The sequence below is a fragment of the Oculina patagonica genome, chromosome 4 (genome assembly GCF_052425735.1).
Source record: "Oculina patagonica isolate OP01 chromosome 4, crgOcupat, whole genome shotgun sequence".
Taxonomy (NCBI): Eukaryota; Metazoa; Cnidaria; class Anthozoa; order Scleractinia; family Oculinidae; genus Oculina; species Oculina patagonica.
In genome coordinates this window covers 7,848,238-7,919,571 of record NC_135761.1, presented here as the reverse complement: position 1 = coordinate 7,919,571, position 71,334 = coordinate 7,848,238, and the positions used below count along the sequence as shown (strand labels likewise).

At 38.4% G+C, this 71,334-nt stretch overlaps 3 protein-coding genes across 3 annotated transcripts in view; 1 reads left to right on the top strand and 2 right to left on the bottom strand.

Annotated features, from left to right (window-relative positions):
- Window positions 1-16,003: 16,003 nt before the first annotated feature.
- On the bottom strand, window positions 16,004-33,372 carry LOC144649338 (uncharacterized). Its single transcript, XM_078508825.1, has 9 exons — window positions 33,230-33,372; window positions 28,081-28,136; window positions 24,814-25,134; window positions 23,907-24,215; window positions 22,459-22,773; window positions 21,745-22,062; window positions 19,259-19,579; window positions 17,366-17,700; window positions 16,004-16,331 (listed from the first exon to the last, which is right to left on the bottom strand). The coding sequence occupies exons 2-9, from the start codon at window positions 28,130-28,132 to the stop codon at window positions 16,320-16,322; spliced, it is 1,983 nt and encodes a 660-aa protein (XP_078364951.1). The 5' UTR covers window positions 28,133-28,136; window positions 33,230-33,372; the 3' UTR covers window positions 16,004-16,319.
- Window positions 33,373-38,339: 4,967 nt separating this feature from the next.
- On the bottom strand, window positions 38,340-52,545 carry LOC144649337 (uncharacterized). The gene is made up of 9 exons (XM_078508824.1): window positions 52,432-52,545; window positions 49,720-49,775; window positions 48,308-48,643; window positions 47,686-47,997; window positions 47,045-47,362; window positions 43,750-44,067; window positions 41,100-41,411; window positions 39,636-39,967; window positions 38,340-38,592 (listed from the first exon to the last, which is right to left on the bottom strand). The coding sequence occupies exons 2-9, from the start codon at window positions 49,769-49,771 to the stop codon at window positions 38,581-38,583; spliced, it is 1,992 nt and encodes a 663-aa protein (XP_078364950.1). The 5' UTR covers window positions 49,772-49,775; window positions 52,432-52,545; the 3' UTR covers window positions 38,340-38,580.
- Window positions 52,546-60,191: 7,646 nt separating this feature from the next.
- LOC144648115 (uncharacterized) overlaps window positions 60,192-71,334 on the top strand; it is a 12,794-nt gene continuing 1,651 nt past the window's right edge. The window contains exons 1-6 of the mRNA XM_078507749.1: window positions 60,192-60,478; window positions 60,803-61,096; window positions 61,427-61,716; window positions 68,929-68,965; window positions 69,865-70,182; window positions 71,138-71,334. The exon at window positions 71,138-71,334 is cut by the window's right edge and continues 115 nt beyond it. Coding sequence (XP_078363875.1) covers window positions 60,226-60,478; window positions 60,803-61,096; window positions 61,427-61,716; window positions 68,929-68,965; window positions 69,865-70,182; window positions 71,138-71,334 — 1,389 coding nt within the window. The 5' untranslated portion in view covers window positions 60,192-60,225. The remainder of the gene's footprint in view (window positions 60,479-60,802; window positions 61,097-61,426; window positions 61,717-68,928; window positions 68,966-69,864; window positions 70,183-71,137) is intronic.

Genomic DNA, 71,334 nt, shown 5'->3' with positions numbered 1-71,334 from the left:
GGGAGGGGGAGGGGTGCCTTGGTCAAGACACCCATTTTCAGATTGCCAAGATTGGTATATATGTTTTTCAATACATTTTTCGAGCGTGCCAACAAAAATCCTTACCTATTTAAGGCCTAACCTGGCCTGGTTTCCCGACTCGCAGTTTCACTGTAATCGCTATCGAATGCATGCATTTTATTTGCGCCAAGCCTTTTTTCTATCCTATGTTTTTGGTTGAACGCTTACTCTTATTCATGATCCTTTTACGGATCAACAAAATAAATATATACTTTTCTACGATGTCATTGGAAACTATGCTCTATTTCAAACCAAGAAAGCTTAAAACTAAAAAAGCAAAACCTATGCCCTATCTCAGACTAAAGGCGGGCACAACTCTTAGTCCTCTAACTGAACTTCGTACATAACCCCTCCCCCCCCCCCCCTGGAACAAGCGTGAGGAGAATCAAGTTTCAACGGCACTGATTGTTCAAGTACTATTTAGATCATATCAATAGCATATTCAATGGATTGACCCTCATTTCCCGTTTTTAACACGCATAACTGACAATTTTTTACAGCAGAAACTTCATCTTCCCGTCGGGATTAGACATGCACTGAATTTATAGCCCAAGGGACCTAACATACTGAAGCGTGTTTTAAATCAGGAACTGTAAGTGTAAAGGAAGTCACGCGAATATCAACTGAATAAAGAAGACGTGCTTGACTTTTCTTAATTAATTTTCTAGACTGGTATTTTTTTAAAGTATTTACTGCGTCCATGGACCAGTGCCAACACGCACTTGACTTGTCGATTTCATCAAGTAAACGTTCCGTTCTCAGGTTTTTACCAGCTGACAGTTTCGAGCGTTCGCGCGTATCCGCCCTTCGTAGGCCAATTAGGGCTTTAAAGATTTCTTCATTTATATGCGGAGTGGAATGGTCTGGAATAACAAAAATTTAAAACGAAATCATGCCACCGCATCAGACCAAATTGGATCAGGATCAAAACAAGTAGGCCGTTCATGTTGTTTAAAAAAAAAATGTATACCCGGGTAGCGGTATATAGAATGGAATGTAAAGAAATTATCTCAAATCGTCCCGTTTCTTTCTCCTTGCCGGAGTCTCAAGTCAGCTTTTGTTTTGTTTTTAAAACCCAAGATGGTTTTCTTCAGTTGTTTGCTCTTTTAAAATGAAAAAATTCGCGTCAAAAGCAATCTATTTGTGACAAATAGGGAAAACATGTTCACCCAACACGTGTATCCATTACATAACCACAACAACACCGCAAAACCACTTGAGCTATAAATAATTTCAATTTCGGGCCTCATTGTGTTAGTTTTGACCTTATGGGGCTTTTTGCCATCCTTTATCAATGTATTACATTAAAGCATTTCCAAGTCGTGATAATCCGCAAACCCCGCGCCAATTTGGCGCTCTGGATTCAGTAAAAAGCTTGCGGCCGCGCATCAAGCAAAATCAAGTAAAAGTACGGCTTGGAAGAAATTCCTACCTCCCAACCTCCTGAGTTGTCAGGTACTTAATGAACACTTGGATGTAATGCTGCTAAGAAAATAACATGTGCCAAATGGATTGAAATGCCAAACAATTTTTTTCTTCACCCTGAGATTTTGTGCGATGACCTGCATTACTAAAGGCAGATACCAGCAGTCAAGTTATCTTGTCTTAAACGTATCATGATGCACAGTAAAACTGTGTCCAGCATTTAGGTTAACACAAAACACTCATATTCTAGCGCGCCGGGGTAGGGAGAGGGAGGGCCGGGGGGGGGGGGGATAGAAATTCCTTATATTAGTTATATAGATATGTCGAGGGTCCAAAGGATATTTACAAGCCGTTTTGTTCCGAGATATGGTATAGACTTTGATATAGTTTTATTAAGAGTATCAGTTCCCTATGTCTCCTTTACCGTAGGTTTATACTTCCTTGATATCGCTACAAATATGGCTTGTTGTATATTAAATCTCAGTTCAATTTTCCAATACTTCACCTTTTCAAACAGAAAAAGTACACTGAGTACAGTTCAAAAAGTTACTGCAAGCATACTTCTACATCGTTCTTCCCTTTGGAAACATTTCTACCATTTAGGTATACTAGTTTAATTTTATGATTGTTATTATTGTCATTATTCCTCGCTCAAAAAGTGCAATTAAAAAAGACAGGAATTTGAAGCCCTTTTCAAATATTTATGCAAACAATTTTCGGAGAGTACCCCCCGGAATAATAGCTGTCGAGTAGCACGATCCGTTTATACAGTTACTGGGCCAAATGACAACAGAACACTTCTCTCAACAGGGGCTCAACCAAAGTAAATCATGTGGCCCGTGCCATTTCCAAATATAGCAAATATGATGGCAAGCCGGTAATAGCAGAGAAGCTCTTCCTTCTTAACAGTAAAATTATGAGTAATGAATTGGCTAATTTCCGATTACCTTACTACAGGGCGGCACGTTCAATGTAGAATTCCAATTTTTAGCTAACACCGAGTTTGTCGTAACAATTATGGCCTCATAATTTGGAAAGTCTGATTCCACCGCAAAAGTTGAAACTGACTGACCAAGGCGACGATTACGATGGGTCTTGGGAAAATGGTGGTTCTGATTGTCTTTTGGGAGTTATATAAACATAAAAGGGGCGATAATCAATTATGGCCCCTGCGGAAGTTAGAGGGTTGCCCGCAATGGGGAAAATTAACGCGCGACATAATAAAATTGAGAAAATTCTCCAATCCTCACGCGTCCCCTACCGCTCTCGCGCGCGCCAGCTACACAGACTAATCAATGGCTTGATGAAGAGCCGAATTTCTGCGCGGAATCTACATTTGAAAAATTTGCTACACTGACCGTGTTGAATGGAAATTGATGTTTAAACCTAGTATAAGCGTATAAGGCGGCACTCTGTATTTTGGTAGTATGAGGAAGTTGAGAGCCGAAAAAAAATATAATGCTGGGTCTTTTTTTAATGAGTGCCATTGTGTTGGTTTGGCACTTAAAATTGTGGTAAAACTCAAACACAACATTAACTGAAATGGATTAATCCTCTTATTCTTATTATTACCCTCCTAGGTATAATGAAGACGTGTGAGCTGTTGAAACAGCTGTATTCCAATGGTATGAGGAAATCGAGAAAGCAGAAAAACACTCAATGTATTGTTTTCAATGACTCAATGTATTTGTCATTTAAAATTACGATAAAACGTAAAAAAACATTAACGGAAACGATTAAAATCCTATGATCATTTTCTCCTTGACACGATGAAGACATTTTGGCTATAAAAACGATCACATAAAACCGTAGTCGCTGATCGAGCTTAAACGGCCAACAAAGATTTTTTCTGTTTTTCGTTTTTTAATCCAAAAGACTTAGCTTTCTCCGTAGCAGCATGTCCTTTTTGTATAAGCAAACTTAAGAGGACCATCATTTTTTTTATCTGTATATGCTGGAAATATGACAAGTAACTGAGTGAGTTTCGTATACAAGTAACACAGATTCCCCTTCATCATTCACGACATACAACTCAGCTTTAATTTATGAAAGGCTCGCAGTGTATGCAGAGCAATACTCTTCCTTATTAGCTACAAATTGGCTCATTTCCCATACAACAACTTCCAATCGGAAACAAGGAGGAAGTTGCCTTCTTTATTTTCAAACCAAAAAACGTGAGCAAAGCCGCCACGTTCTAATTTTGTCCATTTGTCACCACGGTATTGTTTTTTATACCAACGTGCCGCATTACAGACTTTAGTGTCGATTCCATTTATGTTTATCCGATCACTTCTCAGTTCCGTTCGCGTGCCATCGCTGGAAATTATTGATCGTTATTCGCTCATATACATGAATGAGTGTCGGGGTTCGAAATGAGAAAATATGAATAGTTTTAGATAAAAAATGTTTGGATATGATATAAAAAAATATTAACCTAAGTGTGGGACTAACACTTGGCATGAAAAGGGCCATTTTAGATCTATTTTTAAGCGATGACGTATAGCTGACGACGTCATCGCTTTATGCAGGCAGCCGACCGGCAGGATCTTTTTGTCTTTTTGTCCTTTTGTCTTTTTGTCTTTTTGTCGTTTTCGCGCGATCGAACAGAAATCAAGTTTAACTTAACAAGAAATCGCCGCGTAGAACTCAAAAGCAAAATACTCCCGTGCAGTCAGAATGGAACACCACAATGTATAAACGAAAGAGACTAAATTTTATATGATGGCATCTATTAGATTTTTTTAAATAGACAGAAATTTCAAATTCTTATAAAATACAGGGCCACTGTGAGCAAGAGACCGTTTGACCTTTCTCGCAGCTGAAAAACTAGCTCCCGCGTATCGTGTGTCATTTATCGGAAGTCACACACTACTAACAATATAACGGTCGGTTGCCTGCATAAAGCGATAATTATACATTTTCTTCGTAGATTTGCTCAATTAGCCATGTTCAAAACGAGCAGGGGACTGGGTACGAATATTCAATATCGATTGCACTGAAAAACTGGGCCCGTCATCTGAAAGAGCATCCAAAAATTAGTAACTCAACCAAATTTGAGAGTTATTGGTTTAAACGCAAAGGCATGGAACTCTTTTAAAAATCGTTAAAATAAGAGAGCTTAAAAATTACGAATGAAAAAAGTTGACACTGGCTAAAAATATTGTTTTTGGACGTTTCGGCCACTACTGTTGCCTTCTTCAGCAAGATAAAAATGCAAATGTTCAACGGCGTCCTGTTAAAATATGTAACGAATGTGTGAAAACTAAATGAACTTTCCGCGTGTAACAAAAGTCTCTAGAGCATTCTTAATGAGTCGATAAATTCTTAATGCTATTGTAAACGTTTGGTAGCGCTATGTGTTCGTTTATAGCGTTCCTATCTCGCACAGAATGCCAAGCTTCAAGAATTAGTCATTGTTTCCACACCGTTGACCTGTCAACAATTTCGACGCTCTCCAAATCTATTTGATGGTCGTTAAGCATGTGGTGTTTTGCCAACAAAGAGTCTGATGGCCTTTGCGTGTTCTTTCGCGTTCTTCGTGGCTTCAACATCAAGGTCGCCCATAAACCTATACGTACCATCTCGAACATACTGAAAAAACCAAAAGACAGGATCGAGAAAGAGGATACCAGAGGAATTGTATATAAGATCAAGTGTAACGATTGTGACTGTGTTTATGTTGGTCAGACATCACGCGCGCTAAAAACACGTATGAAAGAACACGCAAAGGCCATCGCAACATTGGATAAAAACTCTTTGTTGGCAAAACACCACATGCTTAACGACCATCAAATAGATTTGGAGAGCGTCGAAATTGTTGACAGGTCAACGGTGTGGAAACAACGACTAATTCTTGAAACTTGGCATTCTGTGCGAGATAGGAACGCTATAAACGAACACATAGCGCTACCAAACGTTTACAATAGCATTAAGAATTTATAGACTCATTAAGAATGCTCTAGAGACTTTTGTTACACGCGGAAAGTTCATTTAGTTTTCACACATTCGTTACATATTTTAACAGGACGCCGTTGAACATTTGCATTTTTATCTTGCTGAAGAAGGCAACAGTAGTGGCCGAAACGTCCAAAAACAATATTTTTAGCCAGTGTCAACTTTTTTCATTCGTAATTTTTAACATGCCTGGCTACAACCCTAACATTTTTAAGAGAGCTTAGTATGGCTGGATGGACATCTGTCCCTCCAATCCATACTAAGCTTTCTTATTTTAGCAATTTCTAAAAGTGAACCATACCTATGCGTTTAAACCAATAACTCTCAAATTTGGTTGAGTTACTAATTTTTGGATGCTCTTTCAGATGACGGGCCCAGTTTTTCAGTGCAATCGATATTGAATATTCGTACCCAGTCCCCTGCTCGTTTTGAACATGGCTAATTGAGCAAATCTACGAAGAAAATGTATAATTATCGCTTTATGCAGGCAACCGACCGGCAGGATCTTTTTGTCCTTTTGTCTTTTTGTCCTTTTCGCGCAATCGAACAGAAAACAAGTTTAACTAAACAACAAATCGCCGCGTAGAACTCAAAAGCAAAATACTCCCGTGCAGTCATAATGGAACACCACAATGTATAAACGAAAGAGACTAAATTTTATATGATAGCATCTATAAGATTCAGTAGACAGAAATTTCTAATTCTAGAAAATACAGGGCCGCTGTGAGCAAGAGACCGTTTGACACACTACAATATAACGCAATCTACTGTTCTTCAACTGAGCAAATCTACCGAAGAAAATGTAATATTATTTTTGCATCCTTGGCCTGTGCATTCATAACTACTGTATTTATTTGAATTCCATCAGATCCTTACTACGCTATTAAAATAATCACCAACATTGCTTCTTAGGTTTAAAAAATGTACACTACAATTTGATAACAGTCTTTATCACGCACAAGGTGTCGGCTACTTTTATTTACGTTTAGTTTTTGACAAATAACAAATAATAATAATTCAAAATCATGTTAGACCCTTTGTGAAACGTCATCGCTTCTGCATGCACTGCATGACGTTTATTTTTTTTGCATTTCTATGTACTTTAATTTTTAGTTTTTACTACGCGGAAAGTTGCCTAAAACTGATCAGCCGCAAATTCTCAGAAAAAGTCTTGAAACTAACGTATGGTAGTTAGCAAAGAGAAAAACATTTTATTCACAATATTCGAGTTGGAAGTAACGTTACGACACACGATTCGTTTACGTTGCACGTGCAAAATTACTTTCAGATGTAACAAGAAGCTTGAGAAGCTTGAGAAGCTTAAAATCGGGCGCTTAATAATTAGCTATCTGTTTTGACTTGAAAGGCAGGGTACAGTACAGTAAAAATCACTGCAAAAACAGTCACTTAAACCTATTCAGGCCGGGGGGGGGGGGGGGCTTTTGAGGCCCTCGCTGACTTTTGACGCTTATAACTTAAGATTCAACCAAACGCTGCCAAACTTTGCGCGTTTATCGAAAATTAATCTCGCAATAATTTGGTAGGATTAGTTATTGTGCCAGTAACTTGAAATCACCATGGCAACGTCATTTTGACAGCCTTTTAATAAAGGCGGGGTTTTACCTGAAGACCAAGTTTTCCAACGCTTTAGGTGGCTGACGCATTTCAGTATTTTCCAGTCCTTACACTTTAATGGAACAGTATACAACTCCTAATCAGGTACTATTGTCAAGAAAATGATCACAACTTATTGACCAATGATTAGGTATTTGTTTCATACCATTACTGTAATAGAAACTGGTGAAGAATAGTAGTACTGACCCAAAGTATAAGGGCTGGAAAACACTGAAAACCATTTCAGCCGCGTTTCAAGGAATCCAAAAAAGCTTTACTTATCCCATATATATATGTTTTGCAGTATTTTGTTAATTTTTGAACGATTTTGGGGGATGTCTGGGAGGCGATAGTTTTTCTCAAAGGATTAGTAAAATGTAGACAAATAAGAAATATTGAAGATTTAATGTGATTTTAAAATTTGAATTTGAAGTTAAAAATTGGTGGACGGACACCAAACAGTCTCCTGACAACCCGGAGTGCTCTTGCGAGGGGGTCAACTGTTTGAAGGTGTTTCCATTCTTTTTATTCAATCCCTTCTTTAAATCTCTTAAAGTTCCATTCAAATTCAGGTAGAACCCCATCTTAATTTTTGTTCTTGTGAGAAAACAACAGAAGTCAAAGGTTGCGTGATATAACCAAGCATGGATTTTAATTCTCCCTCCCTTTCCATCTCCTTAGCCTTTCACCCCCACCTGTCCCTCCCTTTCTACTCTCATTCAATTTAATGTTTGTTTAAATTTCCTAACCAATTAAGTATCGTACTAATCTGTGCCAAGCAATCAGATAATATCAGAAATTTGCCTTAATTTTGATCTCCCATTCCAAGACCTTGGAGTATAAACCGCTAATAAAACAAAACACACTGATAATAATTCTCTGAGGTTATACACCTTGCAGTATTAACGTACTAACAAACTTGATAACAAGCCCCATGTCGTACTAAGGATTTTTACTGATCAACATAGAAAATGAGTTCACAATGGTTTGTTCCCAAAACGTTTTTTACTGTACAGAGGGTCTGTTTATTGACCTGTAACTTGTATACCGTATTGAAAAATTCAGAACGAACCGATCTCTGCCCGCTACCATACAGCCGTTTACTGGCAGTCTTTGAAAATCCTGAATTTCGTCAAAATGAACCAAAATAAAGTTTTAAAATTTCCTTTATCAATATGGTTCTTATCTTTTTATTCAATTCTATAAACTGCTTTTATGCAGTACTGTCCACAAAAGTTTCAATTTCCTCAAAGTTTCGGGACAAATGGATACAAAATATTTCGTGCAGAATGTAATTTGATTAAGCGAATGTTTTCACGTCTATAAATACTTCAAGCAGTGAATGAAAAACCGTTTTGTTTTCATCGATGAGAACCACTTTCAAATAGTTATGCATAAAAAATAACAATCAGATCAGAATACAATAATTATTATTATTTTTTTCCAAGAGGGCACGGTAACGAATCCTGCAATCTGATTGGTTATTAGCGCGGGCAAGATTCTCCTATCTCTGCCCACGGGCCACGGTAACGCTTTCGTGAGTTTCATTTCGCGGCGAGACGAACGAACCCATGACAGTTTTGCTCTCCAAAATGATTTAAATCGATGTAGTTGCTCACCAACCGTTGTAAATTTGAAAGGGAAAATTAGCAGTGGAATTAAAGGCCTTGAAGTTCTCCAAAAGGCGAGTATTTATTCTCTTTAGTGACAAAATGAAGTTATAGTTTTATGGCCGTGGTTTGCCGATCGTTGTTTGTGCATTCGCACTGATTTTCACGCCATTGCGGTTAACTGCAAGTCGCCGGTTTACAGACTCGATTTATCCTTTCAAACACCTTGCTTCTCTGCTACTTTTCTCCAAAACCAAATACTGCTTATCGCCATTCAAGAAAATGAGATGCTTTATTAAAAAACAGTCAAATTAATTCTCGCAATATTGTGCCGTCACTGTGCAGGCGACCAAACTACACATTTCAGCTTCATTCAGTTTCACTTTCGCAAACTTTTTGTCAAAACAGAATACTGTGGGAATCAACACAGAGGTTTTTGACTCGTTAAATACAAATGTAAATAGCTAAGTGCTTTCCAGTCCGAAAAGTAAGTTTAATTAACTAAAGAACTCACAAGCCGAAATGGAGTTAAAAGTGTTTCGCAACTCGCTGATTGCTCTATTCTACATTGTGCTTTTCTATTATTTCAGATGCTTTTTTCTTCTTTTTTTTTTCAGATGAAATTTTCCTTGAGTACTGTTCATTTTAGTGAATTTATTTTGTTTGGCAGTAAGCTCTTATAGCTAACAGATCATTATTTACTCTTGCCGTAGCTTATGGCGATCGACTCAACATTGGATGCGCGCGTATATAAATACAAACACATTTGGCAAGAAAGTCTTTGTAGGTTTTTTAGGTGTTTTTTAATCAAACACATTAAAGTAGGAAAAAAATAAATAAGTTATTTACCGGCTTAGGGTCGGTCCGTATAGTGAAAAACTGTGACCTCGGCCTTGAAAATGCTGCCCTCGGCCTGCGGCCTCGGGCAGCATTTTCAAGACCTCGGTCACAGTTTTTCACTATACGGACCTCCCAGCCGGCAAATAACATATATATGTAAGGTCTGACGCTATTATGTCTCGGCAGAGATACTTCTTTTTTGCAAGTTCAAATGTATGCAAATTTCGTGTGAAATGTAATTCGATTTCATTGTCTTGTTTACAAACTCATTCTCAAGAAAGTTGTATTTTCGTGAATAAAACCAATTGGCCTGTTTTGTTTTCCTGATCATGTTTGTCTGTGATTTTTACCAAACATGTGGTCTTTTTTTCGGAACTTTAAGTTGTACAAAAATTCCTATTTTAAACACAGATGTCACTTCCGGAATTTCTCATCTAAAATTCAATTGGTATTTAATTATAATTATTCGAAGTTTTCATTTTCAAGTCATCTTTTTATTCGATAGCTTTACTGATCTCGTAAAAAATTCATTCAAGTTCACACCAATACGGTACACTGCCAAAGTTTTGCTGATGTCTTGAGAAGTGTCTTACTAACGTCACTAGTCAAATCTAAAATATATCCAAACCAAGTTGTGCAAACATTCTAATCTTTGTGACAGGCGACTTTGACGCCCAACTGTGCGGAAATGAAAATCGACATACTTCTTGCTAAATATATGAAAAATAGTTTTAAAGTGGAGTCCGCCTCAAAAAAATGTACCGCCAGATCACACTGCTATTTGTAGAAACCTGCAAAGCATCTAGTTTCAAAAGTTTCCCACAAAAACATTGCGTGACATCAATGACGTTACCCCTTTTATTAACAAAAATAGCTTCAACTTGTCAAAGCAACTACAGTTTCACAATGGTGATTATTAGTACTTTACCCCTTAAGTTTTTTCCTCTGTCCTCCCGCCGAAGCAAAGAAGAGAACCAGATTGCAGATTAGCCCAAAAGTCGACCCAGTATTCCTACAACGATTTACTGTCAAAACTGAAATGAAACCGATTGGTCCAGGCTATCCCCGTAATTTTTAGCCGACAGGAGACTATCGTCTAGGACGACCAAAGGGTAAACTATAAATCGGCCACGCCCGATTAACAAAACATGCCGTTATGACGCCGGAAATCCAGCTCACGCATACTATACCCCGTGACTCACGCAAACCTCCGACTTACGTGCTACTACAGTCATTCCTTTTTAAACATTTTTTTTTTGACCACCACCGTACCTTTCTACCCAAAAAACTCATGAAACCGCCCGGTTTTAACCTGTTTTAACCTTTCAAAAATTAGAGCGTTCGAAACTAAATAAGATCCGTAATCACAAACAACATACAGCCGTTTACCAGCACTCTTTAAAACTCCTGAAACCCTTCAAAATCAGGCAAAATAAATCTTTGAAATAACCTTTATCAATGTTTCTTATTTTTTTATTCAGTTCTATAAAATGCCTTTCATACACTACTGTCAAACAAAAATTTCAATTTCCTCAAAGTTTCAAGACAAAAGAATAACAAATATTTCGTGCACAATGTAATTTGATTAAGCCAATATTATCACGTCTAAAAATACTTCAAGCAATTCAGTGAAAACCCGTTTTTTTTTTCGTATCAACGGAAACCACTTTCGAATAATCAATACATGAAAATAACAATAAGATCAAAAGGAAGAAAGGAACCTTTCTAATTATTTGAAGACTTTCAAAGCCGTGATATTATGCATCCAATCCGCGATAAAATTTAATTACAACAAAATCCAAGTTCTCATTTTGAAGTCCATTTTTTTCAGTTGATACCTTTATCCAACTTGTGAAAAATTCCATTCAAGTTCCTATTAATACTGTACATTCCCAATGTTTTGCTCAGGTCTTCAGAAGCGTCTTACTAACCAAATCTAAAATAATTCCAAAACATGCTGTACAAACATTCTACTCTTTGTGACAAACGACTTGACGACCAATTGTTCAGAAATGAAAATCGACACAGTTCTTGCTAAATAAAAAAAAAGTTTTACGGCGGAGTCAGGCTCAAAAAATATACCGCAAGATCACACCCCCATTCATAGTCAGAAACCAGCAAACCATCTAGTTTGCTAAAAAAAACACTGCGTGACATCAATGACGTTACCTTTTTCATTTACAAAAATAACTTTAACTTGTCAAAGTAAGTGCAATTTCACAATGGTGAATATCAGTACAGTATGGGGCCCAGTTCTAGGCCGGGTCCAGTTCTCGGCCACTTTGTGTTTAACGCGTTTTTTCACACTCCAGTTGAATTAAAAGAAAAAGGTATTTCCTTCAAACGATAGACTGATTCATGTGCTTTAAGTATCTTGAGTTTGATCGTTCAATTCGATATAGAAAGCTCACACGTCGAGTTTACGCGGAGGTAGGTGAATTTGCATTCCCGAAAAATTTGTTTGTTCACGGCTCCTTAAAATTCATGGATGTAGTTAAATTCGTATTTTATCCAAAAGCCCCCACCATACGAGCTAATTTTTGGCATGTGAAACGTAGAATAATTCAGCTTTCTGCTTTAGTTAACTTTTCGTTGAACCGTTGTATTTTTTGGTCTTAATTTACTTCGAAAGTTTTTCTTGCGACGTTTGCGTATTTGCCAGTTCTCGGCCACCCTGCTCGCTATCACAGCTTAGCGCTTGGTTTTTAATATAATTTCATCTGCTGCTGCCAGAATGAAAGAAATAAATGTTTTAAAAATAAAGTTCAATCTTATCTCTAAGTTTTGAGCTGACTCTTGTCTTGTCTGTTATTTCTACAACACCTAAATCTTTCAAGACCTTTTCACTGCAAAATAAACCATCTAAATGCACGGGTCACACAATGCGTTGCTAGAACCTGCACATAGGCAACTAGGCGCGTTAAAATCCTTCTTTTCTAAAGTAAAACAAAGCCTCATAAAAATAATTTGGGATCGATATAACATAAATAGGTTTACAGAGTGATTTTATGACTGTGAAAATTAATTGAGCATTTTTTTTACAGATAATTACGCGCAAGCTTTTTAGTGGCCGAGAACTGGGCCAAGGTGGCCGAGAACTGGGCCCACAAATGGAGCTTTTATTTTTATTATTGCTCGGGCAAATTAATTTTTGACCGGTTGATAGCTTTACACCAAAAAGCTGAATAATGTAGCTTGCTCTGGGAGAAATTTCAAGTTCCTGCGGTTCTTCTGAGGTAAGAAATACAAGTTTACGTCAAAAGTGGCCGAGAACTGGGCCCCATACTGTACTTTGCCCCGTAAGCTTTTTTCTCTGTCCTTCCGCCGAAGCAAAAAAACACAACCTGATTACACATTAAAAGTCGACCAAGTGTGCCTGCAACGATTTCCTGTCAAAACTAAGATGAAAACCATTGCGGTATGCGTCACCGGAGCGGTTTTGTAGCAACCCCAAGCTATCCCCGTCTTTTTGGCCGCGCCAGGAGACTACGCTCTAGGACGACCAAAGGGTAAACTATAAATCGGCCACGCCCGATTAATAACTCGTCTTACTTATTGCGACCAGCAAACAAGCACCAGCGCAGTTCGCTGGGAGCAACTCTAATGTTGGTGAGGAAAGATTTCTTTGACGCTGACTAGCGATTCCGTTATATACTTCTAAAATTCGCGGGCGCTTGTATTGTTCTCGAGCTATATTTGGCATTTAGCACGTGAACAAATGTTCCTGCTCATATGATTTGATTAAATTAATCCATATTTGGTGCAGCGAAACATGCGTTCAATAATTCCATATTCCTAATTTGGCGTGTTCGTACGTGCCCGTGTTTTCACGATGTCAACATAGTACATGTTTTTACATCGCTCATCGCACATCGCTCGTGACACGAAAAAAGCGGTCTTATTTTTAAATTACCTTATTACATGAAATTTTCGCGACACGTTAATTTCGCGAATTTCGCGATTCCAAAAAAATCGCGAAATTAAAGTGACGCGAGCAATAAGTGTCGCGAACATAACATGACGCGAAAATTAAGTGACTCACATTATGTCAATTATCAAGAATTATCAATGGAAATGTTTGTTCAGTTAGATCAGTAGAAGCAAATTTCGAACATTCACGCGTACCTTACATATGCACGTATCTTCTGCCCTTTCCCCTCTAGCCTTCTTCGCAGACCGCTTGTTAAGCCTTGTCAGGCGTGACATGTCCAAATTAAAGCGGCGAAAGCCATTTCCGATTCACGCACACAGTCTGGCTGAAGTCGGTGATCAACTCTAGCTGGGATCTTGCTAAGTCCAGACCTTGTCTTATGACATGCTGGCAGAATAACGTGTTGAAAAAACTGAAAACATGTCGTGGGATTTGAATTGTTTTAAAACCCTACGACAATCGTAGCTTCTGAAAAAATTAAATGTCAAAAGTTGTACGCGATTTTTGCACGACGCGAGCAGTGTGAGCTACTCGTCGAATGGAACCAAGTTTGACCGTCTAAAAAATACACGTATTTCTACATGGACCGCCTGCGTACATTAACTGGGTTTGGCCAAGACGATGCGTGTCTGTGAAATGTATGCGATGTTTATTCGTCAACATAAAAAACCTTTTGGTGAACAGTGATCACGCACCAACAGCGTAAAGACAAAAAAAGGCTGAATACCATACCCTATCGGGCCGCACGTCCCCGTTAAGCCCTTATAAGGGAGTGACCCCCGGGTCTGGGGGGGGGGACCCTGCGATGAATTAGCATCCCATCCAGGTGAAGGAGGGGTAGATATGCCCCTCCTTGCTACATACTACGGAAACCGGGATAAGCTCCGCCCTAATGGCCTACTTGGCTAAAACATAGAGTTTATCTAAGGGTCAGTATGCGTAAGCAAATTTCATGCACAACAAAAATAACATATTTAATTTGTTTAACCTCTTTTGTGAAGGAGTTTATATGACTAGCGCTCAATAACATTTTCTGTTAATATTTCCTGTATTCAAAATCTAACGGTAAAACTGAATGAGTGGGGGTAGTTGAGGAAGTCGTAGAGATTAACAATGAATGACATTCTGTTTATCGCACTCGGTATGTTACGCGAAGTCGAGACACGATTTCTTCTTGATTTCACTCAGTTTTTGCTCAATGAAGGATTACACATATGAGCTCTGATTAATTTATTAAAAGTAGTGTTTTGAAAAAAAAAACAGTCTTAGTTTAATTAATTAATACTTAGGTTTCTTAGTAGGCTTAACTCAGCTAAGGGCTCTACAGTGCAGAATACACGGTCGCTTCAAAGCATGCATTGTGCGCACAATAGATCGGAGGTTTTATCTGCAAAAGTTAAGTTACTTGCGTTAACAGCACGGGAACATTAGAAAATGGCGACGTTTTTTTTTTTTGCGGCTTAGCTCGCTAGAGAAATAAGCGTCTCGTAAACGAAGATGGCGGCCTAACAATTTTTCCCATATTTTGAGTCTAGCAAATCACTTTCTTTCTTTATCGTGAGCATAGAAAAATCTCTATCGTAGAAGAATCAACCTCGTTCGCAGGGCTTTTCCCCTGCTATTTTGAAAGGGGCGGGGCCGCCCTCCCATTCCCAATTACCAAGGGAAAAGCCCTGGGAACGAGGTTGCAGAAGAATAAATAATCAAGTGCAATGGAAACGCAAATCGTGTAATTGTGCCTCTTGATCACTGTATGAATTAGATGAATTAGTGCTGGTTTAAAACTGCACGCTTTTATATCATTGAAAAAACAAACATTAAATTGCTTTTGAAGTCGACGCAGTACATCTGTGTAATGTTTTATTTTACCAAAGGTACTTTCTCTTTCATTTCCACCCAAGAAACGTAAAGTGGAGTGCTCAAATTAGAACGTTTCTGGAAGCTGATACAATTCCCCGCTAATATCAGAAAGGTATCCAACCGCAATGTATGCGTTGTTGGGAGAAGAGAAAATACGAAAGCTATTGAAGCCTTTGTGGTTTTATGGGAAGAAGCGCGCCTCTCGCATCTAATCTTCTGTCATCCTAAAAACCTATGAGTAGCTTATCTGATAAAGAAAAAACTGAAGAAGAAAACCAGCAGAAATTCTCGTCCCCATAGCCATTTTCGCGTCTCTTATCCGGCGCGTCCTTTACACGAGAAATAAAGGGCTCTATAGACAAAGGATATCCAGTCTTGAATTCTGGGACTAACGTCATGTATGCAGTCGTGATGCTTCTACATTCTATGTGGGAGACTCATGGCGTTTTTGACTTTCGTTCAAGATTTCTTTGTTTTCAAACAGCCAATCACAAAAATTTGAATTACTGAAAAAACCTCGTATCCAGAGCGCTCCGTTTGTATTGCCAAGGCCCCGCCGGCCAAAAGAAACACAAGGGGCTATGGGGACGAGAGAATGACCAGCAGACAGAAATTAAGAAATAACGTTGTACAAGAATAAAGTAGTGCACACTATTATCAACTTTTAATCAGTCATAGACTGACTCAAAGGATAAAACAGATCAATCCGTTTTAAAGGATGTCCTTGAATTCAAACTTTATTGCCAGAAAGCACTTTCAATTACCCACTCTGAAGCGTTTTTTAGCAGTTTTAGCCGCGACAAGATTGTACAACAAATGGTGGACTCAGATGTAAGCAAGCTCTGTTTTATTTTGTTTATGCCTCCTTATAGCTTTAAATCACACAAAAAAGAAAAAATATCGAACATGACACTTTTACAAGTAGCAATCCACTTAGGCCAAAAGGCGTATATAAACTGAACTTAATTTGATACTTTCCAACCGGACTCCAGTAAAGGGATATTGGTTCCGTCTACATCCACGCGTTATTCTTCATCCTGAGAAAAAAATAACACACCTTAACATATGAAATGACGTTAAGGTTTATTAACATATTTTGTGTTTACGAATCTTAAGAACAGATTGATGCAAAAAAGAATCCGATCGCGCAATATGCGAGGTGAAAGCTAAATATTTTTTAGAACAAGAAAAAACGTAAAATCTTGTAAAAGATGGATTGACCAGTTCTTGATCTCCCATTATACATTTTGGTTACTACCCCCCCCCCTCCCCCCCCCCCAAAAAAAAAAGAAAAAAAGAGAAAGAATTGCATAAGTATTGTTTTCAATATCTCTTGGGACAACTGTATGTCTCAAGAGAAATTGAAAACAAGGCTTATCCAAATCTTTGAGGGTAAACAAAGTGTATTATGGGAAATGTGAAAGTGGCGAATTAAAAAACATGCGCCAACTTGAAGGCGCATCTAGGATTTCAAAACATTTGACAATACATCAGAAAATGTCCAAGGAATTTACGAGAAAATGGAATGAAATTTAAGGACGCAAAACCTGAAAAGATTCGGGAATGAACTCTTCACAAAAAACTAAACTCTTATCGAAAAGTGATAAACTGCCTCTGAGAAAATGGTTCCCACAGAAATGTCAAGTCACATAACCAAACAAGTGACACATCATTATTGAGTTTTTGTCATTATAGACAAGTGTGCAATAAGTGCGATTATGAGCCTAGCCTAACTACCACGACGTCCTTCCACGACGTCCTACCTAGATTTGTTCTAGGTAGTCCCGAGTTCAACTCCTTCAGTAGCCAGTCCATGTTAATAGGCAACTGGTTTGCCTACTTCAAAAAATTTTCTCTCTCCCTCAAAGAACGAGGAGTGGACAGGTTTTAAAAACTAGCTTTGTGCTTGGTGCATTTCCACTTAAATCATACACTGACGTCAACAGTAATTACCATTCAATAATCACACAGTCGCACTTTGCGCGCTTGGTTATTTTCCCTGTATGGTGAAAACCTGCATAATCCGACAACGTAGCTTTAAGTTTAAACAAGATAACAAAACTGCCTTTACCTTTTGCTCTGTGAAACGGTAAACTTGGTTGGCCCACGGACCTCCTTTCCCATCACTTTTACAGTCTTGTGATTCACTGTATTTGTTGTATGTTAAGTGAGCGGTGGAACTGGTACGGCACTGACCGCCATCTTGAACTGCAAACATTTTGTATCCTTGCAGTTTTGCAAATAAGGCGCATTTTTGGATTGCTTGGTTTCTTGTTTTGTAATCACTCCTAAGCAGATATGGCGCAGGAAAATCGAAATTTGATCTCCCATCCACGCTCTCGATAGCTCGTTCATTTGAGTCTTTGTAGCATCCAACAGACTTGTACTCCACTAATGGCAGTAGGCCTGTAAGACAAAAAACTAATCAGTAAACGATCAGAAAAGCAACCAAAACCATTTTACTCGGTCAAGAATCAATGTGCTACTAAGAGTAAGGGTAGTGGCCTCTCTTATCCCTGCCTACCTTAAAATATGTATTACATGGTTAACCTTGTTAAAGATGATTTCTAGTCCGTACTGCGCAATCTCCGCCTGCAATGTTTGTGAGTCTCACAAACAGAAGAATGTTTACTAGCAAAAATAAAAATTCCGGGACAAAACTTACCTTTTTCTTCATTATTAACGCAATATCCTTGCAAAAAATAATAACGAGTAAAAGAGCTCGACGGTATTTCAAACGGACGTTTTAGCTCATCGTGAATTCTTCAACGAAACGATCCGTAATGGCGAACTAAAAAACTTCATGTACGCTATCACCGAAGTGTAACGTTTCAACGAATTCAAAACAAAATGAAAAAAACCCTGAGTCTGCGCAGTACGGACTGGAAATCATCTTTAACTGGCATGAATAGAAAAGTTCAGCACTTTTGTTTTGATTACAAGTCAGCTGTAGACCATTGAAACCTTTTTTTGTAAGTTAACGTTACTATATTATGGTTTGCACATGGCTATCGAACCACGGATTGCACCTGATGAAAGGAAACCGTCGGGATTATGGAGAATACAGGAACATTTTGGTCGGGAGGGCATGATTGAAGAACCCTATTGGGTACCCTCTTAAACTTGTCAGTTTAGATTGTATTCATTCGATTCAGGCATAACTATATACATATTTTATAGAAAACAATACAGACACCGCACAAATATTCTGTCAGCTACAACCACCAATTTTTTTTTTTTCAGAAAATAAGAACTCGTTTAGGAGCCTAAATAGTCAAACACCAAAACTTTATTTCGTGAAAAACAGAGGTTCTTATATGCTTCTTATCTGGCAAATTTTCACAAACTTAACCCTTAACATGCTAAGCGCGGATTATTCCGGGATTTGGAGGAATGGCCATTCTGCCACTTATGACGTCACCAATTTACACGTCAGCAGATTTTTGTGATTTGCATCTTATAGAGCTTGGATAGATCTTTCTACACTCCATTTTAATATTGACTGCATTCCGACAGAGCTAATCGAAAAAAACGCGATCAGTTTTTGGTGTAAAATTGGTGCTAAAACAGGCCAAAATACCCGTACTTGATCATGATCTCCTTTCCAGGGTTTTCCATTGATTCAGATCAAAACTTTTCAGGCCAGTAGAAGGGGTGCACAGAGTAAAAGATAGAGAGAATAAGAAAGCAGAGAAAAACGAAAAGGAAAGGAGCAAGGAAAAAAATCGGAACGGTTCAGCAAAAAAAAAATGCGCCAAAGTAAAATATTGTACATTTTTAGATGGAAATTTCATCAAAATCTTCCTGCATTGTCAGAAAGTGCATTTTTAGCAAATTTAGAGAACTTTTGGACCGTAGAGCCAAGAAATTCAATTAATGGTAAAAAAACGCGTTTTAGGAATAATTTCAGCATATTAAGGGTTAAGTAGAACAAGAAACATTACAATAACAGCGCTTATTTTACCATCAAATGCAACGGTTTCATGGCCATGAATATACACTTCGTTGCTAACCGCCATGGTTGAACACTGTTTCTTGCCATAACCAAAGTTGACAAAGTTCTTGTCAGTATTGGGACCACTGGCGCACTGCCCGTCAGCCATAACAGCAAACACTTGATGTCCTCTCCTCTTGGCCGCGAGTGCACACTTCCTGGTAACATCTTGTCTTTGAGTGTAGTTACCATCTAGCACAGGGTCCTGCCCTTCAAGGCTAGGGATGGCACGAGCTTGTGCGTCATTGAAACATCCAAGCTTTGTGTTATAATCACAGGTCGAAAGAATGTCTGCAAACGACATTAAGCCGGAATTAAATTGACGTTTGAAATACAGTGAACTGGCAATTAAAGAAGTTGCAAAGAAAGAGGTTTTCAGGCTTCTTTCTTTGAAAATTTGTAAATTGCAAGCTCACTAACAGGATCATTTCCTTAAGTTAAATCTATCCGCAGTCCAATATGATTTCTTTCATATACAAAAACCACCCCAAAACCAACTTTCTTCAATCATATATTCATGTCATTTTGTATACTGTTTGAAACATCTCACTGTAATAATCTATTTCTATAATTTACCCCGAAATAAGGTTCTAAAGCATTTTCGAGAAACTTGATTTCAAACCTCGTAAAAAAGGCTTAAAACGCGTGTCATTTTGTTCTAAACCGGTGTAAAAAATCCATTTTTGAAAACAAACCATGAAAACATAATTTTTTTTTTTCTCGCAGGGACAGCTTGAGAGCTAAAATTTCGTAAAACTGTGACCATGCTATTAGCTCTTTTTGATAACTTTATTTTCGCCTTCATTCCTTGAATGTTCAGGTGAAACGTTTTCATAATGTATAAGTGAACGTAAAGGTAAAGCCTGGAGCTTATCCCGATTTCCATAGCATGGAGTGACTTGGAATATTTCTACTCCCCCCCCCCCCCCCCCCCCTGAGTAAAAATTAAAAATGTTTACAATTATTAAGCTACCGTAATTACTCGAATAAGCGCCACGGCGCTTATTAAATTTTTAACATCTCAAGTGAGGCGCTTATTTAAAACTGGGAAGCTACAAAGAACTTATCTTTTACAGTTATTAAAAAACTCATTAATAATTCATAAAGAAAATACAAAAGAAATTAATGTTTAATGAGTGTCTTTATATCTGATAAAGACACGGCTAAACTTTACGTCCAATTTTCTAGGCCAAAATAACCCCAAATCTAAATATTAGTGCAAGAATAAGTTGATCTACATCAGAAGATTTTTAAGCCGTTCAATAAATTCGCAGTTCGTGTTTTATCAAGTCTAAAACACTCGGCTGCGCCTCGTGTTTTTATTCTTGATAAAACACTGCTGCTCATATATTAAACATTACTTCAAAATATCTTCTTTTCATTGTCAGTATATTCGTCTCTTGCTGAAGAGAGAAGTGGCGCTAGCTGCCCTGCCAAGGTTCGTGGCAACATTTACAGAAATACGTATTGTAAGAATGTTGGATAGAAAAACAAATTTTGTAATGGGCGAACAGTCACATTGAACTGCAAAACATCGCTTATGATAAAAAGAAATGTCCAAGTTTGTTTTCGAGTTGCGTTATAGTGCTGTTTTCAGTTAAACAAATTTTCTCGAATAAGCGCGCATCGGGACTGCGGCGCTTATCCGGGGCGGCGCTTATTAAATTGTTTGCCACAAATGCGGCGCTTATTCGGGGGCGGTGCTTATTCGAGTAAATACGGTATCTACATTTGAATTTAATTTTAAAACTAGTATTAAAGGTAGGTCAAAATCTTTCTGTTTAAAATTAATGGTTGACCCAGATAAAACTTTAACGGTAGAATCGATAAAACAACCGAAATTTTAAAGATGTGGACAAGATCCTTTCGGCGTGTCACATATGCCAGGCTTTTATTTGGTTGAGAGCGTGTTCCAGAGTACGGAGCTGAGCCCTTGTAGGCTAAAGAGTCTTTCATGTATCGCGTGTTGAAACGCGACACTATCAAAGATTTGCGTGCCCTAGTTGAGATCAAATGATCTCGCATGACAATTATGCATTTACTTAAGATGGTATATCTCGAGTGTTTGAAGTACCTTCTTAATCAAAACTGACACAAACAGTAAACGGAAAAATACAATCGTAAAAATCTATGGTAATTCAGATCAGATTTCCGTACTTGAATTGAGAATAATTAATAAAAATCGATGAAATTAAAAAAGGAAAACAGGTAATCTAAGTGCGGAACTGAAACTAAAAAATCTGTTCTAGTTACAAGAATCAGTTCGGTCCTGTAACAACCGGAAAAATTCAGCATAATTATAATTTTTTTTTTTTTTTTTTTTTTTTTTTTTTTTTTTTTTTTTTTTTTTTTTTTTTTTTTTCTTTTTTTTTGCTTTTTTTCCTCCATCCCTTTTTACTTTTTCTTTAAAAAAAAAAAACCACAAATGGCAGTGTAAAATATCAATATCACCGTACCTTCCATGGTTCCTGTGAGATTGTAAACCTGGTTAGCCCAGGGTCCTCCTTTTCCGTCATTCTCACAATCCCGTGATTTACCGTACTTGCCAAACGTTTCGTGTGCCTTGGGACCACCAACACACATGCCGCCATCTTGAATTGCAAACGTTTTATATCCCCGTACTTTGGCTGCCACTGCGCATTTTTGAATAGAATCATTTCTCTGTGAATAGCAATCTTTGAGAAGGATGTCTCTTCCTTCCATAGATGGAATAGCTTTTACACCTTCATCTCTGTAGCAGCCAAGTGATTCGTACTCAACAGAGGAGAGAAAATCTGAAGAGAAGAAGTCAGAGAAACATAAGCATGTGGAAACTCGCATTTCTAAGCAGATAATGCCACACACAACAGTGTCATGTCATAAAGGCTTCTGAACGGCAAGTAAGGCTGCATGTTAAAGTAAAATTCCCTTTCCTGTTCTCTAGAAAAGGTTCTTATAGAGTTTTGTGTTTGATTCATCATTGCTTTATTGCCATCACATACACGCCGTAATTTTATTGATATCAGTGAGGACAAATGGGATGCTTAAGTCCTTAGTCATTGTTAGGGACGACTAAAACAACTATTCACCTCAGTGTCGGTGGCTAGTAGTGGTATTCGCCTCTACTTCGGTGAATAGTTGTTTTAAAATTACTCAATGGACATTTTCTGTGCAATGGGAACTTCTTGTACCTGACATTCCTTCCAAAACGAATACTTGACTGGCCAACGGCCCTCCTTTTCCATCACTCTTGCAGTCACGGGAGATGCCGTATTTGTTAAAACCTCTCAGCGTGGCACTACCAACGCACATACCACCATCTTGAATGCCAACAACTGCATATCCCTGACCATCCCCAACCAATATGCATTTCATGACTGCATTTTTTCTTGATTTGTAGTTGCCATCAAGAAGGGGGTCTCTTCCTTCAAGACTTTCCATGCCTCGCCCAGGTAGGACTTTGTAACATCCATGACTTGAGTGATGTTCTCTAGTTGACATAAACCCTGTAATGTATCACATACTATGTTCAAGGGCGTGGTATTCATTTAACATACAAGTTCGCAAATTCTTTTAACACTATTTTATAAAGATAAACCCGCCTTACAGGTAATTTTACCAAAGATGTTACAACAGCAAATTATTTCTGTTTTGCATATAGTAGGTGTCCTAGCCCAGTACGGCACATCTTTTCCAAACTACAGAAACCCGCGATTTGTGAAATGCCATTTGGGACAATTGGTCTTGAATTGCCAAACACCCCTCGCCTGGGACTCACGATTCCTCTTGAGCTATAACCATTTTATGATGTCATTTTAATGGTCTAAAAGTCATAAAAGAGTGAAAGGGATCGTGGAAAAATGTGGTCAATTTTATTATCGTAAGCCATTTTTGAGAATATGATTTAAAAATTTCTCCCTCGAAAAACTGTCTTTGGACAAATCCTCGAAAAGGTTCCGTCAACTAAAGGATTGAAAGACATGATGATTCAAACCAAACAAGCCGGATACTGTTCACCATACTCAATGTTAGCTCCGGTCTCTATTACACTTTGGCCTCCCAAATGATGAATTTTTCTTTCAGCCAGTCACGAAAAGTTAAAAGTTAAAGACAATTATTGAGTTATGGTCAGCATTGCAAAGTTGGGAGCTGGGAGCGGTTTCAGAGCCACCTTGAATTTTCGACAATTATGGTGGCTCTGAAATTCACCAGTCAAGGTCTGACCCAGGGTCTCACATAGAGTTCGCTTTACTTAGTAAAAGGGCCAGGCGCTAAATAAGCCATTTACGAGTTGACTTTTGCCTTTGCTTTGAACCGAGTCCTCGTGCAAAACCTTTCATACTCTACGTAAATAAGTTAGATTTGTATGAAAATGACTTGAAGGTAAAACACATTTTCATATAAATAGTTCGGCACGAAGACTCTTTCTGACTCATAACCAGAATGCAAAATCAGCTCCATTCCCAGTTATTTATAGTTTCGTTTTCAATTGAGCATACCTTTTTTTTTTTTTTTTTTTTTTTTTTTTTTTTTTTTTTTTTTTTTTTTATTTTTTATTTTTTTTTTTTTATATAAATTATTTCCCTTTTTTTTAGCTAAATCTTAACACTTTAATAAAGTATTTCATTCATTCATTCACCTTGAACACTTCCAATAACGTAAACATGCCTGGCGCCCGGTCCTCCTTTTCCATCGCTTTTGCAATCCTGTGAGATTCCATACTGGTTGAACCCATAGAAACCGACAAGACATAAGCCGCCATCATGAACAGCAAACAGTTCTTCTTTTCTCTTCATGGCTGCCATTGCACACTTGCTAATGGCATCTGTTCTAAGTGTGTAATTACCATCAAGAATAGCTGCGTCTTCTTCTTCCACAACAGTCATTTTTGCGCCGGGTTTATGTTTGTAGCATCCAAGTGATTCGTATTCGATCTCCGAATAGACATCTACAAGACAAGCGAGGGAAATGCAGTTAATTTAAGAAATAAAAGTTGCAGACAGAGGAATACATAATAATCTTCTTAAGTGCAAAGAGAAGACTCAACAGCAGCAGCGAGTGACCTCAGCTCACGGAGATCTCTAAATTTTAGATGTTTCATAAAAGCGCAAAAAAATATCACGTCAGTATACCTTAGAAACCTATGTATGGAAACTGCGGGCTTCAAAAAGGGACTGGGCTATCCACAATCACATGGTACAAAATTCGCTATGCTGGATGGCATGCTAATTACCGATTTGTTTACTCACTAAGGTGATGCAAAACGAAAAAAAAAAGTCAAGCTTATTTGGTTAAAAATGCTTTATTTTGGAGGCTGTCACTTTCTCTTACCATCTAGCAAGGCGGTTTTTGTACCATGTGTTTGCTTATCCAAAGGGCCCATTGGACGGAAACTGAAAAGGTACCAAAATTGACAGTTCTGGTTGACAGTCATTCTTTTAACAGTTTAGTTCCCACTAACTGACATTTACATCTTTTAAAAGACTTTGCTTCACTTTTATGTATGTCTAATGCATTAAAATAAAAAAAAGGGCGATCAGTCGTACTTTTCATTTCTCCAATGACGTAAAAGTGGTTGAACCAAGCACTTCCTCTCCCATTGCCTTCGCACCACCCAGTTGGGCTCCCTGTCATAAAGCTTTTATGGGCGGTTGAGCTGCTTAAGCACTTGCCGCCATCTTGAATAGCAAACACTTTATATCCACGTTCCTTGGAAACCAATGCACATTTTTCAATCGCATTTTCTCTAAGTTTGTAATTGCCATCTAGGCGAGGATCTTGTCCCTCAAGACTTGGGATGCGACGATACCAAGAGTCTGGGTTGATGTAACATCCAACTGATGAATACTTTACAGAGTCAAAAGGAACTGAAATTAAATAAATAACATAATAGTGATGGTTACTTTGCGTTTACTACTAGACTGTTCACAACTCCTTTCAGTTTCCGTGAAGTCTGATAAAGATTGATTACGATGGTTGAGTTCGATGGGCCACTATTTTGGTTCCCGAACGCGAGTGGAAACTGGGGAGAGTACAAAATGTCCATGGGTAGGAGTGCCACACTATAAACACCCCGCATCCCTAGCCACGGGGTGTTTGTACGCTCCCCAGTTTTCGCTCCAACACACCACTGACTTCAGAAAAAAAGGGGACTGTGAACAGTCTACGTTTACTACCAGAATAAAGAAGTGATTTCCTTTTACTCTCATGTACCCTGGTTGCTAGAGGCTTTTCTTGGGTTGTTTGCTGTTTCGGTGCAAGCTCTTTATCTCTGGTACCAGGAGGTACTGGAGACTGCCACTGGTATCTGCGTTTCGAGTTGTCTGGGTAAATTGTTTTGTTCTATTTTAAATCAAAGGCTTCTCGAGTATTTCAACACCAATCATATATTACACAAGTCACAGATCGGCTTCATGCCTAACAATCGAACAGCAGACCATGTTTTCACACTCCGAACTTTGATAGACAAGTACGTCCATAATCACAATGGCAAAATTTATGCCTGCTTTGTCGATTTTAGAAAAGCTTTCGACTCAGTCTGGCATAATGGGCTTTTAAGTAAGTTATTGCAAATTAATTTAGGGGGATCCTTCTACAATTTAATTAAAAGCCTTTATTCTAAGTCTTCTTGTTCGATAAAAATTGATCAGTATCAGACACGACCCTTTCAATATATGAGAGGTGTACGACAAGGTTGCGTTTTAAGTCCACTACTTTTCAACCTTTATATTAATGATTTACCGTTCTCATTTGAAAATATTCTGTCTGATCCTTTTGTCCTACCAAACGGTACAAAATTAAACGCTCTACTATATACCGACGATTTAATTATTTTATCACGTTCCAAAACAGGTTTGCAAAACTGTCTTAACACATTAGACACATACTGCAACACGTGGATGTTGAGCGTAAATCCCAAAAAAACCAAGATAATGGTTTTTCAAAAACGTGCGAAAAAATGTACTGAACATGTATTTTACATAGGAAATCAAACAATTGATGTTGTACAAGATTACACTTATTTAGGAACCAAAATATCTTCTACAGGAAATTTTAAAATCTCACTTGATCACCTAAAAGAGAAAGGACTTCATGCACTTTTTAGTTTGAGACGACACACAAATTTTAGTAGATTGAAACCTTCTCTTGCCTGTAAAATCTTTGATGCAATGATATCTCCAATTCTGCTCTATAATAGTGAAATTTGGGGTGGTTATGTAAAATCTGATTTTAAGGCCTGGGATGGTTCACAAATTGAAAGAACACATCTACAGTTTTGTAAACGCTATCTTGAAGTCAGTAATAAGGCTTCTAATGTTGCATGTAGAGCTGAGCTTGGTCGATTTCCTCTCCTTATCACCATTAATCAAAGAATCCTCAACTATTTGATATATCTCCAAGAAAAGCAACCGGATTCTTTTGTTAGACAGTCTTTTTTAATTTCATTAGAACTTCACACCGCTGGTAAAAATAGTTTTTACTCTAATCTTATGAAGATATCCGAATATTTTAATTTTGGTAATTTTAATCCTGATTTAGTAGACACCGCAAAAGTGACAATGTTTCTGCAGTTAATGAAACAGAAATATATTTCGTATTGGCAGCATACTCTACAACATTCTCAAAAACTAAAATTTTATAGATCTTTTAAGAACGAATATGCTACCTCCAATTATCTAGAGTTAACTAGGAGAGTTTCTGGTAGGAGAACATTAGCTAAATTACGAATTAGCAATCATAAGTTAATGATCGAACTAGGCAGATATAACAATACGCCCAGACATAATAGGCTCTGCCCGGTCTGTGATTGTAATAAAACCGAAGATGAAATTCATTTTCTCTTTTATTGTTCCAAATATGAAACAATAAGAGATAACTTTTACAAGACAATACAGCCTATCATCTTAAATGTCAGCCAACTACCAGTGCCTGACTTGATTTTAGAATTAATGAATTCTCCCGATCGTTTTGTGACCATGCAATTGATTAAATTTATATCATCTTGTTTTGATTTACGTAACAAAATACTATCAATGTAATTAATTTTATATGAATCATTTTTGTTTTTTACTATATATTATTATTTTATTATTTTTATTATTATTATTACTAAATAAGTTTACGCTTTTGCAATATTGTAACAAATTTACAGTCATGCAAATAAAGCTTGTTGTTGTTGTTGTCTCCGCCATTGCCCGACGACAGCATTTAGAAGAGGAATGGGAAACGTGTGTGCCTCGCAGAACACGCGCGTTGTGCCGAGGTCAGTATGATTAACAATAAACGTTTACATGTAACTGATGAGCGAGCAATCGAGTGAACGAGGTTTCCTAACTCTCGTTAGCATAACCACACTGACCTACTATTGGTTATCGCGCAATCTGATTGGCTACACAGGTGCCTACTATCGATCCGTAGAAGGCTCTCGGAGCGCGCGCTTAGTTTTCGTTTAATTTTATCAATCAAAATCTTCAATAAATCAATTCTAGCGATATTCTGAGTTTAACAGATCGGTAAGTGGGTTATGCTAACACAATTAGACGGCTCGCTCTCGGTTTCTACAGCCGGTAGAAACCTCAAGCTCGCCGTCTAATTGTTAATTAGGAGCTATGTCAAGATATCTTAAGTCATTTTTCTGATTCCTTTCAAATTTCTTCCAGCTGTTTCAAAAAGTGTTGTCCGCGACGAATTAAAATTTTTAAAACCAATGTAATCACTAAAACTATTTAGTTTTGGAGTACTAACGTTAAACATAGCTCCCTTCTAACAGTATGAACGCAACAGTCAACAAATGCAGTGAAAAAAATACATACCTGCGTTAACAAGCAGCAAGCACACACAAAGTAGTAATACAAAGCACTCCATTAGTCTGTGCGAAAGGAGAAGATGATTTCATAAGGCTCAAATTTGAACATCATTTATTTTCGTTCTACTGTGTAATAGGCGCGGTGGCCTAGTAGAATATTTCACGGTACGTCACTCTCAAAAACATTGCATAACTAGTATGTATGTGACAGGTCTATTTATAAGCATTAAAAACATGTAAATACTGTATTAAAAAAAAGTGGAAAAAAAGTATTTTTCAAAAATACTTTGAAACATTCAAGTTGAATGTTTCAATGTAATTTTTTTGACATACATCGTTAACTTTTTTATGCTTTTTAGTTTTTATTTCTATTGTATAATTATCAGTTTAAAATGTAAGAGCATAGAGACTTTAGCATTATGCTCCTAATACAAAACAATAAATAATAACAAACCGCGAAGATATACTAAAGCAGAATTTCAACTGTTCATTTAAAGTTTCTTTAAAAAACAAGAAAACTCGGTCTTCGGGGAAGTTTCTTAGTGGTACTTAGCCAATTTTAATCTCATTGTCACTTAGGTCAATAAGCGAACTTTCTTGGGTAAACGCTCATTCGAGGCTGGGCGCTTATTAAAGCCTGGTTTTCACTAGCGACGCAAGCACAAGCACAAACATAACCGCAAGCATGACAGCTCTTATTTCTTCGTGAAAAAGGCTTCGACTCAAGCAAAAGCAAAAGCGCATTGCATATTGATACTCGTGCTTTTGCTTGCGGCAAGCACAAGCACAAGGGTCAAAATTTGTCCTTTTTGCGTGCTTGCGCTTGTGCTTGCCCCGGGGGGGGTACTCCCTATAATGGCCTATACGGGGAGGCTCCGCCCGAAAGGGGTACCTTTTTCAGGCTTCAGGTATATAAAAGGGTAGGGATTTCACGAGTTTAAGTATATGAAAGGGTATGGAAATCTGTCATTTGGCCATTTAAAAGGGCCTTTAATTAAAATATTTCGAACAGGCGCAATTTATGGCTGTATTATTTTAATTTATTAAGCGCTACATAAAAATGACAAGAAAACGTCCTATTTTAAGTCCACGCCATGTCTCTTAGGTATATGAAAGGGGTACCTTTTTTCAGTTAAAGGATACGAAAGGGGTACAATTTCTGTCACAAATGGTATATAAAAGGGTAAGGGGTTAGAACTTGGGGCGGAGCCTCCCCGTATAAAACTTTTCTGAGTACCCCCCCCCCCCGGGGTGCTTGCGCGTGTGCTTGCATCGCCAGTGAAAACCACGCTTAACTTTTCCTACCTGTAGGGTGAGCGTTTATTCGAGTTTGGGCGCTTAATCAAATAAATACGGCATGTTTGTTTTATTTTCAAACTGTACATTATTAAAAAGTTCGACCTGACCTGGCCAACCAGCTTTACTAATCACGGTAATATTTAAAAGTGACCCAAGTAGATTTCCTCTATATGTTTTTTTCGGGTGCTCAAATGCTAATAATGGGGAGAAGGGGGGGGGGCTTATATGAAAGGGACGGGGATGCTCATCGGAAAATTTAAATTAAACAAATCCGGGTGAGAAGCCCTGTCTTCAGAGTTTTCTTAAAATTTGCATGACTCTCGCATAGTTTTAAGTCTTTGTCTAAAGAGTTCCATAGCTTTACTATTCTGTGATAAAAAGACCTCTGGCCAGCAGTGGTTTTGCACAGGAGAATATTCAGTTGCTGTGAATTTCTTGTGGTTCTGCTTGATATTTGTTGCCTTTTGACAAATTGTGAAGTCAGATAGGTCGGGGCGCAGCCCGTCATGCACTTAAATTAAAAGGAAAACAGCTTCTCGGAGGTTAAGCTGCTTTTTAACGTGAAGCCACCTAAAATTCTTGAGTGATGGAGTAATATGCTCAAATTTTAGTGATCTTAATACAAAATGTTTTTTCTGGAGCGACATGTACACTGGACTGACTGGAGAGGTTATCTGAGTTATATCAGCAGGTTTACGTATGAAAACAAAAAATCTACTCGCCCTCAAAAGAGTCAAGAAAGATGGGTAAGGGATTGCGAACTTGCTGCTGTGGAGGATTTGAGCTGGACTTCGATCTATTTACTACCAAGATTGTGCACACTTAGTACTAAATTAAGGAACTTTCAGTTCAAATTCCTCCACAGACGTATAGCAACGAACTCCTTTCTATTTAAAATTGGAATTTCAGAAACTGCTCTCTGTTATCTGTGCAAAACAGAGCAGGAAACACTAATCCATCTTTTTTGGGAATGCCCGACAACAAAACACTTTTGGCAAAATGTTCAGAGTTTCTTCGCCTCAGTCCAGCTGATACCAGCCTCACGCGTTTTGGATATACATGAATGTTTAGGTTTCAAAGGAGAAAAAGATGATATTATGCTAAACCACTGTTTGCTTCTTGCTAGATATTACATCTATTGCTGTAAAATAAAAGACGCCACCCAATGTATTAGAGAATATGTAAAACAGCTGAAATATAACTTAGAAATTGAAAGACAAGTCTCCATCGTGACAGATTCAAACGATAAATTCCAACAAAAGTGGTACCAAATACTTCATGCGCTGTAAGCTTTCTTTATTATCTTATTTCTCCTTCTGAAATAGTATATTACAATTAAGCCTTTTAAAATACTTTGGTCCCTTAATTTGAACGCTTTTCTTCCATTTACACCTTTTTCCGATTTAGCCTTTCTGTGTTTTGTATTGTATGTAATGAAAGAAGATATATTAGTAATGTAGCGATATTGTATTGTATTGTAATGTAACGTATAGGAGACGTCTTAGTATTGTAAGTAGCGGAAGCAATTATACTGTAAATGCTGTTAAAATCATCCTTGTAACGTAAGTATTGTGAGTATTGTCAGTAGTTTAAGTATGTAATTATGTTTTTTTTGTGTGTGTGTTGCAATAAAAAAAAAATAATAATAAAAAAAAGGTTTACGTATGGACCTTAAGAGGGGCGTGATTTGATCTTTATTTTCGTCTGGTCCAATAATCACGCGATAGACTTTGAAAATGCATCTGTCATTGACAAAGGCGGCTTTAGAACAAGAAAGGCATTATAAGCGTGGCATTCCAAGCTAACTCCCAATACAATTCCTGTCCTCTACCTCTACACATTCTTTTTAACAAATATTCTTAGTTTTTAGCATTTTTATTTCGCAACTTCACACACTGCATTTTTTACCCTTTTTAACATTTAACCCGTCGAAGGCTGTAGTTCAAACAGCCTAAAGCTCGTATTTTTAAAGATATTTATTTTGCAAAAATAAATGGGCCTATGTATCTTGTTTCGTAAGTCTTTCCCAGCTTCCGGTGTTATCCCCTCCAACGATTACTTCCGGTCACATTTTGCGGGCTCTTACGTGTACATGTAGGTTGTGCAGGCGCAGTTACATCGCCCTTTCGCTCATGGCCGGCTTTCAACTAGACAAGTTAATTTTCCCCTCCCTCCACTCCCTCTGCTCTGTCGTTGTTGATTTGGGTTGGTGGGTTCTCCCTCACCTTTGCTGGGATAATAGTTTATCCCTGATATAAAAATAAACGGCCACACCCGTGGCCAAAATCTGCCAAATGGTAGTCTTGTCTTTCATTATCCCAGCAAACAGAGCTTCGCCAAAGCAACACATACATACTTCGGTTTATATGCATAGCATTTAATCTAGTAGGAACAGGATACATAAAAGTTTTCTAGTCAGAGATCGTTTTTAAATTTTATAACTTGATTTTGTTGTTGTTGTTTTGTTTGTTTTTGTTGTTTTTTGGTCTCGTTATCCAACAGCTGAACAAAGACTTATTTTTATTACATAAACACACGCATATAATAAAATAGACGAAAGCATAATAGCCTTCAAGAACTGACTTTCAGTCACACAACATTTGTAGAGGAATCGTGCAGGACGAGGAGGAAAAACTCGGTCACGGGTTTCTGCTTCAGTGGGAACAGCGCCTTATTCGTATACATTCTCTTTTTTATTCTAACGCCTTTCTTACGAGTCTAGTTCAAGCCGAGACCGGCTGAGTATTTTTGTTTTCTTATGATTTGACACGACACCTACGAAAGGTCATTGCGATCTGTAAAGTTTTGCTAAAAATCTGCGTGACTTGCCAAGATGTATAAAACTATGTCTTAGTCTATAAATTAATTCTTGGCCAGTTTTCTTTGACGTAAAACTGTTTCTCTTAGCTTATAATTCTCAGCTTGGGTATTTACTTTAATATAGTATGTTCTTAAATTATGCCCAATCTCAACAAAACGGGCTTAAACAGTCTGTACCCCATCTTCTCACTGAGACAGGGGACGAAGCTGACTCCCTTTATCTGATATATAGAGTGAACCAAAAGATTTAGAGATGAACTTCCATTTTCTATGTGGACTTTTCTTTGCAATAGAATGTTTTTCATTCGTAGTTTAGTTCTATAAATTTATATCAACGAAGTCTAACATTTTGCTTTCGCTGGAGTTCCAATTTTTAAATTTAAAATATTGTTGCATAATTGATGTTAATGTCATGTAAACGGTCTGCAAGCTTTCTCAAGTTTGAAACAGGCAGATATACAATACATCGCTGCAAGGTTAAGCTTACGTCTTAGAAGGCGTTTTTTCACTAATTGAACTGTCTTGTAAAATGAATTTAAGCAAAAAAAAAAAAAAATAGAACCGTAACACTGATCACGTTAAATATGGTTACCATATTTATTCGATTAAACGCCTCCCTCGAATAAACGCCGCATATTAGGGCAGAAATATTTATAAACGCCACCCTCGAATAAACGCCGCATCAGGACGCGGCGTTTATTCCAATAGTAGATTCAAAAAGCAAATCTTATAGTAATCTAGTTTGAGGAAGCCTCAAAAATATTTACCTTGATTATAAGATATTGAAAATGACTTTTCAGAGAAGCACTAAAACATTTTTCTGTTTTTAAAATTGAAATGTTCTGTTACCATACTATTGTAAGCAAGAAATAAATTGAATTTTAAATAAAGTAACGCCGCCCTCGAATAAACGCCACCCTCGAATCACGAACTCAGTAAACGCCGCGGCGTTTAATCGAATAATACGGTACCGTACACCGCTGCTGTGCCCCAAAATTCGATTAACCCTAATAAGTTCCAATAATAAGTGTCATTACCTTTGCTTGGTTTGCAGTAGAGAACCTTTATCCTCGATTTATCCAGAAGGTCTGATGATTCCTTGGGAAACTCCAGCGAGGTTTGACTAGAACGTTTCACTCAGAAGTGTTTAAGTACGTTCAAAACGTGTCAAATGATCCGTCCAATATGGGACCTTCTCACTTTCAAGGCAGAATTATGCTCTCGTCAAAAAGGCGTACCAAGTTCAAGTACGCACTTATAAGGTGAAGTTATAGTCTGGGTACTAGGCTTTTGTACATTATGCTTTTGTTTCCCCACAAAAATGCTCCCCCAAAAAAATCACTAAAATGCTCGGATAATGCTCATTATACAAACGGTTTTTTAAATTAATTTCAAAGTTCTTAACATGGCGTTAACTGTTAACACTTACAAAAACGTACAAGTGTTGCAAGTAACAACAACAACGTATACAAGTTCATAAATACAGCCAAAAAAAACATAATCCTCGAAATCATCTACGAGGTCAAGTACAGAAAGTAGTTTACTATCTCTAGAAAGTTATTTGTTGTTGAATTTTGAGTTTGTCTTCATTTTTTCTAAAAAACAATAATTCCTTTCTTATTTTCTCAGAAAAAAAAATCAATTTTCCTGAAAAATGCCACTAAAATGCTCGATTAATGCTCAATGCTTTTGCCTCACTAAAATGCTCGAAAAAATGCTAGCATACGGTACAAAAGCCTACTGGGTACTCACTTATACCTTCGATCCCTAAAAAAATATAAGCTGAAAAGATGGCTCATTAATGAAAATATATGTTCAGTTTCATCAGAAGAAGTAGCCGTGTGAAAAGCCTGCTAGTTACGTTCCAGACTTTACAGACGATTTCTGCATGGGTTCCGCCGCGTACGTGATTTCCATCTGTGCTTCAAGTACATTACATTATATCCTCAAATTTGATCAGTTTGCCGGATATCCTGCACGTATCTTTTGCCCTTTTCTTTCACGTGCAAAGTCTGGCTGAAGAAAGTGATCAACGCTGGGTTCTTGCCAAGTCCACACCTTGGCTTATGTCGGGCAAGCAGAATAGCATTTGCCACTCAGAAAAAAAAACAATATTATTTATGACGTAGGATTTGAAAACATGTTTTACAATCCTATGACAAACGAAGCTACGGATAACGTTTATAAATGATCAAAGTTGTACACGATTTTTGTATGACGCGTACTGCGTAAACTACTAGAGTTGCACGCGACAAAGTTTGGCCGTCTTAAAATACATTAACCGTCTGTGTTTGTATTGACAACGTCAGGTCGCAAATGCGTCAAGTTTTTTGTGTGCCGTGTACACGGAATGTTGTTTATCGGTATTTCTTGCCGACGGCTTTTAACTGCGTGTGGTATAGAGGCTCTTAATAAAATGAAATACAGTTAACTCTCTCTTAATGGACACCTGAAGACGGACCCTCTTTATAGGGACAATGTCACCATAGGTTTCACTTCAAAAACTCAAGACCCTAAAGACAAATAGTGGTCCAATTTTGTTAAAATCACCATGCAAGTGTACTGAAGCGATAAACAAATGATGATTGTGATGCCATCAGGAACTTTAGATCTCAACTTGAAAAAGTCAGGATAATTTTTTCAAGTTTTTTTCCTTGTGGACTGGAAAAACACCTAAAAATTGTTATGGCTCCCTTCTTCCTTCAACAACAATTTACTTTATATCCCCATCTTGATGTACTAGGTGCATTTCATGTACAAGAAGACCTATTCGCCAATTTTTTAGTACTGTTTACCGAAAAGCATTAAAATCCCCGTGGCAGGCACGTGCTTACCTTAAGTGTTTATGCTTGCTCTTATGTTTCCGTTTCCGTCGTACATGACTATACCACCTACGCGCAGACGCTCTCTGAACTCGTCACGCCTTCCACCCGATCCGAACATTTGCCAAAAATGAGAAGCCAATTCTGTTCGTCTTGTATTAATAATGGTAACAGGACTGAGTGAAGCACTCCTGGTGAAGTAATCCTACGAGTGTTTAACGAAATCGGACGACCGCAAGGCGGGATTCCGATTTGTTTACTCCACGAGTATGACGTAATTACAGATAGTCCGGCGGCTTAACCCCTGAATTGTGCGATTTTTGATACAAGCACCAAACTTTGCGGGATTACAAGCATTCGCATACTAATCAATTCTTGATATAGTGCCAACGCCAATTTCCTATTTTCAGCTAGTAAACAGCAATGAAATTTTCAGCCGAGAGGCCCCTACCCCATGAAGTGATTCTTTTTGTACTTTTATAAACCTTTTATTGTAGATTTTTATTCATAAATACAGATATGAATGCTTTAAATTAGGCTTACAATTGTTTTTTTTTTTTTGCCATCTGTTTGTTACCAATAATTTAGTAGGAAATTATTGCATGGGAAAAGATTTTTCTTTCCCCGCCCTCTGCTCCCTCGCGTCTTTCGTTTTGCGCTAGCGTCCAGGTCTCTCGCGATCGGTGAACCGTTCGCTAACAGAAGAAAAATAGGAAAATATGGGGCTGTGAACAGTCTAAATTACAGTATTTCATTCTAAATTTTGTACGTGCGACTTGGTATCACTACCTGACATAATAAGATTTGTCTATAAACCAGGACAAACAAATATTTCACGAAACTTCATTGATTTTAATAAATTACGGTTTCCATGGAAACCGGTGTTTTTCGGGCTTGGCACTATATCTGAAAAAACTTCTGTTGGTGACCACTTTCATTGTGCCAAGTTTCATGCTTGTATCAAACGAAACGAAGTTCTGTTACCAATTAATCAAAACTATGACAAAATTCGAGAAACAAACAAACCGGCTTTAATTACCGGTGTAATGGTGAAAACACAAGAGTTTACTCAACAAAATGTACAACAACAGCACGCGCAAAATGACGCGTACTGTCCAATAGATGGCGCTTTAATTCTCGATTTTGATTGGTTCTGCGCGCGCTTTAACTGTCTTATTTGACACTGTGCAATTACAAGTATGACGCTACACTGTCCTATTAGTTCTCAAATCGGGCTGCTGATAACCAATCACCTTAGAGAATTTTGTTATAGTTTTGATTAACGAGAAACCACCCATAAGCTGTAAATGAGATGGAAGTGATTGCCCAGAGCATCCACGTTCGTTGGGCGGCTGTGATCACGTGATCAGCGCATAAACCGTGGGAACGGTGGGGGTACTCAAAAATGTTTTTTTTTTTTAAATGAGATCCAAACCCAGGCCTCTCGGGCTTCGCAGTCGTCTGATTCTGTTAGTCATTCGTATGATAAGTAATCGTATCTATAACAAAATTCTCGATTTTGATTGGTTCTGCGCGCGCCTGTTTGTCGCGTAATCGGCGCGCGATCACGTGGGTGTCCAATTACAGGTATCCAATTTGAGCAACTTCAAATTGGATACCTGTAATTGGACACCTACGCCATCCGCGTGTCAATCACGCGCATTTGAATGGGTTTTTTCTTGCTGTTTTCTAACTTTGTGTGCAACCAATTGAATTTACCTTTGACTTTTTCTTACAGAAAATGTTCCTAAAGACTCCCTAACCTCGAATTTTGTTATTGACACGATTAATTAGTAATTGAACCTCATGTCGTACAATTCAGAGAGTAATCGTGCTCGTAATTTCAAATCGAAATGACTCGCCCAATTACTCCCTGAATCGTACTCCACTCAGTCCAATTTGGACTCCACTCAGTGCTATTATACATCTGGTGAAGGGCTTATACAGAGAGCGCCTGCTTAGAAGGCTAGAACCAAGGGAGAACTCGCATATGGATGGGGATGTTTGTCGTCTCGCTTAGGGCTGTAAATTAGGGATTTGGGTCGTACTTAGGGTGTTCAGGGAAGAAGCCAAAAGCCTTGAAGGTCTCGTTTGTGCCTCTTGGACACTGCATACTAAGAACAAGATGAATAAGTGCTGGTTTTAAAAAAAATGCAAGCTTTTATACCAAAAAATAAACATTACATCGTTTTTTAGGTCGACAAAGTACACCTGTATATTGTTTTACTTTACAGATTAAGTTTCTTTCCCTTTTTTATCCTCCCAAGGAAAGTGATGTGAACCTCTAAAATTAAAACGTTTCTGGAATAATGTCAGTAATAAGTCAGGGTAAAATTTCACGCTAATCGCAGAAGGTTGCCAGTTGCAATTTATGCGTTGTTGGGGAATGAGAAGGTTGAATACAAAAGTGTTGAAGACCCGCGGATAGTCATGAGAAGCAGTGCGTCTCTCGCATCTAATCTTCTCTCCCAAAAACCCATGAGTATATACTAGGTTCGAGCACTTATCTGATAAAAAAGAAAACCAGCAGACATTGTCGTCCTCATAGCCCTTTTCGCTTTTCTTAGCCGGCAGGGCCTTTGCACGAGAAACAAAGCGGTCTGGAGGCAAAGGATTTCCAGTCCTCATGCAATTCTGGTACTTCCGGTTTTCATGTATGCAGTCGTAATGTTTCTGTATACTGTGTGGGAGAGTCATGGCAGCCAATCACAAAAATTAAAATTAATTCAAAAATCTCATGTCTCAATGACCAGAGCCCGTTGTTTCTAGTGCCAAGAATGACCAGCTGACAGAAATAACGTAATACAACAATTTACTACTAAAGGAACTGTGTCACGGATTTAAGCCAAATTTAGGCATCGGAAAATGGCAGCCAAATTGGGTGAAATATAAAATTAAAATAGCCACTTAGAACAGTAAAGGAACAATTCACTGACAAAGCAAATACAAAAGAAGGTAAGGATGGACAGTAATTGAAGAAGAATGAAACGGATTGTGATATGGGTTTTTGAAATTCTGTTTGTCTGAACAGTTTTCAAACTTAGTCTCGGTTTTTTTGTAACTTTAAATTATAATGCCCTGGAGACATATTTGGTTGTTATGAAGTTATGGTTTTGTCGATTTACATCCATAGAAGTAATTTCTTCACAAACATTAAGTTTTTATAGCGGATATTGGGCAAAATTTAATAAAACAGACCAATCACTCGTGACACAGTCCCTTTAAAAACAAACCCCTTTATAACCAGTCACAGACTCAACAAAATTGTACAACAAATGGTGGATTCAGATGTAAACTCTCTAAAGTTTTATTAGTTTATGCTTTTTCAAAATCACACACCCACAAAAATATTAATTGAAGATGATTCTAAGTTGTCTTACTAGTTGCAAACATGCACAAATGAAAAATCACACAAAACAGAAAATATATATATATATTGAAAATAACTCAGTGTTGTTTTAAAGTAACAAACACTTTTAGCCATTAGGCGTATATAAGCTGAACTTAATTTGATGCTTTCCAAACGGACTCCAGAAATGGGATCTTATTCCGTCTACATCCACGCGTTATTCTTCACTCTGAAAAAAATAATAACACACCTAGTCTACACCTTAACACAGGAAATCGACGACAGCGTTTATTAACATAGAAAAGGAATCAATTCATGCAATATGCGCCTGCAAACTACATATTTCTGAGAACAAGAGGGAACTTGACATCTTGTAAAATATCGATTTAAAGATTAACCATGTTTAGGACGCACACCGTGTATCTTCAGCATTTTTTCCTTTATCTTTATTTAAAGCTGTTTTCACGTTATGGTAATCGAACTTGAGTGGTGGGTAAAGTATCCGAAATATTTATTATGAAAATTAACTAGACTCATTGCAAAACGCTAAACAACCTTTGAGAACATGGTTGACACAAAAACTTTAAGTCACATAGCTAAACAAGTGACCGCCATCAAAATGCCTGCCATTACTGCTTGAAACCATTTTAAGAAAGACTCTTTTGAAATCAGTGCGATTATGTCTTACTGCCGCAACTTCCTTCCAATAACTGGATTTGTACTAGGCACAGTCCCGAGTTCAACTCTTTGGCCACGCATGCATATATGCAACTGGTTGGCCTATTTCTACTCATGGTTATATCAAATACTTCAGATCGTTTCCATTTTTTCGGGAACCGACGGTTGAACACGTTTTTAAAAGAAGCTTTGAGATTGGTGCATTTCCAGTAATTATCAGTACTTAACGTTAGATCATGTCAATTCGCGTTTCATTCAATAAACTTGAAGAAGGTTGGTGTTGGCCAGTCGAAATATTTTAAAACGCCTTTTCTACGTTGTCTAACCAGTCTTTTCAGTATTTCTTTATTTTATCTTCTTTTGACTGGTCACAATCTAGTTTGATCCAACGAAGAGCACGTTTTGATCATATACGGTTTTTGCAGTGGTCTCAACCTTAGAAAAGTAGTAATTAGCATTCAATAATTGCGCACTGAGTCGCACTTTCCGCGCTCAATTGAACTTTTTAGCAGAATTGTTTACCTGCATGGTGAAACATGCTTAATCCAACAATGTTGCTCTCATCTTAAACAAGAAACAAAAAATTGTCTGTACCTTTGTAAAACGGTAAACTTGATTGGCCCACGGTCCTCCTTTCCCATCACTTTTACAGTCTTGTGATTCCCCGTATTTGTTGTACGTTTTATGAGCGGTGGGACTGGTACGGCAGTGACCGCCATCTTGAACTGCAAACATTTTGTATCCTTGCAGCTTTGCAAATAAAGCGCATTTTTGGATTGCCTGGTTTCTTTTTTTGTAATCACGCCAAAGCAGATATGGCTCAGGAAAATCGTAATGTGGTATCCCATCCACACTCTCGATAGCTCGTTCATTTGAGTCTTTGTAGCATCCAACAGACTCATACTCCACTAATGGCAGTAGGCCCGCTGTAAGGCAGAAAACAAATCAACTATCAGAAAAGCAACCAAAGCCATTTTATTCGATCAGGACCTAAAATACCGTGACCTAACCCTCTTTAACCAACATGAATAGAAAAGTTCAGCATTTTTGATTTGATTTAACAAGTCAGTTGTACGACCATTGTACGGTTGAAATCTTTACTATACTATTATGGTTTGCACATGGCTATCGAACCACGGATTGCACCTGATGAAAGGGTCTTTTATCTTTGAATAAGGGACCGGGTTCGAGGTAAGCCAACGAAAACCGTCGGGATTACCGAAATGAGGGAACATTTTGGGCGGGATGGCGGAATTGAAGAACCATATTGGGTAACATCTAGATTTTGCCAGTTACGATTACAGTCATTCAAGCATAGCTATATGCATGTTTTATACAAAAAAAAACACAGATCTAGACACAGCAAACAAACCCTTTTTCAGAAAATAAGAACTCGTTTAGGAACCTAAATAGCCAACTTTTCAAGAAAACACCGAAACCTTATTTCTTGGGAAAATGCAGGTTCCTATTATACGGAATTTTGCTGTTTTGTTGTCTAACGGTGGCTAGGAAGGAAGTTTATGTATGTATGTATGTATGTATGTATGTATGTATGTATGTATGTATGTATGTATGTATGTATGTATGTATGTATGTATGTATGTATGTATGTATGTATGTATGTATGTATGTATGTATGTATGTATGTATGTATGTATGTATGTATGTATGTATGTATGTATGTATGTATGTATGCATGCATGCATGCATGCATGCATGCATGCATGCATGCATGCATACATACATACATACATACATACCTACCTACCTACCTACCTACCTACCTACATACATGTATGTATGTATGTATGTATGTATGTATGTATGTATGTATGTATGTATGTATGTATGCATGCATGCATGCATGCATGCATGCATGCATGCATGCATACATACATACATACATACATACATACATGCATACATACATACATACATACATACATACATACATTCATACAAATATTACTGATTTCAAATATTTTTGGTAATTTCTATTCTGGCCAATTTTCACCAACTTAAGTATTAATACTAAAAAAATAACAGCGCTTATTTTACCATCAACGTTATCAAAGCCATGAATATACACTTCGTTGCTAACCGCCATGGTTGAACACTGTTTCTTGCCATAACCAAACTTGACAAAGTTCTTGTCAGTATTGGGACCACTGGCACACTGCCCGTCAGCCATAACAACAAACACTTGATGTCCTCTCCTCTTAGCCGCGAGTGCACACTTCCTGATAACATCTTGTCTTTGAGTGTAGTTACCATCTAGCACAGGGTCCTGCCCTTCTAGGCTAGGGATGGTACGAGCTTGTGTGTCATTGAAACATCCAAGCTTTGTGTAATAAACAGACGAAAGAATGTCTGCAAACGAAAAATTAATAATAATTGGTTAGCTAGCATTTTTATTTTCACCTCTCTTTATTTTCTACTGGGAAATTTCTTTTTCTATTTCACTTCGCCCTAGCTTCGTTTGTCGCGTTACATGTTACGTGTTACATACTGTAGTGAGGAGGGGAGGTCTTTGACTTCAAATAAATTTTATAGCACAACTAAAGTAAAGCGCGCGTTCTGATCGATTAATTTAGCGTCTACTATTTGCCCATGGGTGCACGCTGACATATGCCTTCAACCTGAGCTCGCGCGCTGATCTGATGCGACATGGCATAAGAAAGTGCCACTACTTCACGAATTTTTACATGTTTTCTCGATTTTCCTGTGAATTTGAAAGGCTAAACATAAGAAAAACCATTTCTCCATAATGCTGAAAGACTTTGAGGTATAATGCCCGGGCCAAACGAGGATGAGAGTTGACGAGAGTTGACTCTCGTGAGAGTTCACGTCAACTCTCATCGACTATCATCAACTCGGGCCAAACGAGGGAAAACTCTCATCGACTCTTATGAAAAATTTGAACACGTTCAAAGTCGATGAGAGCGCATGAGAGCGCATGAGAGCGCATGAGAGCGCATGAGAGCGCACGAGAGTCGATGAGAGTGCATGAAAGTTTCATGCCAAACGAGAGTAAGAGTTTGAACTCTCATCAACTCTTATTCTCGTTTGGCCTGGGCTTAATGCAAATTTGAAATAATTCAAAAGTTTGTTTGTTTGTTTTTTCTTTTAGGTTTTCGTCAGCGTTTACGCGAGCACTACACGCAACTGTTTAAATAAGCGCGCGCACTTTTACCTCAAAGAAACTGTAAATGGCCTAAAAGTTGTGCTATAAAACAAATGGTAAACGTCACAGCGTGCACTATTAGTTACAGATACACTTGGGAGGTTTGCTAAGCACTCAAGAAGCTAGAGCCTCGGGCGACTCTTACGCTCCTTTCGTGCTTAGCAACCTCCCGCGTGCATCTGTTTAACAAATAGATTCCGTTTTGCGGTGCGTCTGTTCAGTTATAGATCACAGATGGCGTCAAAATGTGGTATGAACAAAAGAAGTGGCCCACGAGCCGAAGGCGAGTGGGTCACTGATGTTCATACCACATTTTGACGTCTTCTGTGATCTATAACTGAACAGACCCACGGCAAAATGGAATCTATTTGTTTTATATAATAACACAAGACTTCAGCACACTTCTGTGTGAGCAATGCCCGCCGTACCGATGAGCTAAGTTACTTTGATTTCACTATTAAGTTTTCGTTAACACGAAGCACCGTTAATCCGATTGAATAAACAGAAAAATGGTCAATTGAAAGTCAATGAAAAAACTAACCTTTATTCCGATTTGGAAAGTTGTTCAAATCTGCAAGCATTAACCGAAGCGTTCAACCGCAATTCGTTTGTTTCCCGTGGCGTCGTCCAACTGTACAACATCGGTCAAACTTTCATACAGATTTCGGATAATTTCTCGAATAATTCACTGTCTTCTTCAAGCTTGTTTCGCCCAGTTAAATGCTTCGAAAGGTGAACGATGCTTGGCGTATTGTTTCTCACTGAAGATTTGTAATTAAGCTGAACTTTTTTGCTTTTGTTGCCGACAACTCTGATTTGGACTATGAACTCTGATCACGCGCGCGAGTCACACCACCACGTGACGTCATCTGTGTCTGTACTCCAATAGATTATAAGTAAGAACCAATCAAAATGCGCGTAGAATTCAAGTTATTATATAAAACTCAATAGTGCACGCTGTGACGTTTACCATTTGTTAAATAATTTTAAAAAATGTTTTATGACTCTTTAATATCACTAAAATTTGATACAAATGTAATTATTATTACAAAGGGGAACTTTTACTGGGTCATCTAAGGCCCGGCCACACTAATGTGCTTTAATATGTTTACGCCAGATCGATACGATCGAAAATGGAGCGTTTTTGAAATCCTCTCCATTTTTGCCGCCCACAGTGATATGATAGGGCTCTGTTTTCAAATGCCTCCTCTCTGGACAGGGGTTTTGAAATATATGCGTTTCGGATGAAAACGATTAGTGTTTTGTGTGGAAGATAGGCAAAAACGCATCAACGAAAACGGTGTAAGTGTGGACAGGCGTAAACGCTGCAAAAAACAAACAAACAAACAAAAACAAAAAAAACCGCATCGACGAAAACGAATCAATAAAGAGGAATTAATATGGAAGGAGCGCAAGGAACTTAAACACAAAATTCCAAGAAACAATGATTAGAATCTGTTCTGCTCTAATGATTTTTACCGTAATTCTCACTGACAGTCTTCAATTATATCAGTTTCACTGTACCTTCCATGGTTCCTGTGAGATTGTAAACCTGGTTAGCCCACGGTCCTCCTTTTCCGTCATTCTTACAACCCTGTGATTTTCCGTACTTGCCAAACGTTTCCTGTGCCCTGGGACTACCAACACACATGCCGCCATCTTGAATTGCAAACGTTTTATATCCCCGTACTTTGGCTGCCACTGCGCACTTTTGAATTGAATCATTTCTCTGTGAATAGCTGTCTTTGAGAAAAATGTCTCTTCCTTCCATAGACGAAATGGATCTTTCAGGTTTGTCTCTGTAACAGCCAAGTGATTCGTACTTAACAGAGGAGAGAGAATCTGAAGAGAAGATCGTACATGTAACATTACGTCTGCGGTAGAGATTGGATTGTAGAAATTCACATTCTTAAACAAATTATGATATAAACCTCAGTGCAATATTACAACGATCCTGCATGAAGGGAACCGTTTAGTCAAGGTACAATTTTTTTTAGTGCTTATGTTATAGAAATTTTTCTTATAATTACGCAGAATTTTATTTTATATCGGCATAATTGTAGCCTTAAAAATACAGTGATTTATTGTCATCAGCAGGAGGAGCAGGGATGGTGCACTGGTGAGATCGCTTGCCTCCCACCACATTCTCGTCCCCATGGCCCTTTCGTTTATCTAAGCCGGCTGGGCTTTGGCACGAGAAAACTAACGGCTCTGAAGACACACCATTTCCAGTCCTAAGATTCTAGGACTTCCGGTCTTCATGTATGCAGTCATGATGTTTCAAAAGAATGAATGAGAGAGTCGTTAAGTTTTTGACTTCCGTTTAGGAATTCTTTTTTCCAAACAGCCAATCAAAAAAATTCGAATTAATTCATAAATCCTATATCCACAGAGCCCTTTGTTTTCTCGTTCCATGGTCCAGCCGGCTAAAAGAAACGAAAGGGCTATGGGGACGAGAATGCTCCCACCAATGCAATGTGGGCTGTGTCGACTCCCGGACTCGGTTCTAGTCCTTGCTCCAATCGTTTTTCTCCGGGGTTCTCCGATTTTTCTGCTATTGCAATAAGCTTTCCTATTGTGGATAACTGCCTCTACTGAAGTCATCGACGTCGAATAGATAAACTTATCAATTGATTCACCGTACCGTACATGTATATATTTACTGCTAAAATGAACAACTCTTTTAAAAGTAATTAACCTTTCTACAATTTTTTACTGTTACAGTTTGTGTTTTTGTTAGTTATTTTAATATTTATTAAAGTTTTGTTTTGAACTTTTGGTTGTTTCTCAAAAAATTAAATAAGCGCCCTGTCCCGAATAAGCGCCCTGTCTCGATTAAGCGCTCTCTCTCTTGAGGTGCCAAAAGTAAATAAGCGCCGCGGGCGCTAAATCGAATCATTACGGTACAGCTTTTATCCCAACAAAATGAACATCGTATTCGCCATATTTTACCGAGACAACCACTAATGGAGTCTGAGTATAATTTAAGGCAGAAAGCGCCAAGGTTTACCTGTATAATAATGCCATAACATGTAGGACAAAAAGAGCTGAAAGCTTTTTTACATTTCGCTAGTTTTCGTAAATAATATTATGCGTAATAATTTTTTGATAAATTGTTAATTGTAAATAGTATACTTATTATATCTCATGTAAGAGTTTTTCGCTAATTCGGTTTCTTTTTAACTGCAAAAGACTTTTAATAAACGATTATTATTATTATTATTAATAATGGTAATTGAACTGAGTGGAGTGCAATTTGGTCTGAAATCATACGCGTGATTTCAAAATCAAACGAGCGCGTAGCGCGAGTTTGATTTGAAATCACAAGTATGATTTCAGACCAAAATTGCACGACACGAAGTTCAATTACCACTTTATTACATCTATTTTGAAATCGCACAATTTAGATTTTAGTCAGTACCAATATCCAGTAGCCGATTGGTAAGAAAGCGGAACCGGAAACGCTTTACATCTCATTTTAAAACAGATAGACGTCATGTCAAAAACTCAGTCGAGCGTAACGAAGGAAAAACATCTTTCAGTGAAGGAAACTCGTGCAGTTCTCAAGCTAGAACAAAAACACTTTTATGTACTTCAACGTTCAATCCTCGTCAGCTGACTCAATGATGTAACCCCATTGTTTCTTCTGTGGTTGTGGTTGAGACTTATCGTTGTCTTTGGAGAAGAAAATGGTGCAACCTAATCGTGTTGAGGATTTCTTGTGAGTTGTGAAACTCTCTCGATCGCACGTTCTGTTGCTAAATCAGTCTACTGGATGGGTTTTCTCCGTCAAATGCCGTTTTATGGCACTCTACATGATTTAAAAGGGATTCCGGGCTTCCGGCTCGTAATAATCTCCGTCCTTTTTTGACCTCAGGTTAGAACTGATCTTGTCAAGTTGTTCCTCCGGTGCCATTGTTTTAGGATTTTAGTGGCGAGATTTTCAAGATGGCGGAACTGATACAGACTGATACCAGCTTCTTCAATCATCGTTTTGACATATTTTGGCGTATTTTTATTTACAGCGACAGACTTGAGCTCTTGTATTCCATGGCTTGAAACTAAAGAAAACCTGCATGGAAACCTATACTTCTTGTGTTGGCTCTGTATTTGTTGTGTGGTTTTCGTTTGTTTATATTTTGATGGACTCGGGATCACACGGATCTTGTGCAAAAGGTAAAGAAAAATCGCCAAAATATTTGTCAAAATGACACTGAAAGTTAGAAACTTCCTCAAATGTAGGTCTTAGGCATGAAAGAACTCATTATTATCATTCAGAAACTGAAAGTAATTAAATTCATCCATTTTTTAAAGCAAGATTTTGAAAACAAAAGTTAAAAATTCACTAAACAATAGACAATGGCTTTCTTTCTCATAAAATTTTCCTGCAATTTGATTAGTTACTTGTGCATTCTATTAAATCTGATTGGTTGTTTTGTTTTACTGTTCCTTTCTCATTGGCTGAAAAAAAGATGCGATTTAGAGCAAAAAATAGTGCGATTCGTGAATAAATCGCACTGCTGAGAGCCAATCAGATTGCGAGGATCACCAGTGATTTCAAAATGGATGTAATAATTATTATTATCATTATTATATTATTATTATTATCCTCAGCGTGTCTAAATAAAGGTAATTTTATTTTTTTAACTAAACAAGTTGCTGGCACACGAACAGCTCAAACGGGATTCACAGTCCCGCGGGTTACGGGATCGAGATCTGCTGCAGACGCCTGACCTGCACTTATAAGCTGTTCTCATCTTGCTCCATTCAATGATTTTTTTTATTGCGCAATGCTTTAATTATTCTTTATTGAATGCACCTTGTATCGGCCATGAAAATTGATGCACTTCATTGGCCCACGGTCCTCCTTTTCCATCACTCTTGCAGTCACGGGAGATGCCGTATTTGTTAAAACCTCTCTGCGTGGCACTACCAACGCACATACCACCATTTTGAATGCCAACAACTTCATATCCACGACCTTTTCCAACTATTATACATTTAAGGATTGCATCTTTTCTTGATTTGTAGTCGCCGTCAAGAAGGTGGTCTTTTCCTTCAAGACTTTCCATGGCTCGTACTGGTAGATCTTTGTAACATCCCAGTTGTCTGCCATATTTAGTTCTAGATGTTATCACTGTAATGCAACAAATATTGAACATTGGATTATGGGCGTGATTAAACTGTTCAGAATGTAATTGATGCATAATAGTTAGAATAAAGGAAGACTACTTTTAAAAGCCCTTTCGTGTTCCCTTTGCCCTTCTTCAGAGTGTACAAACATAAATAATAATTAAGCGTGAAACCCTTTTTATCCTTGCATGTTTGGAAAATAAATTTAAGTTAGTTTTAAGAGAGTTAACTTCCGTCCCTGCCGCTGGGTTCTTCCCAGGCAATTCCAGACTCTGTCCTGATATAGTCATACATACTTTTCCTAATGTACTATGCATGCCACCCTACCTTGAGTCCCTCCAATAACATAAACATGACTGGCCCCTGATCCTCCTTTGCCATCGCTTTTACAATCCTCTGACATTCCATACTTGTTGAACTTTGGGTTCGAAGTATAGTCGACAAGACATGAGCCGCCATCGTGAACAGCAAACACTTCATATATTCTCTTCATAGCTGCTAATGCGCACTTGTTTATTGCATCCGTTCTAAGGGTGTAATTGCCGTCAAGAACATCCGGGTCTTTTCCTTCCAGAACAGTCATCTTAGGGTTATGTTTGTAGCATCCAATTGAATCATACTCAATCGTGGAATAGAGATCTACAACACAAGCAACAAGAATGCAGGTGAATTACCAAATGGGTTATAATAATCTTTTAAAAGCAGAGAGCATCATGTAGATTCAGTCGTAACAATGAATTCTATTCTCACGAAAAATTGTTACAACAGGATGTATACCCTTAACCGAAAGTCGTCGATTTCTAAGAAAACCGGACCGAAACTGTATTCAAAAAAGTTTTCAAATTTGTTCGGCAATTCCTTTTTTGCTGCCAAGGCCACAAATTAAAATGTATTTTTATTTAGTACATGTTTAATGCTTTAAAACAGTAAATAGCGTGATGAGCCCTACTTTTCATTTCTCCAATAACGTAAACGTGATTGACCCTATACCCTCCTCGTCCATTACTTTTGCACTGCGTTATTTGACTCATTAAGCCACTATTGTAAAAGGACTCGTGGGCAGTGGAGCTGCTTAAGCACTTTCCGCCATCATGAACAACAAACACTTTATATCCAAGTTCCTTGGAAACCAGTGCACATTTCTCAATCGCGTTTTCTCTTAGTTTGTAGTTGCCATCCAGGCGAGGATCTTGTCCTTCTAGACTTGGTATACGTATGTAGTGACGATACCAAGGGAGGTAGAAGTAACATTCAACTGATGTATACTTTACGGAGTTAAGAGAAACTGAAATAAAGAACATAATAGTGATGCTCGCTTACTAAACCAGAATACACTAGTTGTTTTCCCTCTTACTTCCGTGTACCCTGGTTGCTAGGGGCTTTTCTTGGGTTGTTTCCGGTTTCGGTGCACGCTCTTTACCTCCGGGACCAGGAGACACCAGGGTACTGGAAACTGTCATTGTCCTCTGAACAATGACAGCATTCAGAAGAGTAAAGGGAAAGCGTTTGTGCCTCGCGGAACACGCGTTGTGCCCAGGTTAGTAGGATTAACAACAAACGTAAACATGCAATTGATAGAGCGAGCAATCGAGTGAACAATATTCCCCTAACTCTCGTTAAATACACTTTCTTGTATTTATGAGTTAAAAATTTAATAACCAACGAAATCCTAAAGTTACATGGGTTTTTCAGTGGAGAACTAATGTTGAACAGTGGTGGGAGGCGCGGTGGCCTTATGGTTAGTGTGCCGGACTCCGGATCGAGCGGTCCGGGTTCGAGGCCTGGCCAGGGTCATTGTGTTGTGTTCTTGGGCAAGACACTTTACTCTCATAGTGCCTCTCTCCACATAGGTACCGGCGACATAATGCTGGGGGGTACCCTGCGATGGACTAGCATCCCATTAAGGGGGGGGGGGGGGAGTAGAAATATTCCTTGCCGCTTAATGCTATTGAAACCGGGATAAGCTCCGGCAGTATGGGCCACATGGCTCGAGGCTTCCCTTAACGTTGAACATTATTCCCTTAATTCTATATATGTCTGAATTTATCAAAACCAGGTCAAGGAAATATTCACCGTTTTAAGCGCAAATCGCTGTAAACGCGATTTCCAAACTCGATGAAATAAAAACTAAAGGGAATGTCAGTCTTTTTTTCTCTTCTCCTCTCTTCTCTACCTTTCAGCGCTGTATTTTTTCCCCCTTTCTTGTGGCGTTTTAAGCCAATTCGCGCAGTAACGTACTTGTTCAAGAATACTGACGTCATTTTTCTTTGACCCGGTTTTGATAAATTCAGACATATATTTAACAGTATTATTAACACAACGAGGCAGTCAACAGATGCAGTGAAAAAACTGAATACATACCTGCGCCAACGAGCAGCAAGCACACACAAAGTAGTAATACAAAGCACTTCATGAGTCTGTGGAAAAAGAAAAGGTTGTTTATAAGTCTCAAGATTAAATATCATTTATTTTCTTGCAACTGTGTAAGACGCGGTGGCCTCGTAGAATATTCCATGGTACAGTAAAAACCCGCGTGTAAGAACCTTCTGGCAGAAATTTGCTTTTTTGATACCCCAAAATATAAGAACCTGTTTAGCCAAACAAATTTCAACAGTTTCTTATATGTTGGGGGTTTGACTATTTAATTTATTTATATATATATTTTACCATTGTATCATTTTTTTACCATTGTTCTTTGTATCATTGATCAATTAATGTTGTTGGACTTTTGGCAACATGGGTACATTAATAAATATTTATAATGAAGAACAGACCAGATTTTATGCTGTTTTCTGATAATTAACAACAATGTCTACTCTGTACAAACTAAGAACCTAATTAAGAACCTACTTAGCCTAAACTGTCAATAAGTACCCCATAATACAAGAACCAGTTTTGCCAAACCCTGAAAAGTAGGTTCTTACACGCGGGTTTTTACTGTATCTCACTTTCAAAAACATTGCAGAACTAGTATGTATGTTACAGGTATATTTATAAGCATTAAATACATACTAGTTAGGCAATAGTTTAGAGTGGCATACTGCGAATTAGTAAAAACTAGCAATGGTATATTGCAATGCCTGAGTTTTGACTGGTCAACAGGCAATGGTTTATGAGCTCATATACCATTCAGGACCACAAATATGGTAGCCAATAACTCGTCAACAAAAATAACTGGGGATCTCAAATATTGCAATTCCTTGGGCGTTTATAATAGAACATTTATTCCACTCGCGCTTGTTGGATATTAGATGGTAGACAGTCTAACCAGTCAAAACAGCCAACACAGCATGATGGTGTGTTCATAACAATAACTGCCTCTACTGAAGTCATCGACGTCGAATAGATAAACTCGTCAACATTCACCGTACCGTACATGTATTTATACCACGCCATAGAAAATACAGCCAATCAGAATACAGGAAAGCCGTTGTGTATTTGACGGTATTCAACCCAACCTTCCCATCGTGCGCTGCGATCTTATTCTCGATGAAATTTAGTAAGCGTATTTTCTATGGCATGGTATAAAATAGTTACACAACACTTTCTCGTGGTACACTATGGGATATCCCACTCGTCACTTGTATTTTCTTCGTATACACACTCGCCTAAAGGCTCGTGTGTATACCGAGAAAATACAAGTGACCCGTGGGTTATTCCATAGTATACCACTCGGAAGCGTTGCATAACTAGTATATATTTACTGCTAAAATGAACAATTCTTTTAAAATTAAAGTAACTAACCTTTCAACAATTTTTTACTGTTACAGTTTGTGTTTTGGTTAGTTATTTTAATATTTATTAAAGTTTTGTTTTGAACTTTTGGTTGTTTCTCAAAAAATTAAATAAGCGCCCTGTCCCGAATAAGCGCCCTGTCTCGATTAAGCACCCTCTCTTGAGGTGCCAAAAGTAAATAAGCGCCCCGGGCGCTAAATCGAATCATTACGATATGGGAGCTCGAGTTCCCCCAACCCCTCCCTTGGAATCTGGGTAAATCAGTGTAATTAATGTACGCTTGTGAAATTGTTGTTGACGTTGATGATTCTTAGCCATATCTCAACGTAAAAGCTGGACGTAAAACCTTAAGTGAAATTAGCCGGTTATTAAGGGGCCGCGATTTGAATTGTTTTGTTTGTTTGTTTTTGTCTCGTTATCCAATAACCCATAAACATACGCATACAATAAAAAACGAAAGCATAAAAGCCTGCAAGAACTGACCTTCAGTCACGCAACATTTGTAGAAGAATTGTGCTCGACGAGGAAAAGCTCGGCCACGATTTTCCGTTTTAACAGGAACAGTTTCTTACACTGAACAGAAAACATATTCATTCTCAGTTTTAATACGAACGCCTCACTCCCGAGCCGAGTATGAACCGAGACAGTCTGAGTATTTTTATTTTCTTATGATTTGACATGTCCTGTAAAGTTTAGCTGAAAACTTGCGTGACTAGCCTAGTAAAAAACAATCTCTATAAAACGTGTTCTCCGTCTGTTTTCCTTGACAGAAGATTAGTGTTCTTAGCCAATTTTTAGCTTGAATAAATGCTTTAATGTAGGATGTTCTTAAATTATGCTCAATCTCAACAAATTGGGCTAAAACATACTGTAGCCCATCGTCTTAGACAGAGAACGAAGTTGACACGTACCCCATCTCTGACATAGAGAGTGAACAAATGAAAGATTAAAAGATAAACTCCCACCTCCTATGTTGCCTGTCTTTGCAATAGAACGTTTTTCATTGGAAGTTTAGTTTTATAAATGTATACCAACGAAGCCTAACATAACGCTTTCGTGGAGGTCCAGTTTAAATACCGTTGCGTAATTGATGTTAATGTCATGTAAACGGTCTGCAAGCTTTCTCAAGTTTGAAACAGGCGTAATACATAAGGTCACAATACATTTCTGTAAGTTTTAGCTTAATACGAGTTAACAGGTTTTTTCTTTTAATTGGCCTATCTCGTAAAGAGAATTTAACTGAAATAAAATACAGCCGTAACCAATAACGTTAAGTATGGTTAGTCCATCTCTTCTAAGCCCCAAAATTCGATTGACGCTACTGATAAGTGTCGTTACCTTTGTTTAGTTAGCAGTAGAGAACTTTCATCCTTGATTTATCCAGAAGTTTGATGATTCCTTGGGAAACTCCAGCAAGGTTTGACAAGAACGTTTCGCTTAGAAGTTATTAACTATGTTCAAAACGTGTCAAATGATTGTCCTATGGGACCTTCTCACTTACAAGGCAGAATATGCTCTCCTCAAAAAGGCGTGCCGAGTTCAACTGTGTGCCGCAGGGAAAATTGACCCCTGTCACGGAAACTGTGTTTTTGTTACAGTACGCACTTATAAGGTAAAAGTAAAGTCTGCGAACTCACTTATACCTTCCTAACTAAAGATAAGCTGAAAGATGCTTCATCGATGAAAATATATGTTCAGTTTGATCAGTTGAAGTAGCCGCGTGAACAGGCGGCTAGTTACGTTCTCCCTTCTAGGCAGACGTTATCTGCATGGGTTCGTCGTGTTCCTCGTAACGTACCCTTTAATACGTACGTTCCTCGTCAGTGACAAACCTAAGGAAAGTTATGCTAGGAGCCGCCGAATACGGCGTTTTCATCTGTGCTTCCGGTACATCACATCTTCAGATCTGATCCGTTAAGTTTGCCAGGTATCCTTCAAGTTACTAGCCAGCTGCAAGCATATTCTGCTCTTTAGCCTCACGTGCAAAGTCTGGCTAAAAGCAAGTGAATAACTCTGGGTGCTTATCTTAGGCAGGCAGAAAATCATTTTCAAAAACTTAGAAAAACAAAATTTATGTGGTACGATTTGAAACATGTTTTACCACCCTAGCCTAAGATAAACGTAGTTACGAACAACGTTCAAAAATGATCGAAGTTGTACACCTCAGAGTTTTGCATGACGTGAGCTGGGTAAGCTACTAAGCTACTAAATCAAAGTTAGAAATACATGGACTGTCTGAATATTGACAACGCTGATGTTTAGCCACGAATTAGGGGTACCCAACAGACCGTTTCGGTGAATATCTGTTTGGAAAACCTATATGGCCTACGATTTTCGAGTTCTTTTCAGCTGATATGGAAGTTTGAATTTTGAATTTCCCGCCATTTTGTTACTATATTTAGAAAATTGACCAACTTCAAAGTTTAATATCTTTTGAACCAAGTGACCTTTTTCAATACTTTTTTCGCAGTTGAATTTGTCTCGACACGTTCTTTCAAAATCAGGCATTAGAAGTGTGACCTATGACGTCATTTTCCCGCCAAAATCCTTAAAATCGACAAACAAAAACCATACGAACATTTGGAATTCCGAGTTCTACTATGTTGCCAAGTTTGAGCTTAAACAGACAAAACACAAAAGAGTAGTTTTGCGTGGCCTGTCAGGGCGCGTATTTGCCAAGCGTGCAATGCTGCAATAGTCAAACTGTGGCTTTACCAAACCATTAATGATGTTCAAAGGGTGTGAAATGGTACGAAATTTCTAATACGCTAAATTTAACCTAAGGGTGATGAAATTTTCTTACAAACACCTTCAATGTGAGTATTCCAGCTTAAATTTTTATCAATGTGTACACCAAGAGATTTAGTAATCACCCGGGCGTCTAACAGATTCAGACGACTGCGAAGCCCGAGAGTCGAGCCCGGGTGGATGGGGGAGGACTTCCACTTCATATGTGCTATATAGTACGTTATTGTGCTTATTATGAACACCCTTTTTCAAAACGTGGGTGGTAATTTTTTCATTAACTATTCATGTATTGTGGCATGTGACCTCCAAAAGGGTAAGGGTTTGGATCTCGTCTAAAAACATTTTGAGTACGTCAGCAAATGATTGTTTTTTGTTTTTTAAACAAGACACACAGCTAGGCTTTTATAGATTGTGCTCCTAAAAGTGGCATATTATGCTACTAGCAGTGCTCAAAATTTTGCCAAATTATGCAAAAGTTATGCCAGAATTCCCAAATTATGCTTCTGATTTCCGAAATTATGCTCACAAAATGACGTAGATTCTGTACATAGAGGTGCGCAATAACGACACCAAATTATGATGTTTTTTAAGTAAACTGTTGTTGTAAACTTATTTGTGTTTTATGGCAGTTTGTCACGGCCGTCAGCTGTCCAAATTAGCTGCTCGCATCTCTGAACCGTTTGTAAAATGCCTCCAACGACTTAACAATCACAATTGTATAGCTAAAACACGCATTGCAAGAACAAACTACCTAAATTTCATTTATTTCTGTAGAAAGTACACCATATTTACTAAATTTTATGAATTTATGCTCCAAAAAGTGCTAAAAATTGCTAATTATGCCGTGGCAGTGCTCGTTTCACAAATTATGCTTTTTAGCTCCAATTATGCCAAAAATTATGCTAGCACAATCTACCAAAGCCTACACACAGCCGCACAACGGAGGTGGATGCTCTTGGCAATTCCTTCCAACTTATTTACAGCTTATGGTTGGTTTTTCGTTTAATCAAAACTATTACAAAATTCTCGAACGTGATTGGTTATCAGCAGCCCGATTTGAGCACTAATAGGACAGTGTACGCGTCATAATTGTAATTGCCCAGTGTAATAGGACAGTTAAAGCGCCATGCCTGTGACCATGCCTGTGTAATTGGACAGTACACGTCATTTTGCGCGCGCTGTTGTTGTGCATTTCTTATGTTTTTCAGTATTCACGAAGACCATTTCACCGGTAAGGTTTGTTTGTTTCTCGAATTTTTTCATAGTTTTGATTAATTGGTAACAGGACTTCGCTTCGTCCAATTCTGTCTGTAATCATACTCGTGGTTAAACAAATCGGTGGTCGCCCGATTTCGTTCGTCACTCGTATGATTATAAACCTTTTTGGCAAATGTTCGGATCGGGAAAGAAGGCGTGGCAAGGTTAAAGAGCATCTGTACGTAGGTTGGTATAGTCATGTACGACGGAAACGGAAACATAAGAGCAAGCATAAACAATTTAGGTAAGCACGTGCATAAGAAGATGCTTTTTTTGCTTAAAAAAACTTGTATCTTGTTCATAATTTCTGCGCAAATCTTGATTTTAAACTCGATCAAATCCTGAATTTGCTGTTCCCTGTACTGTTAAAATCGCACTTAAAATGGTAACCGAGTGTAAGGGACACGCGTCTATAGTGGCCACTGTGACGTCAGATTTCTTTAATAGAGTAATTTTGTATAAAAAGACACTAGCTGATTACATATATTTACCAAAGTTTTTTTTTTATTTTCTACAACATGCAGTTCAAAGCGGTTGAACAGGAATAACCGATAAAAAAACACATAGCGTACACACGGCACACGGCTAAACATTCAATTATCAGGGAAGAAATTAAGGGAACAGCAAAATTAAGCTTCATGACGAACGTGCAAACTTGATTTCACAACATACGTGACGCATTCGCGGCTAAACATTAACATGTTGTCAGTGTCAGTCATGTCAATATTCAGACGGTCCATGTATTTCTAACTTTGTCTTGTTGCGTGCAACGCTAGAAGCTTACGCAGCTCGCTTCATGCAAAAATCGTGTACAACTTTGATCATTTCCGAACGTTGTCCGAAACTACGTTTGTCGTAGGGTTTTAAAACATGTTTCAAATCCTACAACATTAATAATATTGTTTTCAATTTTTGCAAATGGTATTCCGCCTGAACGACATAAGCCAAGGCGTGGACTTGGCATCGGACTTGGCAAGAACCCAAAGTTGATCATTTACTTCAGCCAGACTTTGCACGTAGAGGGAAAGGGCAGAAGATTCGTGCAGGATAGCTAGCAGGATACCCGGAAAACTGATCAAATTCGAGGATGTAATGTAATGTGCTAAGCTTGAAGCACAGATTGAAATGAAGTACACGGCGGCTCCTAGCAGACCCTTTTTAGGCTCGTCACTGACGAGGAACGTGTGGGCACGTTACGAGGAACGTGACGAACCCATGCAGAGAACGTCTGTAAAGGCTAAAACGTAACTAGCCGGCTGTTCATACAGCTACTTCTACTGATCAAACTAAACATATATTTTCATTAATCAAATGAGCCATCTTTTCAGCTTATATTTTTAGGAATCGAAGGTATAAGTGAGTACGCAGACTATAACATTACCTTATACTTGAAGTGCGTACTGTAACAAAAGCACACTTTCCGTGACAGGGGTCAATTTTCCCGGCGGCACACAGTTTGAACTCAGCACGCCTTTTTGTGGAGAGCATATTCTGCCTTGAAAGTGAGAAGGTCCCATTGGACGGATCATTTGACACGTTTTGAACGTACTTAATAACTTCTGAGTGAAACGTTCTAGTCAAACCTTGCTGGTGTTTCCCAAGGAATAATCAGACATCTGGATAAATCGAGGATAAAGGTTTTCTACTGCTAACCAAACAAAGGTAATGGTACTCCCATTGTCAGTACATAATGTTAATCGAAGTTTGGGGCACAGAAGAGGTGGACTTACCATATTTAACGTGATTTGTTACGGTTCTATTTTATTTCAGTTAAATTCTCTTTACGAAAAAGGCCAATTGACAGGAAAAGGCTGTAAAACAATAAGCTTAGCTTAATCTTACAGCAATGTGTTGTATGTCTGTCTGTTTTAAACTAGAGAAAACTTGCAGACTGTTTACATGACATTAACATCAATTACGCAACGGGGGGGGACAGAAGGGTTTATACCTCCCGCCTCCCGTACCTTTTACTCCCGCTTCCCGTACCTTTTACTCCCGCCTCCCGCCCCTTTCCGTAGCTGTTCTCTCCTGTTTGTTCCATGTCTATTGCGAAATATAATGAAATGTTACGAAATTTCACTCGTTTTCTCCCGGTTCCCGCCGCCTTAAGAATCCCGCTTCCCGCCCTCTCTCCTCCCGCTTCCCGCCCCTTTTCTCCCGGGCTCCCGCCCCCCTGTCCCCCTCCAATTAAATTGGAACTCCAGCGAAAGCGAAATGTTAGGCTTCGTTAGTATAAATTCATAAAACTAAACTTCAAATGAAAAACGTTCTCAGTATTGCAAAGACAAGTCTACATAGACATGATAGAGGGAGAAAGTTTATCTCTTTATCTTTTATCGATTCACTCTCTTTGTCAGAGGTGGGGTGTCAGCTTTCGGTCTTTGTCTGATAAGATGGGGTACAGCCTGCTTCAGCCCGTTTTGTTGAGACTAAGCAAAATTTAAGAACATGCTTTAAAGTACATACCCAAGCTGAGAATTAGCCAAGAAAATTAATCTTCCGTCGAGGAAAACTGGCCAAGGAGTAGTTTTATAGACTTATACATAGTTTTATACATCGAGGCAAGTCAAGCAAGTTTTTAGCTAAGCTTTATAGATCACAATGACCATGTTGAGGCATTGTTGACCACAAAGGCTTCTCTTTGTGGCCAGGAAATCAGGTGTGAAAGTCTCACATCCAGGCAGAAAATGTTCTTGAAATTGTTGAAACAGAAATGTTTTTAAAATGGTACGCAAGATCCTTAAAAGGCATATTTAGTCATAGTTTCATGAATACCATAACAAACTCTTGAAATTTTGTAAGGCAGGCAGAACGTCTAGCTACATATGGAGAGATGAAGTTGAAACCTCGAACCTTCAAGGAAATTCGAAAAAGGTCTTCATCTCTTCATCCGTCAAATTCGTCGGTCTGGCAAATTTGTTCCACAAATTGCTTTTGGTGACCATCTGTACTTTCACACTGGTCATCAACAACAGCACCAGGTCCATCCACTGTGCTTTAATTTCTTGCATCTCATGCTCAAGCGTATTTTTATCTAAAACATCGCCAATGAAGTTTATTCCATGCACTGGCTGCCCGTGTTCATTGATACACTTTCTCTTTTCCGCTGCTTCCTTAAATTAAACTGCTGTTCAATTTGCCTCTTTCTCCTTGCTTTCGCTCTTCCAGCTGTTTCCTCTTTCGCCTTGACATTCACCGATGGAGATTTCGAGTGCCCGAGATTGAGTGTTGAAACCCAATCAATATTGCAAACGTCTCACGATTTTGCTGGGCAGCCAGATACAAAGTGGCGACTGCATACCCTGTCACTATTTAGGATTTTATCGAAGATCATCCCGGCCTATGGCTGAAATCCACCGTTCCCTTCTGTCGCGCGTTCGCTCTTCGATTTCTTCTCCTTCATTAAAAATAATCGCAGGGACTCGAAAGAACTTTTGGTCTGAGTTTTTCCCCTCTTTTAGTAAAACACTATCAGTCAGCCTGAGAGTTGGTTTACGCAAGTTGTACACCAACATGGCGGATAGCAACCGTTGTCAAGCAAACGGTCACGTGACTGCAAACCAAGAATAAGTGACGTAGTAAGATCTTAATAATAATAATAATAATAATAATAATAATAATAATTTATTTATAGCGCATTACTTGAAAAACAAGTAATTATGATCCCTCCGTCCCATGCTCCTTCCCCATCCTGGCAAGTGGCTGATGGAAGATGACCCGTTGTAAGCCAATCAGAATGCGTGACCTTCAATAGCGTTCCTACAAAAAAAAAAAAACTTACCGAAAGCATGAGACGGGCGTCGGCCGTTAGCGGCCTGGGCCCGTCTAATAAAAATACTCAGCCGGTCTCGGCTCAGACTCGGCTCGAAAATGAGGCGTTCGTATAAAAAAGAGAATGTATACTTTTTCTGTTCAGTGTTAGGCACTGAGTACACGTCGCGTGTCTGAAAGTCAGTTCTTTGAGACTTCTATGCTGTCATCTGTTTTATAGTATGCGTAAATATTCTACGAGGCCACCGCGCCTTACACTGACAGTAGGACGAAAATAAATGATGTTCAATCCTTGGAAATATAAAACCTTCTTTTCTTTTCCCACAGACTGATGAAGTGCTTTGTATTATTGCTTTGTGTGTGCTTGCTGCTCGTTAGCGCAGGTATGTATTTTTTTCACTGAATCTGTTGACTGTTGTGTTAATACCATACACTTAATGCCCGGTCCGGAGGAAAACAGTTAGTTTTGTTTTCCCTCGAGTCTCGATGTTTCCCGAGACGAAGCCAGATCAGATCATTCAGCCAGATTTTTCACCCGATGTTTCACGTCACTGAGAATGTTAAAATTGTAAATAATTTCAGAATCATTGGAGTTATTTTTAATCAGGATAACTCGCAATCCTTACTTTTGCCATACTGGTCACCGTTATCACTGTTTGTTGTTTTGATGTCCGGCAACTTCAAAGGAGCAATCAAAATGCAAATAGCTCAGTATTGTGTTTTGTGCACAGTCAAGACCAAAACATGCTAACTAAACAATGAACTTTGTCAAGCTCAGCTATTCACTACGCCGGCCCTTAGCAACCATTCGATAGCTACTGCGCAGTCTCGGTTTCCCGGCACCGCTATGACCACTTTTTGAGTCTTGTAACAAAGGAAAGTGGAGGAGAAAAGGAGAAAGGAGAAAGTGGAATCTTGTTCACTCGATTGCTAGCTCTATCAATTGCATGTAAACGTTTGTTGTTAATTCTACTGACCTGGACACAACGCATGTTCTGCGAGGCACACAGAGGACAAAGATTAGAGGACAATGGCAGTCTCCAGTACCCTGGTTCCTCCTGGTACCAGAGGTAAAGAGCTTGCACTAAAGCTGGAAACAACCCAAGGAAAAGTCTCTGTTTTGTACAGGGTGGTACGAAAAGAAGTTATTCTGGCCGGTAAAAGCTTATTTTTAGTAAGGATTGTAGATAGTATGTAGTATTTTAAAGCTGATGTTTCAACTGTAATAAAATAAAGATTACCTACCTACCTAAACGCAAAGTGAGCATCACTATTACGTTCTTTATTTCAGTTTCTCCTTGCTCTGTTAAGTATACATCAGTTGGATGTTTCATCGACCCCTCTTGGTATCGTCCCATGCCAAGTCTAGAGGGGCAAGATCATCGCCTGGATGGCAACTACAAACTAAGAGAAAACGCGATTGAGAAATGTGCACTGGTTTCCAAGGAACTTGGTTATAAAGTGTTTGCTGTTCAAGATGGCGGCAAGTGCTTAAGCAGCTCTACTGCCCACAAAACCTTTCACATGAGCGGCAGAATAACGAAGTGCAAAAGCAATGGACTGGGAGGGTCTGGAGTCAATCACATATACGCTATCGGAGAAATGAAAGGTGTGACTCGACACGCGTTTTTCTGTTTTAAAGCATTAAACATGTAATAAAAATACATTTTAATTTGTGGCCTTGGCAGCGAAAAAGGAATTGCCGAACAAATTTTAAAAACTTATTGAATACAGTTTCGGTCCGGTTTTTTTAGAAATCGACGACTTTCGGTTAAGGGTACATCCTGTTGTAACAATTTTTCGTGATAATAGAATTCATTGTTACGACTGAATCTACATGATGCTCTCTGCTTTTAAAAGATTATTATAACCCATCTGGTAATTCACCTGCATTCTTGTTGCTTGTGTTGTAGATCTCTATTCCACGATTGAGTATACGATTCAATTGGATGCTACAAACATAACCCCAAGATGACTGTTCTGGAAGGAAAAGACCCGGATGTTCTTGACGGCAATTACACACTTAGAACGGATGCAATTAACAAGTGCGCACTGGCAGCAATGAAGAGACGATATGAGGTGTTTGCTGTTCACGATGGCGGCTTATGTCTTGTCGACTATACTGCAAGCCCAACGTTCAACAAATTTGGAATCTCAGAGGATTGTAAAAGCGATGGAAAAGGAGGATCAGGGGCCAGTCATGTTTATGTTATTGGAGGGATTCAAGGTAGGGTGGCATGCATAGTACATTAGGAAAAGTATGTATGACTATATCAGGACAGAGTCTGGAATTGCCTGGGAAGAACCCAGCGGCAGGGACGGAAGTTAACTCTCTTAAAACTAACTTAAATTTATTTTCCAAACACGCAAGGATAAAAAGGGTTTCACGCTTAATTATTAATTATTATTTATGTTTGTACACTCTGAAGAAGGGCAAAGGGAACACGAAAGGCCTTTTAAAAGTAGTCTTCCTTTATTCTAACTATTATGCATCAATTACATTCTGAACAGTTTAATCACGCCCATAATCCAATGTTCAATATTTGTTGCATTACAGTGATAACATCTACAACTGAATATGGCATACAACTGGGATGTTACAAAGATCTACCAGTACGAGCCATGGAAAGTCTTGAAGGAAAAGACCACCTTCTTGACGGCGACTACAAATCAAGAAAAGATGCAATCCTTAAATGTATACTGGTTGGAAAAGGTCGTGGATATGCAGTTGTTGGCATTCAAGATGGTGGTATGTGCGTTGGTAGTGCCACGCTGAGAGGTTTTAACAAATACGGCATCTCCCGTGTCTGCAAGAGTGATGGAAAAGGAGGACCGTGGGCCAATGAAGTGCATTAATTTTCATCGATACAAGGTGAATTCAATAAAGAATAATTAAAGCATTGCACAATAAAAAAATGCATTAAATGGAGCAAGATGAGAACAGCTAATAACTGCAGGTCAGGCGTCTGCAGCGGATCTCGATCCCGTAACCCGCGGGACTGTGAATCCCGTTTGTCCTGTTCGTGTGTCGGCAACTCGTTAAGGTGGCCCGATCCTATTTATTTACGTGATAGTTGCATTTTTGAATCGCGCTTTTTGGCAGGAAAGATTTCATCGATTTCTTCGAATTTTTGCGTCCTGAATGAAAAATGTTCGAATTTACAGAAAATGGCATCCATTTTTCAGTCGGAATAAAATCTTTTGAGATTTGAACATATTTTCAAGAGCTAGTTTTTACCAAAAATGTCTTTAAATTTAAAACCCGACGATAGATTTCTCCTAAACTTTAGCAAATATGCCTCAGAGCACAAACAACGGGACAGTGCAGCCTGACTATCTGTCATCTGTAAGGATTATGATCCCCAAAACCTTATCAAAAAGAAAGCGAGGAATCAGAAACCTACAGCAAACACTAGAGGCGCAACAAGAAGGACAATCAGTTTTATGACGCATGCAAGGTAAAATAAAATATTTTACATTCATCTTACCTATCACGTATTCGTTCATTTATTTTCGAAAAAATCTCAGCTTGGCAAAAAAGAACATCTAGCTACGAAAACCCCTTACCAGTTTTAATCACAGTGGGCTCCCATTCTGAGGAGAAATAAAGCCGCCAAGAACAGTACCTCTAACTATCCGCTTTTCGACTGCATCGAGAACCCTTGTGCTCAATAATATATTCAAGATAGCTGACTTTGTTTTCGAATTCCTCACGGGCAGTTAGCCACTTGGGCATAGCGAGTGTTTCGAACAATGTGCCGTTCGAAGTGATGAGACATAAGTTGTAACGCACCACAGCTTTACGGGAAACGGTGACTTTAATTTTTAAACTGGATCGTGATTGTCTTCGTACGCAATTCACAATATAATGTAGTCAAACTATAAATAAGAACAAAAATATAACTTAATCCTAACCTCAGTATAATATATCCTAACAGTATAACGTTGTTGTAATAATGTAATACACTATAGCTACTTACAATTCTATTTGCCACTCCCGTTAACGAACTTTTACTCTTGTACTTGATCTACCGGTTAACTCAATGTTTGTCTCTGGGGACTCGGCCCATTACTCTCTCTTATACTGAATTATAATAATTTCACATATGTGCAAAACACTCCCTCCCCAGTGCGGAAATCCTATTACATTCATGTGATTGAATTGAGCAACGATCTGTACGTCACGTGTCATTCGATTGTACTTATGTTTCATTCTCTAATTCCTCTTTTGTAGCAATTAAACAAAGTTTATGGATCGGTCGATCGTAAATGATGCCTTCGAGTCTTCCATATGCGCGTAACAATCCTTGTTCATCTGGTTTTGACATCAGCTTTTGGTCGACAGTGTCTATTTTGATTGTTTCTGAACACCATTTGAACATCTGTAGTTCGGTTTGTTTCAATTCTTCTGGTAAAATTGGGCTCGTGTCGTTTTTTTGCGTCTAATGCTTGCGTGCGCTTTGCGCATGCGCATTAGACTCTTTGTTATATGAAAAAAGCTGTTAGCAATCCCAAGGGAATGGTTCGGGATCGATAATCGTTCGCTGTAATGTAGAAAACAATGATCAGCTGCAAGAACGGACTCCGTACGGACACGCACGATTAGTTTCAATTAAAAACAGCCAATCAGCGACACGTGTTCCCACGCATAATTAAAAGTTCTTTCTCAAGTCACGATTATTCAACACTTGAACAGGACGAAATAATTTTCCAGTTAAGACATTTGTAAGCTTTTTGTGAAAATAAATCTTCGTTTTCAGTTCAGTTAAGCACTTGTGTTTTCGTCTTGCTTAAAAAGCAAGACGTCTTTGAGAAAAAAATATTTCGACGGCGACTCGCGTTTATTTACACAATGCGACCAAATATTTATTTTGTTTTAAAAAATAGAAAACTTTACCTCGGTTTTTGTATTTAAGTCATTCGAATTTTGACCAATTTTTTCTTTACAGTGCAAACAAAAACCTTCAAAAATAAAAGATGTACATGGATAAATGTAAATCAAGTTACGCGACTAAATCAAAATGCGTTTGTTTGGCCGCTTTGCAGTATTACACTGTCCCGGCCTTTGCCATACACTGAAATCGAATTTCATGCTTTTACGACTCTCAGAGATCTTAAGTTCTTCTTACAGCTAGAAAAATCATAAAATGGTTACATTGATATGGAAGTGATGATTCGCGAAATTTGTACATCATGATAAACAGTCTTCGCTCCTGTGTATGGTAGCTCGATAATAATTGCCTAGTTTCCAGCGTTCAAAAGGTCATCATTATATTGACGTGAGCATTTACACCCGTTTTTAGGAAAATCTGTCACTAAGTGCTTACAGTACAATGGAGTAACAGTCACTATTTCAAGTGCTTTTATTGCAAAATCTGTTTTAAGAGTCATCATCAAAATGGTGAAAAATCTGAAAGAAAACGATGTGAAGTTCTTCAACCCTTGTTGTAATGAACATGCTTTTTGTAAATCGTCACGCAATCTTGTCCAAATGTTTAATCGTTTCTGCTTTTACGGACAATACGGAAGAAGTAACATCAACTCCTGTTCATACTTTAAATTTTGTGAAGCATATAACATTTATGACTGTTTCGTTTTCATCCATAATCATCCACGATGCCCCTAGCTTGCTATAAGCATTTTAAATTAAACTCCCGAACACAAACCTCTAACCAATTTTAACCGGCTTACGAAAACCGCGCAATCTGTATCACTATGCCATACGGCATTAGACTCATGTCACCCTTGGTGACCTATTTTTTTTTCTTGTATTGTTAATGAATCTCAGAACATAGGCCAGGGTCTTTCTAGCTTTAGCGAACGTTGAATAGGTCTTCATTAAATGTTGCAAGATAGGGTTGTCTTTCGGTTGTCTGAAGTTTGTTGATTCTTCTGAAGAAACTGGACATGGGGTTGGTTCTTTGCAGTTGGTCGACTTCTCCTTGTTGGACTTCATTTTTTTAAATGATTCTTCGTCGGCTTTCTTTGAATTTTCTTCGAACTTAGGCCACTCTTCTTCGGGGCGCAGCAGAAACGGAGGACCTTCCATCCATGTCTTAATCTCTTCTGGTGGTGCTCCTCTTGTCAAAGTGTCTGCTGGGTTGGCATCTGATCTGTTGTACTTAAATACTTGCGTGTCAAGGGTTTCCTGAATCTCAGCAACTCTCGCCGAGACGAACGGCTTGAATCTCTTTGGGGGCGTTTTAATCCAGGTTAATACGGTTTGTGAATCCATCCAAAATACTGTCTTGGAGTCAGTTATCTCGGCGAATTCCAGTGCTTCTTTGCAAGTGCTGTACAATCCGGTGAGGGTAAGCAGGATAAGGATGAGGATGAACAGCTTGGGAATTTCGACTTGTACGTTCTCGAAACAGTTCTTTCTCTTTCTCTTAAAGGTTTTCTCTGAGGACAACATACGTTGGAGCGCAACATAGGAATTACTCTCCTTTGGGGGTCCATCATCTGTCCATGGCGTTCGTGCTTGGTCTCGCCCATCGATGATTTGTGATGAATCTGCTATCATCTTGATGAATTTGTTTTCTTCTAACTCGTCGTCTCTGCTTGTGCAAAGCTCTGTCGGTTTGACTCCAAGCATGTCTTGAGCAAGGAGTTTTGTCATGTCTTCCAATGCACTGACAGTTCCTACATCAACTGAATTGATCGTAGAGGGTTGACTCTCTCGGTCATCAATTTGACCCATGACGAGCATCCGAAACAATTTCTCTTCGCTATCGGTTCACCAGGACCACCGGAAATTACGTGAATATCAACGAACGCATCTGCAAAATCTGTTCCGATCAACAAGTCAATTGTTCCTCCAGACAAATGCAGTTTATTTGAGATTGCTTCTAAATGCTGGTAGCTATTAACAGTCTTTCTAGACACTGTTTTTGCTGGACCGCACGGCTTGTTTAATGCGTAAACCTGCATGGACTTTTGAATGCTTTCTTCTGAAATTGGCGCAACAGTTATGTTAACAAGCTCTGATTCTTCTGACTTCTTCAGACCACCAGCCAAATTCATGGTTAAATGTGTTTTAGGACCGCTTATGCCAAGTTTCTTCGCAACATCCTTCGAAATGAAACTTGTGTTTGAACCACTATCTAGCATCGCAAGGACTTCAACAAAGTTTCCGTCTTTGTCTTTCACCATCAATTTCTGGACAGGGCAAATGCCAGGAGCGTTCCTCACTCCCTGTACGTTATTGTTACTACCCTCGTGAGTCGCACTCGAGTATGGCACGGCTTCGGGATTTAACTGACTGGTATTTACATCTGGAGGCATACGTTCGTTGTGTAATGAGCGATGATGGCGACGGGTGCACTTGTTGCATGTGGTGCCGTCGGGTTTTTCACAGTGATCAGTATGATGATTTCTTAGGCATTTACGACATCGGCTGTTTTGTTTGACAATTTCCCATCTTTGGTCTACAGATGATTTTTGGAACACTGGACACGCAGAAAGTAAATGCTTCGTTTCGCATCCGACTGGGCAGATTTCATCATCGAGAACTTCTCTGTCTGTCGCATGACTGGCCGAACTTCGTTGATTTTGAGTGCGGTGCTCATAATTTCCTGCATCGTTGCGGGTGTCCCAATGGACGCGGGATCGCAAACTTGCTTCTTCGTTTAACCAATCTAATAAGTTCGAAACGTTCTCTTCCTTTTTCAGGCGTTTCATTTCTCTGCCGAATTCGATGTTGTCTTTGGCATCCAATTTCGATAGAAGCTGGGACATGACAAAAGGTGCCTCATTAACATTTGTAACCTTGCAACCGTTTTGTTCCATGTTGTTTACGAATCCAAGAATTCTAGCCGCGTAGCGCGAAAGCGATTTCGAGTCGCTCTTAACTGGCTTGAGATTGTTAATTTCCTTTAACAGCATATCCATTAATTTTCTTTGATCTCCAAATTCAGTGTCGAGAATTTTCCATGCTTGGTCGATCGTCTTACACGGCCTAACTTGATCCGACCAAAATGAGTTGTTTGGTAAAGCTTTTCGAAGTCTTTGCAATTGTTCGTCTTTATCCTGTTTGTATTTTTCCATCCAATAATTAAACTCGTTTTTCCAAGTTGCATAATTTTTTCTACTTCCATCCCACGTTGGAACTGATAATTTTTCTAATCCATGACTTGTGGTTTTTTGGGAGCCTAAAACGTCGGCCATTTTCGTAACTGCTGAAGCCATCGCCTCGAGCGTTTCGTTATTTCCAGAGGTCGGCTTCTTTTCGGCGTTGCATTTCTTTTGATATAAGACGAATCGTTCAGTGTACTTTAAATAATCGCTCTTGATTTTATCTCCGACTTGTTTGTTTGAACTTATTTCCTCACCTGACGACTCTCCGGCTTCAATTAATTTGTCGGCTATTGTTGCCTGTTGTTTCTTAACACTTCTGTATTTTGCCGCTATTTCTTTGTGCACGTTTTCTAAAGCATTTAATTCCGATTCCTCATGATAAAGCACGTCGAATTCTTCATAGAGTTCGTCTAATGAGGCATTGTAAAGTCTCTTTTGGAAATGAGCGTTGCGATACTCTCAACTTTTGGAGGCATCTTTGAATAATGATCCACTGTGTAGTTACTCTTCTCAAGTTAGAATTTTTGACTGTTTCGAACAATGTGCCGTTCGAAGTGATGAGACATAAGTTGTAACGCACCACAGCTTTACGGGAAACGGTGACTTTAATTTTTAAACTGGATCGTGATTGTCTTCGTACGCAATTCACAATATAATGTAGTCAAACTATAAATAAGAACAAAAATATAACTTAATCCTAACCTCAGTATAATATATCCTAACAGTATAACGTTGTTGTAATAATGTAATACACTATAGCTACTTACAATTCTATTTGCCACTCCCGTTAACGAACTTTTACTCTTGCACTTGATCTACCGGTTAACTTTTTCCCTTACCGCCGCTAAAGGGCGTATTTAAATGTTCTCTTTGTCTCTGGGGACTCGGCCCATTACTCTCTCTTATACTGAATTATAATAATTTCACATATGTGCAAAACAGCGAGTGTTCAAATATGAAAATTGGTTTTCTTATTAAAATGTTGTTTTAATGTTTCCGGCCCCAAGACTTGTTATCCCCAAGTGGCAAACTGGCCGTAAGGAATGCAAAAACAAAGTCAGCTATCTTGAATATATATCTGGCACAGGGTTTTCATTGCAGTCGAAAAGCGGATGGTGGGAAGTACTCAACTTGGCAGTTTTATTTCTCCCGGCTCAGAATGGGAACCTACTATGACAAAAACTGGTAAGGGTTTTCTTAAATGTTCATTTTTGCTATTCTAAGTTTTTTTCGAAAATAAATTAACGAATACGTGATAGCTGAGATGAATATAAAATATTTAATTTTACCTTGCACGAGTCATAAAATTGTCCTTCTTGTTGCGCTGTCTGTATTTGCTGTAGGTTTCTGATTACTCATTTTCTTTTTGATAAGGTTTTGGGTAGCATAATACCTTCAGATGACCGATAGTTTGGCTGCGTCAGTTGACATGAATGCATAAGCGAAGCATTTTTAAATACAATTTGACAAGCATTTTGTGCAGCGAGTTGCATGGTCAGCTCTTGAAACTATGTTCAAATCTCAAAAGATTTTATTCCGACTGAAAAACGAATGCCATTTTCCGTACATTCGAACATTTTTCATTCAGGACGCAAAAATTCGAAGAAATCAATGAAATCTTTCCTGCCAAAAAGCGCGATTCAAAAATGCAACTATCACGTAAATAAATAGGATCGGGCCACCTTAAGTTAAAAAAAATTACCTTTATTTAGACACGCTGAGGATAATAATAATAATAAAATAATAATAATATAATAGTAATAATTATAATAATAATATTAATATAATAATAATAATAATAATAATAATAATAATAATAATAATAGTTTATTAGAACTCTTTTGCAGTTAAAAAGAAACCAAATTAGCGAGTAACTCTTACATGAGATATGATAAGTATACTATTTACAATTAACAATCTATCAAAAAATTATTACGCATAATATTATTTACGAAAAGTAGCGAAATGTAAAAAAGCTTTCAGCTCTTTTTGTCCTACATGTTATGGCATTATTATACAGGTAAAACCTTGGCGCTTTCTGCCTTGAATTGTACTTAGACTCTATTAGTGTTGGTCTCGGTAAAAGATGGTGAATAGGACGTTCATTTTGTTGGGATAAAAGCTATAAGCTTTTGGGGCCGTGTATTCCCGATCGAATTGGAACTTGGAAGTGTTGGTTTTCGTGGATAGAGAAAAATCGGAGAACCCGGAGAAAAACGATTGGAGCAAGGACTAGAACCAACAACAAACTCAAACCATATGTGACGCCGAGTCCGGGAGTCAACACAGGCCACATTGCATTGGTTTGAGCATTCTCGTCCCCATAGCCCTTTCGTTTCTTTTAGCCGGCTGGGCCTTGGAACGAGAAAACAAAGGGATCTGGAGATATAGGATTTTTGAATTAATTCGAATTTTTTTGATTGGCTGTTTGGAAAAAAGAATTCCCAAAACGGAAGTAAAAACGTAACGACTCTCTCATTCATTCTTTTGAAACATCATGACTGCATACATGAAGACCGGAAGTCCTAGAATCTTAGGACTGGAAATCCTGTGTCTTCAGAGCCCTTAGTATTCTCGTGCCAACGCCCAGCCGGCTTAGATAAACGAAAGGGCCATGGGGACGAGAATGTGGTGGGAGGCAAGCGCTCTCACCAGTGCACCATCCCTGCTCCTCCCGCTGATGACAATAAATCATTGTATTTTTAAGGCTACAATTATGCTTATACAAAATAAAATTCTGCGTAGTTATAAGAAACATTTCTATAACATAAGCACTGTACCTTGACTAAGCGGTTCCCTTCATGCAGGATCGTTGTAATATTGCACTGAGGTTTATATTATAATTTGTTTAAGAATGTGAATTTCTACAATCCAATCTCTACCGCAGACGTAATATTACATGTACAATCTTCTCTTTAGATTCTTTCAACTATGTTAAGTACGAATCACTTGGCTGTTACAGAGACAAACCTGTAAGATCCATTTCGTCTATGGAAGGAAGAGACATTCTCCTCAAAGACAGCTATTCACAGAGAAATGATTCTATTCAAAAGTGCGCAGTGGCAGCTAAACTGCGGGGATATAAAACGTTTGCAATTCAAGATGGCGGCATGTGTGTTGGTGGTCCCAGGGCACAGGAAACGTTTGGCAAGTACGGTAAATCACATGATTGTAAGAATGACGGAAAAGGAGGACCGTGGGCTAACCAGGTTTACAAGCTCACAGGAACTATGGAAGGTACGGTAATACTGATATTGTAGACTGTCAGTGAGAATTACGGTAAAAGTCATTAGAGCAGAACAGATTCTAATTATTGTTTCTTGGAATTTTGTGTTTAAGTTCCTTGGGCTCCTTCCATATTAATTCCTCTTTATTGATTCGTTTTCGTCGATGCGTTTTTTTTGTTGTTGTTGTTTGTTGTTGTTTTTTGCAGCGTTTACGTCTGTCCACACTTACACCGTTTTCGTTGATGCGTTTTTGCCTATCTTCCACACAAAACGCTAATCGTTTTCATCCGAAATTCATACATTTCAAAACGCTGTCCAGAGAGGAGGCATTTGAAAACAGAGCCCTATCATATCAGTGTGGGCGGCAAAAATGGAGAGGATTTCAAAAACGCTCCATTTTCGATCGTATCGATCTGGCGTAAACATATTAAAGCACATTAGTGTGGCCGGGCCTTAGATGACCCAGTAAAAGTTCCCCTTTGTAATAATAATTACATTTGTATCAAATTTTAGTGATATTAAAGAATCATAAAACATTTTTTAAAATTATGTAACAAATGGTAAACGTCACAGCGTGCACTATTGAGTTACAGTTTATGTTTAGCCTTTCAAATTCACAGGAAAATCGAGAAAACATGTAAAAATTCGTGAAGTAGTGGCACTTTCTTGTGCCATGTCGCATCAGATCAGCGCGCGCGCTCAGGTTGAAGGCATATGTCAGCGTGCACTCATGGGCAAATAGTAGACGCTAAATTAACCAATCAGAACGCGCGCTTTACTTTAGTTGTGCTATAAAATTTATTTGAAGTCAAAGACCTCCCCTCCTCCCTACACCATGTAACACGTAACATGTAACGCGACAAACGAAGCTAGGGCGAAGTGAAATAGAAAAATTTACCGGTGAGAAAATAAAGAGAGGTGAAAATAAAAATGCTAACCAATTATTATTAATTTTTTGTTTGCAGACATCCTTTCGTCTGTTTATTACTCAAAGCTTGGATGTTTCAATGACACACAAGCTCGTGCCATCCCTAGCCTAGAAGGGCAGGACCCTGTGCTAGATGGTAACTACACTCAAAGACAAGATGTTACCAGGAAGTGTGCACTCGCGGCCAAGAGGAGAGGACATCAAGTGTTTGCTGTTATGGCTGACGGGCAGTGC

Bases quoted from the DNA above. Each gene is read 5' to 3' on its own strand.
- LOC144649338 (XM_078508825.1), bottom strand. From the start codon at position 28,132: ATGGAGTGCTTTGTATTACTACTTTGTGTGTGCTTGCTGCTTGTTAAC. The intron at 24,216-24,813 runs GTACGACTGATC...CTTGTCTTGTAG, and splicing joins CGTCATTGGAGAAATGAAAA to ATGTCTATTCGGAGATCGAA. The intron at 17,701-19,258 runs GTAAAATAAGCG...TTTGTCTTACAG, and splicing joins TGAAACCGTTGCATTTGATG to GCCTACTGCCATTAGTGGAG.
- LOC144649337 (XM_078508824.1), bottom strand. From the start codon at position 49,771: ATGAAGTGCTTTGTATTACTACTTTGTGTGTGCTTGCTGCTCGTTGGC. The intron at 47,363-47,685 runs GTAGGGTGGCAT...GTTGCATTACAG, and splicing joins TGTTATTGGAGGGACTCAAG to TGATAACATCTAGAACTAAA. The intron at 41,412-43,749 runs GTACAGTGAAAC...TTTCGTTTGCAG, and splicing joins TCTCACAGGAACCATGGAAG to ACATTCTTTCGTCTGTTTAT.